Genomic DNA, 55,539 nt, shown 5'->3' with positions numbered 1-55,539 from the left:
TGAAAGTCCTTCTCTTGTGTGATCTGTGCAAGTATATTTTTGGGTTTGTCTGCACTTTCCTCTGTGGAACAGGTGTCATGTTCTGCCAGGGCTTTGTCATCCTGCTCCGCCGAGGCGTTGGTTTCTGTTGCAGAATTTTTGCTCTTTTGTTTTTTGTATTGCTCCAGTTGCCTTGAAATGCTATATAGAGAAAGGCAGGAAGTGTCCATTGTTGTCTATGGAGTAACTCACCCATCTGGATTTAGTCACTCCTCTGGTAAACCCACTCTTCATTTCATAGGCTAGCAAGACAAAAAAGAAGGCCCCTGGCAGACTGGCTTCTAACTATAAGGCTTCTACCTCAGCAGGATGCGAGACGAATGCTGTAGGTACACTTTAGTCAAGCCAGGCTTCCGAAAATGGTTGGTCTGAGGACTCGAGAGTTTAGAGAGCTCCAACAAGGACATAAAGCACTTACTCGTCATTTGGATATGAAATGGTATAAAATCCAGCTGTGTGTCCTTGTTGGTCTTCTGCAGAAAGATCAACACCGTACTGAAGAAGCCGACGTACTATATTGGGATCATTTCCAATCACAGCAAGCATAAGAGCGTTTCTAAAGCATACAAGAGATGACAAGAAATACGTCAGCTTTTGAGGACACTGCATTGCTACTGCTTCAGTCCCTCCTTGCTCTGCAAACAATTCACTTCTCCTGTCCTACAGGCAGAGTGAAAGCACAGCCAAACCCATGCAAGCGTTGGAGAACTCGCACTGTCAGGAGCTCAGGAGGTCTCCGGGCCAACCACTTGCCCAGAGATGTCTTGGGGTGTGTGGTTTTGTGTCTCGGATTCTGTGCGTGTGCGTGTGTGTGTGCATTTGGGCATGTGACACCACAGACAATGCTTTCTTGCAAACCACAGCAGCGTGGAAATCATCCCCTGGGGTAAGAGAGCAGCCGAGTGCGGATCTGCTTTCACAGTTCATACAGAAGGAGCTCCTTCTGGGCAGCTCCTGGTTCTGTTTCGAAGCTCATTCCTATGCATCCCTTCCGTCCAACCTGAACAACGCTGAAGAGTCCCAGAGGCTTTTTTGACAAACCCTTTACCTCTGCGCGCTATCTCGAGCATGCACATCAGCTCCTCTTTGAACAAGGAACTCCATCATCTCTTCGCAGCGCGTGGTGACAGCAAGAAGAAAAGGAGTGTATCCCAGCTGAAAGAGAAATCATCTCCCTTAGGATACCGTAGAAAAGCCAAGCAAGTTTTGGAAGAGGTACCGTATGTGAGTCCAAGCTTACCACATTCTTAGCTTCAATATCAGCCTGGTGCTCAAGTAACACCATCACTAGGGGTTTGCTACGAACGAGGACAGCGATGTGAAGGGCGGTGTTGCCGCTTGGACCTTCAAGGTTAGGGTTGGCACCGTGCTTCAGCAAAATAGCCGCACAGTCTCTGTGCTCGTGCTGCACTGCCTGGAAACAAGACACGAAGGAGACATCACTGCCAACAGCTCCATTTCTCTCTGTCAGATCTCCCACAGCTGCCCAATGTGGGAAAGTGGGAGTGTCTTCAAAGATCAGGCAGCATATGCTCCTTCCTGGCCGACTACAACCTACATGCTTCTAGGCAGGCCCATGGAAGGAACCATGCCAGGCACATTTTACTGCGTGCAGAATCAATCAGCCCAATACACAACAGCAGAATGCCTTCCACGCACCTTCATAAGCGGCGATTTCTTCCACTTGTCCTTAGGGTTTAGCTGGCACTGCTGTCCAGCTAGAAATTCAACGACATCTGCGTGGCCGTTTGTACAAGCAAGATGCAGAGGTGTCCTAGAAATCAAACATCTGCAGTTAACACGGACCAGCTTTGCTTTGGGCTGCAGTACCTGCTGCGTAGGGCTACAAGCCCCAACTGTCTCAAAGCAAGCTGAAAGCAACAAGCTTTCTCATTCAAGAGCCAGTGGCAGCACACCCAAAGCCTGGAGCCAGGTGGCAAAAATCTCCAGCACATGTGTTGAGTCAGGAGACCCTTCCTCAGCTGTGTCAATGAGCCTGCACAGACTGACTCCTGAGCCCAGGCACTGGTCCCTGCCTCCCACAGGACTGCTCAGCTACCCACCAGAGCAAGGGAGACTGTGTCTTGGCAGCCTGCAGTCGATGGAGGCTGTCTATGGCTATAGAGATCACCCCATCTCTATGTGTTTTTCCCATGCCAGATATATCCTAGAGACAGAAGGGATGGGATTTCAAAGAGCCGTGGGAAGGCTTCACCATCTCCGGGTGTGAATCCCTGCTTTGCTCAATCAAGCAGCTCAGTCTGGCAGCAGGAAAGGAGCCTGCTGAGCTTCACGGAAGATTCACTCCAGGAACCAGGCTGGCAGAGTAGGGCAGGGCAGAGCGGAGCATCTGCTGCCTTCTCTAAGGCCAGTGCCGGAGCGCTCGTGGGGCGCCTGCAAGTGTGCCGGGCTTTGGCGGCTGTCCCCGCCGGCTTGGGACGCTTTGCTACGGGCGCTGCCCGCCCCTTACTGCTTCTCTTTGTCCCGGCCATTGATGAAGAGTCTCTTCTTCCACCAATGCTGCTGCAGCTTGGCCAAGTTGCCGCTGGCGGCCGCCCCGTGCAGCCCGCTCTGGCCCTCCGCCTCCCGGAGCTCGGAGGCGTCGTCGGCGCCAGGGGCGGAACTGCTGGATGGCAGCTGCCGCTCGTGCACGCGTCCGAGGAGCCTGCGGAGGCTCGTCATGCTGCGACGGGGAGGAGGTTACGGCGCAGCCCGCTCTGGGGTGAGCAGCCGCGGGAGGCGCCCCGCGGGCTCTGTCGAGACACGGGCGGGGAGAGGGGGAGAGGGGGAGAAGAGCCGAGAGGCGAGCTCCGAGCACGGCTGGCTGCCGCCAACGCTGCGAGCCAGAGACGCGCTACCGACCCCGCCGCGGCGGCCACAGCACTGAGCGCCAAGGGCCGCAGCGGGCAAGCGGCTGCAGCGTCGCGCGGCGGCGTCACAGCGGCGGGGGCGCGGCCACCGGGGCGGGCTGTGACGTCACGGGATGGGGGGGCCGGGGCCGGGCGCCGTTTATGGCCGCGGCGTGATGGAAAATCTTGGATGACGCGCCTTGTTATTCGATGTAGTGAGCCCTCCGCATGCCCCGGAGGTTGAGGAAACGGTCCTCTGGCAGGCTGGTGCCTCCCGAGGCAGGGGCTTCCGTCCTTACCGGTACAAGCCGCGCATATAGTGTAACCAGCCCACCCGGTCAAGCTGTCCACGACGGTCAGAGAACAGTCGTTAGCGAGCCGTGCGTGTAAAGTGGCCGTGCCCACCCAGCTGAGGCACTTAGTGACAGTGAGAATTTGGAGCAGTAGCAGAGCCTGAGTCCCAAGCAGTGCCAGGAAGCCCCCAGTGAAGTCAGAGAGGTGAATCCAGTGCCAGGTTTGGAAAAGAAACGTACCCAGGCCACCAGACAGGATTATTGTCTTGATGGTGGGCATGATGCGGATCACCTTCCAGCCCTCTCTGTCCTCTGTGCACTCCACATAAGCAACACAAATGGTGTAGAAGGTACTGAAGACCAGGCAGCCATACACACAAATCGTGGCTAGCACCATTCCTGGTAGGCTGATGCCCATCACCTGCAAATGCTCGTAGTCCAGGCACTGCAGCTCCCCAGCTGTCTCATTCCACAGGGAGAAGTTGTAAAAGCCAATGCGTTTGTCAGGGAGGTCAACCAGGTTGCCGGCTTCCCACAGCAGTGCGTAGAGCATCAAGGCCAAGGTCACCACAGACTCAAGGAGGATCAGCCTGCAGAGCAAGCGCCCAGCACACCTCTGTTGCAGCAGATCCATCCTGGTTCTCACATGCTCTCTTGATTCCGTGGTAAAGCCTGCTCTGGGGACGCCTGCTGCAAAACAGGAAGGAGGGGACCCCTTGGTTCTAAGATGTTCTCTGAGTCTGTGTCACTGAGGTCTCGGGACTCCCCTCACAAATAAAGCAGGAGCATCTCAGTCCTGCCTCTGACTGTGCTGTGCATGTGTTACTGGGTCCAGAGGGGCGCGTTTTTGGCCACAGCAAAGGTGGCTTAACGATGTCGCGTGCTTGGACCAGCACTGGGAAGGCGGTGTCGCTCGCTTAGCCCCACACATGTCCTTTGCACCGTGGTGTCATGTTGGACAGCAGAGGCATTTGTCAGAAAACTACAGCGATACGAAGGGAGCAAAACACTGCTGTCTGGCAAGGAGAGGGTGAAGAGCTGTTCAGGGAAGAGCTGTTCAGTTTTTCTTTCAGTTCTGGGCAGACAAGGACATCCCTTATGATCTTTGGACTACTGAGTGAAATGCAGGCATGACAGGGTCTGAAGTGCAAGGATCCCCTTGCCTCTTTCCTTTCCCCCTGCCCACCAATACCTCTGTAACACCTGATGCCCCCGATGCCACTCATTTCCAGCATCCACAAGTCCCCGAGGCCCTTGCAAGCCCATACGTTTCTGGGCACAGCAGGGCAGATTGCCCACAGTCCTGCTCCTTGCTGAGGCTGGCAGACAGCAGGACAGCCTGTCCTGGTCCCATGTAGACAGGCAGCTGTCCACAACAAAAGAAACACCCTGGACCCACTGCAGCTACTGGCCCTCTGCTGAGGCCTGGGAGGTGGGAGACAGACCCACCATTGCCATCCTCCTCGCTCCTCTCTGTCTGCCTGGCAAACCTGACTCCCGTCTCCTCACCCAGAAAGGTGGATTGCCCTCAGTGCCCTCTTGCAGGCTTCTGCTTCGCGCTGAGAAACAGGACAGTGGTATCAGAGAGGGATATCGCTGGTGGCGGAGCCACGTGGCATCATCGCACTGGCCCCTTCCCCTGGTCAATACTTCACTTCTTCTTGTAGCTTCCCTTGGAGGTCTTCTTCAGCACAGGCTTCTGGAGAGACTTGAGGGTCACATGAAGGATACTGGTTGCTATGAGTTTACAATGAAGACACGAACGACCAGGAAATGATCTGTGCTTGGGCCCAGAGCATTCTGCAGAATGAGACCTCAGACACGTAATTTCACTGGGGTTTGTCTTTGCCCTGCCATTGTCTACTGCTTTGCCTGTCTTACGTGGGCTTTCCTGAAACCAGGCATTGCAGCTCTTTGTCTGTCTCGTGTAAGAGCTCACACTGACCCACTGTTCTCCCTTGTCTCCCCTGACCCATTGTGGCAGCGGAACTCCCTCCATTAGGGAGTCTTGAGTAGCATGTGGCTGGAAGGCTGCTGGGGTCACATCAGGGCTTATGCAGGTGAGGCTGGAGGAGGCATGCGTGAGGCAGCACGGTGCATGGTGATAACACAGCTCAAAGTGGAAAGGTGGTTGCAATGCTGTAAAGAGGCAGGTAGTGTCTGGCAACCGAGTTATTAGCAGTAGCTCAGCGCTGGTTCTTGATCTGAGCACAATCATGATTCAGGCCTCCCCTGAGGAAAAAGACAGAGATGTGTGCTCGTTGTGAGAGGAGCAGGACTGTGTGCAGGACTGGGTTTCACTCAGAGCAAGGGCAGAGAGAGACGTGCTGACGGCCTGCATGAGCCTTCAAAAACTGGACTCTCCTCACCCAAACGTGCAGCAAAACCAAGACAGTTTATGAAATACCAAACTGCAACAGAACACTTAGAATTTCTGAGATGAGGGCCATGGGCAGGACAAGGTGGAAGATGTTTTGCCAAATCACAGAATCGCAACGGAAAAGACACAGACGCCAATGAAAAGATTAATGTTACTTTACTTGTCTAGTTTAAAAATGTTACAGAAAGCAAGATAAAGCGTTCCCATACAACAATAAGCCTACGGCACTCTATTTCTAAGCAACAAAGAGCATAAGCAAAGCACTGCACCTAATCATTACCGCATGAGACTAGTGATAGTGATTAGGAAAGATACCTAATCCATTGGCCCAATACTTCGCTGTCATCCAGAGCCACAGTGGCTGGGGAGCCCCGGTTGCAGGGAGGATTTGGAGAGCCTCTCCCGGCAACTGGGAGGTCCTACGCAGTGCGTCCACTCGTAGCTAAGGTGTGACAGTTTGTGAAGATGGTTCAGATTTCCTTGATGTTTTCTTGAATAAGTGATTTGCAGAGGAGAGGGGTGGAATGTCATGGTTTAGGGAGGAGCTCCTTTTGCTTGGTACCAGGGGGAGGGGGCTGCAAAAGAGTTCTCTTACTTCTTCCCAGCCCATGGCTTCAGAATCACCTCCAGCCTGGCAGGGCCAATCTGACATCCCTGCCAGCACTATTTAAGGACAGGAATTTGAAGTGCTGGGGAGGAGGTGAAGGAGTGGTACAAGATGGAGGCGACCACGTGGACCCCACAGTCAGAGAAGGACGAAGGATGGAGGAGCACCAGACCAGAGACCTCTCTGCAAGCCGTGGTGAGAACGCAGGCTGTGCCCATGCGACCCATGCAGGGCCACGGCAGGACTGAGAGCCACCAGCAGCTCCAGGTGAGTGCGCCCGGACTGGCGAGAGACTGTGTGAGGAGGCGGCCGTGGCGCAGGCCGTGCTGGAGAGCCTGCGGGCCGCCGAGCAGCCCCACACGAGAGGCAGAGAGGAGCTGCAGCCCTTGGGATGAATGCATGTCAGAGTGGCCTGTGCAGGGCTGCCCAGTGTGTGAGGGACCCCACGGAGGAGCGGGGTCCTTTATCTACTTGTTTTTTCTTCACGTACTTCCAAGCAAGACTGGACACGTGGTTTCACAGCTTTGAACACCAGCCCCGCTACACACAGAAACAGACACATCAAAGTGATAACTACGTTCTCATAGACGTCTTTAGCTACATCCTTCACTAAGATTGAAAACTTTATCCTTACTAATGATCATATTCCATCTAAGGTATTTTATTTAAGCTACATCTTTGTCTAATGTCAAGCATATTTCACTAAGAATTGGCTACTGCTTTGGTATAGTAGTTGGTTGGAGGTTCGACTAGATTTCAGCTTTGGTTCAGAAGGTCATGGTTTCCAGACTTCATCCATTCTGAAAACTTTTAACCGAGGTATTGATTTTAGCTTGTCCACAGCATGCCCTTTTTCAACTGCGTCTGCAGGGGTTAAGAAATGTCAGCAACTTGTGTGCAGCAAGAGAAAAGGAACTCAGAGAGAGGTGTAAAGTTACTCACCTGTGTGGGAATGTGTACACTGGGGAGCCATCAATGCTGCATTTGTCACCTGCAGACAGTATCACAACATGTTAAATGTCAATGCAGGGTGGCCAGCTCTGCTGGTCTTGCTCAAGGCCCCTGGCACTGCATGCGGGTCAGCCAGGCCGTCCAGCTCAGCAACCCTGCTGGGAGTCTTGGCTCATGGTTTTCACCCACCATGACAATTCCATCCACGTTCATCCACATCATCATCATCTACTGCTCCAACAGCAGCAGGAGCATCAAGAAGAGGCAATTCATTGCAAAATACAGCCAACAGATAGTTGTCAACGTGGAAGAAGTGTATAGGAGAAGAACTGTACAGGTTCCAGCAGAAATAAAGAATCCCCTCACAGCCACCAAAGAAACCAGAGCTCACCATCCTTTCCAATTTGTCAGCTTTGTTGGCTTCCTCAGAACAGCTGTTCTTCGTCTTCCCCTGGAAATTTTGTCGGGGCTCTTCCCATGCATATAGCACCGTCTTTGGCGGAGACTTCTGTGTAAGCATCACCAACCTGCACAGCAAGTTAGTATGGAAAGGGTGAAGCAGAGCAACAGTTGACTATTTTCATCTATTCTTACATAAGCAGCACAGCCATGGCTTGCTTCATCTGTACTGTGCTGGACAGGCCAGGAATTACTGAGAACAGCCAGCACACCAGCATCACACCTCGTTTGGAGAGCCTAAAGTTTACCTGCACAGAGGAGACAAGACTTCCTTCCTCCCCAGGAGAACTGCAGGCAGCCTGCAGTTGCAAAGCCTTTTGCGGCCTGTCTAAAACCATAGGCTCACGCACAGAAGCACCTTGCAAGCTTGCGGCGAGGCATGAATTTGCTCACAAACAGTGGTGTGTGTGTTTTTACGTTAGAGTTCAGTAAAGCTTGACTTCTATTCAGTGTGCTGTTTCTTGGAAGTGCCAAAAAGCCATGCCTGGAATGTTCTTCCTCCGGCTTGATCTTTCCTTCCTCCACTGCGTCCAGAAGCTCTTCTGTTTGGCATGCCTTATCGGACAGCGTCTTGATTTTCTCGCTTTTTTGCTTTGAACATAGAAAAGGTACATTACACAAGGAGCACCAGACTGGGCTCCCCATGCAGCAGCACATGCAGACAGCATTCTCCACAAGGAAGGTAACATGAATCTGCCCGGTCCAGTCTTCTCTCCTAGCACTTGACCACAGAACTCTCTCCTGTCAACAGCGCACAGCCTACCCATCAAAGGCATCACACCGCTGAACACAAGTGTCTTCAAAATGCCGCAGCACTAGGGGAAGGAGGAAACGTATTGACTTTTCCCCTGAGGGTGCCCTGCTCAAAACCCCGTGCGGTTCCCCATCGCCCACCCGACCTGTTCATAAATCACCTGCCCACCGGAAATTCAAAGACCAAGCCTAGAAACCTGGTCATTCCCAGAAGCCATTCATTTACCTGCCAGTTTTGGTGCTCCTTTGCAGTCTGTGTTATCTGAAAGCTGGCTCTGCAGTCGTCCAGGCTACAAGAAATCTACAAGCACAAAAAAGTCATTGTAGGATTTTCCTGGCTGAAGGTCACACCTCATGGCAACAGCACCCAAGCACACAAAATACTGCCTCTGGAGGTGTCCATCCCTTTTCTGTTGTGCATTTTCATTTTTGGAGCTCTTCTTGATGCATTATGGACTCACAACATCCAGCCAAGGAATTCACAGTCAGTACAAGGGGAAGGCAACCAGAGGACAGGACATTGAAGAGTTCCTGTCACAGTCTGGTGATACCACGCAGGCTTCTGGGGTGAAGCGCTTGGCACCGCCAGAGCCCAAGGCAAGTCACAAGGGACACCACACCTCTACTGCATGACTGTGTGAAGTGCTGCCTGAGGTCTCAACCTCGCAGATGGTCTAAAGCAGAAAATACTGATGCATTGCTGTCAGCTCCTTAACAGAGATGGCGTTAAGTAGGACTGGGCGTTAAGTAGGACTTGCTATAGTGTTATGGGACAACTCTCAAAGCCAGAAAGCTGGGAGATGAGCCAGCAGGACTTTCAGAGCACTCTACGGTCAGTAGAACAGAGGAACTGATCTCTTGAAGGCTTTCCAGGAGAACCTCAAGCTGAAATATACCCACATGAGTACGGGACTAGGCTCTGTAACTCATTACAAGAGAAGGCTCTGATTAGCTTACTGAGCAAAAGATTTGCAGGTTATTCTCAAGGATTTCAGTGGTCTTGGCTTGGTACTGAACTGTGGCTTCCAGCTTGGCCGTTTCCAGTTGGAGTCTGGAAAAGGAAGAGAGGTTTGTTCACAGGAGTCCATAAGAGCACAAATCACAAAAGGAGAGTGTGAAAGAACCTCATCTAAAAGAAATGCATCTTTGAAAATCATGTAGCATTATCTGACCGGGATGCAGAAAAACAGTCCTTTTGTTTTCACACCACTGCAGAAAGCAAAGCCTTGCCCCACTGTGTTACTTCCTTACCGATGGACGTGATCTTTCAACACTTGGGTATCTGTGGATGTGGCCAGAAGGGCGTCCAGAGTCTGTAAACTTGTTAGTTCCCTCTCCTTATCCCTTAAGGTGTTCTTCAGGGACTTGACATAACGGTTAGTGCAGACATGCTGTTTCTTCAATTCCTGCACCTGTTAAACCACCACAAGAATTGCCAGTTAGGTTTGATAAAAGGGAGCAGGCTGCTTAGACTCTTGTAGTGACTCCCTAAGCCCACGTTGCTTCATGTTTGACACCAGCCTCCTTCTGATGTCTGCACTGATTTCCTACAGCGTTGACTAAACACTGCCACAACCCTCCTCCTCGTCTCCCAAAGACTCCAGAACAGTTTGTAGCTACTTGTTGGCAACTCAGTATAATTAGGTTTGTCTCCTCCTCCTCAAGTGACTGCAACTGCTTAAAAATGACAGTGTGACGAGGGAACACAGAAAAGCACCAGCGCAGTACTCCAGGATGCCTATGCTTTCTCTGTCAGTGTATGCTCTGCTTCGGCAACCCCAAGAGAAGAAGCAGATACACACACTCCTTGGAACTTGAGAAGCTGCTTTTTGAAAGGAATAAATATACCTTTCTCCAAAGCAACTTTACAATTAGGGACCTTTCTAATCGTAGGTTCCAGGCTTATACAACCAGGGGAGTCATTTGCATGTCACTTAACCTACACCTGCTGCCAAGGTGTCCAGTGTACTAAGTCCACTTTAGTTCACCCCTACAGTGGCCCTTCAAGCAGTGCAAACAGGCACCAAAGGCAGCAGTGCTGTTCCTGACCAGCCCAGCCCCCTCATCACAGCTTGCTGCACACTGAACCACCCTGGGTTACAACACTCCCCAAGAAAGGCGCAGGTCTCTGCTGTGCTGTGCTGTGCTGTGCTGTGCTGTGCTGTGCTACGCTGCAAAAAGATTCGCGCCCCTGCCAAGAGACAGGACTTCTCCTTACCTGAGCTTTAGACCTCTTCAGATCCACCTTCAATTTCTGCAGTTGTTTGATATGCTGCTTCTCAAATTTAAGTGAAGCTTCTGCCAGGGCTGCCCTCTTCAGAGCATTGTCAAGCGGTTGCTTCAGCTGCATGGCCTGTCTCTAAACCAAAAGGAGTTCCACGATCATGGGGAAATTGGGAGGATGATGGCACGAGAGATGCTTTAACTAGATAATGCATGAGTGAGAAATTTTCTGCAGTGAGGGTGGTACAACACTGGAACTGACTGCCTAGAAAAGTAGAGGAGGCCATGACCCTGAAAGCAGACAAAATCAGACTAGAAAGGACTTTGTCAAACCAGACCTAATGCAAGACATCCTTGCCCATGGCAGAGGGTTGTATTATATGATGCAAGTAAAACCATTCTATGCTTCTATGAGTAAGTGAATTCAATGAGCAGCTGAGAGAACCGGAGTTGCTCCGCCTGGAGAAAAGTAGCCTGTGGAGAGACCTTATTGCTCTCTAAGGCAACAGAGGCTGTAGCAAAGGGGAGTTGATCTCTTCTGCTCGATAGCAAGTGATAGAAGTGATAGCCCTTAAGTGTGCCAAGGGAAGTTTGCATCTAGAGAAGGATGCCTTCAGTGACAGGGTTATTGAACTAAGGCACAGGCTGCCCAGTGGGGCTTAGGGACATGCATTAGGAGCAGATTTGGCAGTGCTGGTTTGCTGATGGACTTGCTGAGCCTCTCCCAGCCATAGCGGTTCTAACGCTTTACCTGAGAATGAGGTAAGGAGAAGAGATCTTTCTTCCAATCTGCCACTTCCGCTGCTGAGACACCTGCAGAGAAGAGAAGCAGCACAACCCTGCTGTGAGTGCTTCTTTCACTCTGCTTTCTGCAGCCCCTTCACCCCAGGGAAGTAATCATCCAGTGCGACAGGAACTTACCTTTGTTGCACTGTGCTGACAGAGGCTTGGCATGTGAGGCACAAGAACACTTCTTATTGTGTAATGGCTTAACTAAAGCTTCAAACTCAACCTGCATGATGTTAAAGAGAAAGATGAGAACTGGCACAGACTCCTCCTCGACCTGTTCACACACAGAAAGCTCCCGCTTCAACCACTCCACGTAACAGCGTATCAGGTGATGGAAAGAACAGAGAGGCAAACATAGGACGCGTGTTGGGCATGTCTGTTGAGTGGGGCTTTTAAAGGGGCCGGAGGACAGCTGCCCAGGAGAGATCTGATCTAGGTAGAAACAGGTACATGTGTTTACTGTTGGAACTATGGGCAGTTGTGTGAGAGTGACTGGATGCAGGGAAGAGAGCTGTGTGGTACAAAACTAGAAATATTCACAGTGCTACCCTGCTAGCATTTTCTTGGCCTGTACTAGGAAGAAAGCTTTAATTTTTCAAGCCTGTCCTAAACTCCCAGCTCAAAACCGGCTTTAAGGAGACCCAGGTCATTAGGTCTACCTCACTTCCTCCTAGCCCAGACTCAGCAGCTTATTGCAGCACCAGCAGGTCAAGGGCGCAGATTTGAGTGTGTGGCAGAAGCAGCGACGGCAGTGGGAAAGGAGCCCAAAACTTAAGCCAGCCCAGCGTGGCCCCACTGTCTCCTTAGAGAAGGCAAGGTGTGGCTGCTGGAAAGCTACCTGGTGAGAGCAGTCTGCTGCTCAACGACCATCTGAATGTGAATGGCAGTGTCCTTGGCTGGCCAAGGTGGCCAGTAGCCTCTTGGCTTGTGTCAGATATTGTGTGATCAGCAAGTTTAAGGCAGTGGGCTTGACCTTTTTTCACATGTGGAATACCGTGTTTTCTCTTGGGCCCCTGACTCCAAGTGGTGCTGAAGGATGTCCAAAGACAAGCCAGGAAGCTGCTGAAGTGTCTGGAGCAAGAGAGCTAAGAGCAACAGCTGAGGGAACTGGACATTGTCTGCCTGGAGAAAAGGAGGCTGTGGGGAGACCTTCCCACTCTCTACAACTAACTTTCAGAAAGGAGGCTGTACCCAGGCGGGGTTGGGTCTCTTCTGCCAAGTAGCAACACATAGTAGAAGAGGAATAGCCCTTAACTGTGCCAAGGGAGGTATGGATTCCGTCTTGGGAAGAATACCTTCAGTGACAGGGTTATCGAGCCCTGGCACAGGCTGCCCAGTGGCGCTTAGGGACATGGACTAGGGGCAGACTTGGCAGTGCTAATTTGCTTTTGGACTCGCTGAGACTGTCCCAGCCATAGCGGTTCTAAGGCTCTACCTGAGATTCAGGGAGGGAGAAGTCATCTTTCTTCTGCTCTGCCTTTCTCACTTGCGAGACACCTGCAGAGAAGAGAAGCAGCACAACGCTGCTGTGAGTGCTTCTTTCACTCTGCTTTCTGCAGCCCCTTCACCCCAGGGAAGTAATCATCCAGTGCGACAGGAACTTACCTTTGTTGCACTGTGCTGACAGAGGCTTGGCATGTGAGGCACAAGAACACTTCTTATTGTGTAATGGCTTAACTAAAGCTTCAAACTCAACCTGCATGATGTTAAAGAGAAAGATGAGAACTGGCACAGACTCCTCCTCGACCTGTTCACACACAGAAACCTCCCGCTTCAACCACTCCACGTAACAGCGTATCAGGTGATGGAAAGAACAGAGAGGCAAACATAGGACGCGTGTTGGGCATGTCTGTTGAGTGGGGCTTTTAAAGGGGCCGGAGGACAGCTGCCCAGGAGAGATCTGATCTAGGTAGAAACAGGTACATGTGTTTACTGTTGGAACTATGGGCAGTTGTGTGAGAGTGACTGGATGCAGGGAAGAGAGCTGTGTGGTACAAAACTAGAAATATTCACAGTGCTACCCTGCTAGCATTTTCTTGGCCTGTACTAGGAAGAAAGCTTTAATTTTTCAAGCCTGTCCTAAACTCCCAGCTCAAAACCGGCTTTAAGGAGACCCAGGTCATTAGGTCTACCTCACTTCCTCCTAGCCCAGACTCAGCAGCTTATTGCAGCACCAGCAGGTCAAGGGCGCAGATTTGAGTGTGTGGCAGAAGCAGCGACGGCAGTGGGAAAGGAGCCCAAAACTTAAGCCAGCCCAGCATGGCCCCACTGTCTCCTTAGAGAAACAAGGTGTGGCTGCTGGAAAGCTACCTGGTGAGAGCAGTCTGCTGCTCAACGACCATCTGAATGTGAATGGCAGTGTCCTTGGCTGGCCAAGGTGGCCAGTAGCCTCTTGGCTTGTGTCAGATATTGTGTGATCAGCAAGTTTAAGGCAGTGGGCTTGACCTTTTTTCACATGTGGAATACCGTGTTTTCTCTTGGGCCCCTGACTCCAAGTTGTGCTGAAGGATGTCCAAAGACAAGCCAGGAAGCTGCTGAAGTGTCTGGAGCAAGAGAGCTAAGAGCAACAGCTGAGGGAACTGGACATTGTCTGCCTGGAGAAAAGGAGGCTGTGGGGAGACCTTCCCACTCTCTACAACTAACTTTCAGAAAGGAGGCTGTACCCAGGCGGGGTTGGGTCTCTTCTGCCAAGTAGCAAGTGATAGGAGAACAGGAATAGCCCTTAACTGTGCCAAGGGAGGTATGGATTCCGTCTTGGGAAGAATGCCTTCAGTGACAGGGTTATCGAGCCCTGGCACAGGCTGCCCAGTGGCGCTTAGGGACATGGACTAGGGGCAGACTTGGCAGTGCTAATTTGCTTTTGGACTCGCTGAGACTCTCCCAGCCATAGCAGTTCTAAGGCTCTACCTGAGATTCAGGGAGGGAGAAGTCATCTTTCTTCTGCTCTGCCTTTCTCACTTGCGAGACACCTGCAGAGAAGAGAAGCAGCACAACGCTGCTGTGAGTGCTTCTTTCACTCTGCTTTCTGCAGCCCCTTCACCCCAGGGAAGTTTACAAAGGTAACCATCCACTGCGACAGGAACTCACCTTTGCTGCACTGTGCTGACACAGGCTGGCTGTGCACAACAATGGAACGCTTCTTTTTGTGTATTGGTTTAGTTGACTGTTCATCCTCCACCTGCACGATGTCAAAGAGAAAGGTGAGAACTGGCATAGACTCCTCCTCGACCTGTTCACACACATAAAGCTCCTGCTTCAGCCACTGTGTGTAACAGCGTACCAGGTGATGGAAAGAACAGAGAGGCAAACATTGGAAGCGTGTTGAGCATCTCTATTGAGTGGGGTTTTTAAAGAGGTTGAAGTAAATCTGCCCAGGAGAGATATCATCTTGGCAGAAACAGGTATATGTTTTGATTGTTGGCACTATGGGCAGCCGTGTGAGAGTGACTGGATGCAGGGAAGAGAGCTGCGTTGTACAAAACCAGCAAGGCCCACAGTGCCAGCCTGCTAGCATTTCTCTGGCCTGTACCAGGCAGAAAGCTTTAATCTTTCAAGACTGTTCTAAACCCCCAGCTCAAAACCAGCTGCTCGGAGACCCAGGTCATTAGGTCTAGCTCACTTCCTCCCAGCCCAGACTCAGCAGCTTATTGCAGCACCAGCATGTCAAGGCGCAGTTTTCAGTGTGTGGCAGAAGCAGCGACGGCAGTGGGAAAGGAGCCCAAAACTGAAGCCAGCCCAGCGTGGCCCCACTGTCTCCTTAGAAAAGGCAAATTTTGGGTGCTGGAAAGCTGCTTGGTTGGAGAAGTCTGCTGCTCAACGACCATCTGAATGTGAATGGCAGTGTCCTTGGCTGGCCAAGAAGGCCAGAAGCCTCTTGGCTTCTATTAGATATTGTGTGACCAGCAAGCCTAAGACACCCTCCATGTTTCATATGTAGAATATTGTGCTTCCTCTTGGGCCCCTCACTCCAAGTGCTGCTGAAGGATGTCCAAAGACAAGCCAGGAAGCTGCTGAAGGGTCTCGAGCATGAGTGCTAAGAGCAACAGCTGGGGGAACTGGACATGGTCTGCCTGGAGAAAAGGAGGCTGTGGGGAGACCTTCCCACTCTCTACAACTAACTTCCAGAAAGGAGGCTGTACCCAGGCAGGGTTGGGTCTCTTCTGCCAAGTAGCAAGTGATAGGAGAAGAGGAATAGCCCTTAAGTGTGCCAAGGGAGGTTTGGATTGTGTCTTGGGAAGAATGCCTTCAGTGACAGGGTTATCGAGCCCTGGCACAGGCTGCCCAGTGGCGCTTAGGGACATGGACTAGGGGCAGACTTGGCAGTGCTAATTTGCTTTTGGACTCGTTGAGACTCTCCCAGCCATAGCAGTTCTAAGGCTCTACCTGAGATTCAGGGAAGGAGAAATCATCTTTCTTCTGTTCTGCCTTTGTCACTGGCGAGACATCTGCAGAGAAGAGAAGCAGCACAACGCTGCTGTGAGTGCTTCTTTCACTCTGCTTTCTGCAGCCCCTTCACCCCAGGGAAGTTTACAGAGGTAACCATCCACTGCGACAGGAACTCACCTTTGCTGCACTGTGCTGACACAGGCTGGCTGTGCACAACAATGGAACGCTTCTTTTTGTGTATTGGTTTAGTTGACTGTTCATCCTCCACCTGCATGATGTCAAAGAGAAAGGTTGGAACTGGCACAGACTCCTCCTCGACCTGTTCACACACACAAAGCTCCTGCTTCAGCCACTGTGTGTAACAGTGTACCAGGTGATGGAAAGAACACAGAGGCAAGCATGGGAAGTGTGTTGGGCCTCTCTGTTGAGTGGGGCTTTTAAAGGGGCCAAAGTAAAGCTGCCCAGGAGAGACATGATCTACGTAGAAACAGGTACATGTCTTGACTGTTGCACTATGGGGAGCCGTGTGAGAGTGGCTGGATGCAGTGAAAAGAGCTGTGTTGTACAAAACCAGCAAGGCCCACAGTGCCAGCCTGCTAGCATTTCTCTGTCCTGTACCAGGCAGAAAGCTTTAATTTTTCAAGCCTGTCCTAAACTCCCAGCTCATAGGCCACCTGCTAGGAGACTCAGGTCATTACCTCTACCTCGCTTCCTCCCAGCCCAAACTCAGCAGTCTGTTGCAGCACTGGCAGGTCAAGGGCGCAGATTTGAGCATGTGGCAGAAGCCGCGACCGCAGGGGGAAAGCAGCCCAAAACTCAAGCCAGCCCAGCGTGGCCCCAGTGTCTCCTTAGAAAAGGCAAATTTTGGCTCCTGGAAAGCTGCCTGGTGGGAGGAGTCTGCTGCTCAACGGCCATCTGAATGTGAATGGCAGTGTCCTTGGCTGGCCAAGAAGGCCAGAAGCCTCTTGGCTTGTGTCAGATATTGTATGACCAGCAAGCCTAAGGCACCCTCAGTGTTTGACATGTAGAATATTGTGCTTGCTTTTGGGCCCCTCACTCCAAGTGCTGCTGAAGGATGTCCAAAGACAAGCCAGGAAGCTGCTGAAGGGTCTCGAGCATGAGTGCTAAGAGCAACAGCTGAGGGAACTTTACACGGTCAGCCAGGAGAAAAGGAGGCTGTGGGGAGACCGTCCCACTCTCTACAACTAACTTCCAGAAAGGAGGCTGTACCCAGGCGGGGTTGGGTCTCTTCTGCCAAGTAGCAAGTGATAGGAGAAGAGGAATAGCCCTTAAGTGTCCCAAGGGAGGTTTGGATTGCGTCTTGGGAAGAATGCCTTCAGTGACAGGGTTATCGAGCCCTGGCACAGGCTGCCCAGTGGCGCTTAGGGACATGGATTAGGGGCAGATTGGCAGTGCAAGTTTGCTGTTGGACTCGCTGAGACGCTCCCAGCCATAGCAGTTCTAAGGCTCTACCTCAAATTGAGAGAGGGAGAAGTCATCTTCCTTTTGCTCTGCCTTTGTCACTTGCGAGACACCTGCAGAGAAGAGAAGTAGCACAATGCTGCTGTGAGTGCTTCTTTCACTCTGCTTTCTGCAGCCCATTTACACCAGAGAGGCTTACAGTGGTAATCACCCAGTGAGATAGGAACTTACCTTTGCTGCACTGTGCTGACACAGGCTGGCTGTGCACAACAATGGAACCCTTTTTGTTTAAAGATTTAAATGAACATTCATCCTCCACCTGCATGATGTGAAAGAGAAAGGTGAGAACTGTCAGAGAATCCTCCTTGACCTGTTCGCACACACAAAGCTCCCGCTTCAGCCACTGCGTGTAACAGCGTATCAGGTGATGGAAAGAACAGAGAGGCAAACATGGGAAGCGTGTTGGGCATGTCTTTTGAGTGGGGCTTTTAAAGGGGCCAAAGTAAAGCTGCCCAGGAGAGATCTGATCTAGGTAGAAACAGGTACATGTGTTTACTGTTGGAACTATGGGCAGTTGTGTGAGAGTGACTGGATGCAGGGAAGAGAGCTGTGTGGTACAAAACTAGAAATATTCACAGTGCTACCCTGCTAGCATTTTCTTGGCCTGTACTAGGAAGAAAGCTTTAATTTTTCAAGCCTGTCCTAAACTCCCAGCTCAAAACCGGCTTTAAGGAGACCCAGGTCATTAGGTCTACCTCACTTCCTCCTAGCCCAGACTCAGCAGCTTATTGCAGCACCAGCAGGTCAAGGGCGCAGATTTGAGTGTGTGGCAGAAGCAGCGACGGCAGTGGGAAAGGAGCCCAAAACTTAAGCCAGCCCAGCATGGCCCCACTGTCTCCTTAGAGAAACAAGGTGTGGCTGCTGGAAAGCTACCTGGTGAGAGCAGTCTGCTGCTCAACGACCATCTGAATGTGAATGGCAGTGTCCTTGGCTGGCCAAGGTGGCCAGTAGCCTCTTGGCTTGTGTCAGATATTGTGTGATCAGCAAGTTTAAGGCAGTGGGCTTGACCTTTTTTCACATGTGGAATACCGTGTTTTCTCTTGGGCCCCTGACTCCAAGTTGTGCTGAAGGATGTCCAAAGACAAGCCAGGAAGCTGCTGAAGTGTCTGGAGCAAGAGAGCTAAGAGCAACAGCTGAGGGAACTGGACATTGTCTGCCTGGAGAAAAGGAGGCTGTGGGGAGACCTTCCCACTCTCTACAACTAACTTTCAGAAAGGAGGCTGTACCCAGGCGGGGTTGGGTCTCTTCTGCCAAGTAGCAAGTGATAGGAGAACAGGAATAGCCCTTAACTGTGCCAAGGGAGGTATGGATTCCGTCTTGGGAAGAATGCCTTCAGTGACAGGGTTATCGAGCCCTGGCACAGGCTGCCCAGTGGCGCTTAGGGACATGGACTAGGGGCAGACTTGGCAGTGCTAATTTGCTTTTGGACTCGCTGAGACTCTCCCAGCCATAGCAGTTCTAAGGCTCTACCTGAGATTCAGGGAGGGAGAAGTCATCTTTCTTCTGCTCTGCCTTTCTCACTTGCGAGACACCTGCAGAGAAGAGAAGCAGCACAACGCTGCTGTGAGTGCTTCTTTCACTCTGCTTTCTGCAGCCCCTTCACCCCAGGGAAGTTTACAAAGGTAACCATCCACTGCGACAGGAACTCACCTTTGCTGCACTGTGCTGACACAGGCTGGCTGTGCACAACAATGGAACGCTTCTTTTTGTGTATTGGTTTAGTTGACTGTTCATCCTCCACCTGCACGATGTCAAAGAGAAAGGTGAGAACTGGCATAGACTCCTCCTCGACCTGTTCACACACATAAAGCTCCTGCTTCAGCCACTGTGTGTAACAGCGTACCAGGTGATGGAAAGAACAGAGAGGCAAACATTGGAAGCGTGTTGAGCATCTCTATTGAGTGGGGTTTTTAAAGAGGTTGAAGTAAATCTGCCCAGGAGAGATATCATCTTGGCAGAAACAGGTATATGTTTTGATTGTTGGCACTATGGGCAGCCGTGTGAGAGTGACTGGATGCAGGGAAGAGAGCTGCGTTGTACAAAACCAGCAAGGCCCACAGTGCCAGCCTGCTAGCATTTCTCTGGCCTGTACCAGGCAGAAAGCTTTAATCTTTCAAGACTGTTCTAAACCCCCAGCTCAAAACCAGCTGCTCGGAGACCCAGGTCATTAGGTCTAGCTCACTTCCTCCCAGCCCAGACTCAGCAGCTTATTGCAGCACCAGCATGTCAAGGCGCAGTTTTCAGTGTGTGGCAGAAGCAGCGACGGCAGTGGGAAAGGAGCCCAAAACTGAAGCCAGCCCAGCGTGGCCCCACTGTCTCCTTAGAAAAGGCAAATTTTGGGTGCTGGAAAGCTGCTTGGTTGGAGAAGTCTGCTGCTCAACGACCATCTGAATGTGAATGGCAGTGTCCTTGGCTGGCCAAGAAGGCCAGAAGCCTCTTGGCTTCTATTAGATATTGTGTGACCAGCAAGCCTAAGACACCCTCCATGTTTCATATGTAGAATATTGTGCTTCCTCTTGGGCCCCTCACTCCAAGTGCTGCTTAAGGATGTCCAAAGACAAGCCAGGAAGCTGATGAAGGGTCTCGAGCACGAGTACGAAGAGTAACAGCTGGGGGAACTGGACATGGTCAGCCAGGAGAAAAGGAGGCTGTGAAGAGACTTCACTCTCTACAGCTAACTTTCAGAAAGGAGGCTGTACCCAGGCGGGGTTGGGTCTTTTCTACCAAGTAGCAAGTGATAGGAGAAGAGGAATAGCCCTTAAGTGTCCCAAGGGAGGTTTGGATTGCGTCTTGGGAAGAATGCCTTCAGTGACAGGGTTATCGAGCCCTGGCACAGGCTGCCCAGTGGCGCTTAGGGACATGGACTAGGGGCAGACTTGGCAGTGCTAATTTGCTTTTGGACTCGCTGAGACTCTCCCAGCCATAGCAGTTCTAAGGCTCTACCTGAGATTCAGGGAAGGAGAAATCATCTTTCTTCTGTTCTGCCTTTGTCACTGGCGAGACATCTGCAGAGAAGAGAAGCAGCACAACGCTGCTGTGAGTGCTTCTTTCACTCTGCTTTCTGCAGCCCCTTCACCCCAGGGAAGTTTACAGAGGTAACCATCCACTGCGACAGGAACTCACCTTTGCTGCACTGTGCTGACACAAACTGGCTGTGCACAACAATGGAACGCTTCTTTTTGTGTATTGGTTTAGTTGACTGTTCATCCTCCACCTGCATGATGTCAAACAGAAAGGTGAGAACTGGCATAGACTCCTCCTCGACCTGTTCACACACACAAAGCTCCTGCTTCAGCCACTGTGTGTAACAGCATACCAGGTGATGGAAAGAACAAAGAGGCAAGCATGGGAAGCGTGTTGAGCATCTCTATTGAGTGGGGCTTTTAAAGAGGTTGAAGTAAATCTCCCAGGAGAGATATCATCTTGGCAGAAACAGGTATATGTTTTGATTGTTGGCACAATGGGCAGCCGTGTGAGAGTGACTGGATGCAGGGAAGAGAGCTGCGTTGTACAAAACCAGCAAGGCCCACAGTGCCAGCCTGCTAGCATTTCTCTGGCCTGTACCAGGCAGAAAGCTTTAATCTTTCAAGACTGTTCTAAACCCCCAGCTCAAAATCAGCTGCTCGGAAACCCAGGTCATTAGGTCTAGCTCACTTCCTCCCAGCCCAGACTCAGCAGCTTATTGCAGCACCAGCATGTCAAGGCGCAGTTTTCAGTGTGTGGCAGAAGCAGCGACGGCAGTGGGAAAGGAGCCCAAAACTGAAGCCAGCCCAGCGTGGCCCCACTGTCTCCTTAGAAAAGGCAAATTTTGGGTGCTGGAAAGCTGCTTGGTTGGAGAAGTCTGCTGCTCAACGACCATCATAATGTGAATGGCAGTGTCCATGGCTGGCCAAGAAGGCCAGTGGCCTCTTGGCTTGTGTCAGATATCGTGTGGCCAGCAAGCCTCAGGCACCCTCCATGTTTCACATGTAGAATACTGTGTTTGCTCTTGGGCCCCTCACTCCAAGTGCTGCTGAAGGATGGCCAAAGAAAACCCAGGAAGCTGCTGAAGGGTCTCGAGCACAAGTACGAAGAGTAACAGCTTAGGGAACTGGACATGGTCAGCCAGGAGAAAAGGAGGCTGTGAAGAGACTTCACTCTCTACAGCTAACTTTCAGAAAGGAGGCTGTACCCAGGCAGGGTTGGGTCTTTTCTGCCAAGTAGCAAGTGATAGGAGAAGAGGAATAGCCCTTAAGTGTCCCAAGGGAGGTTTGGATTGCGTCTTGGGAAGGAGAAGAGGAATAGCCCTTAAGTGTCCCAAGGGAGGTTTGGATTGTGTCTTGGGAAGAATGCCTTCAGTGACAGTGTTATCGAGCCCTGGCAGAGGCTGCCCAGTGGCGCTTAGGGACAAGGACTAGGGGCAGACTTGGCAGTGCTAATTTGCTTTTGGACTCGTTGAGATTCTCCCAGGCATAGCAGTTCTAAGGCTCTACCTGAGATTCAGGGAAGGAGAAGTCATCTTCCTTTTGCTCTGCCTTTGTCACTTGCGAGACACCTGCAGAGAAGAGAAGCAGCACAACGCTGCTGTGAGTGCTTCTTTCACTCTGCTTTCTGCAGCCCCTTCACCCCAGGGAAGTTTACAGAGGTAACCATCCACTGCGACAGGAACTCACCTTTGCTGCACTGTGCTGACACAGGCTGGCTGTGCACAACAATGGAACCCTTTTTGTTTAAAGATTTAAATGAACATTCATCCTCCACCTGCATGATGTGAAAGAGAAAGGTGAGAACTGTCAGAGAATCCTCCTTGACCTGTTCGCACACACAAAGCTCCCGCTTCAGCCACTGCGTGTAACAGCGTATCAGGTGATGGAAAGAACAGAGAGGCAAACATGGGAAGCGTGTTGGGCATGTCTTTTGAGTGGGGCTTTTAAAGGGGCCAAAGTAAAGCTGCCCAGGAGAGATCTGATCTAGGTAGAAACAGGTACATGTGTTTACTGTTGGAACTATGGGCAGTTGTGTGAGAGTGACTGGATGCAGGGAAGAGAGCTGTGTGGTACAAAACTAGAAATATTCACAGTGCTACCCTGCTAGCATTTCTCTGTCCTGTACTAGGAAGAAAGCTTTAATTTTTCAAGCCTGTCCTAAACTCCCAGCTCAAAACCGGCTTTAAGGAGACCCAGGTCATTAGGTCTACCTCACTTCCTCCTAGCCCAGACTCAGCAGCTTATTGCAGCACCAGCAGGTCAAGGGCGCAGATTTGAGTGTGTGGCAGAAGCAGCGACGGCAGTGGGAAAGGAGCCCAAAACTTAAGCCAGCCCAGCATGGCCCCACTGTCTCCTTAGAGAAGGCAAGGTGTGGCTGCTGGAAAGCTACCTGGTGAGAGCAGTCTGCTGCTCAACGACCATCTGAATGTGAATGGCAGTGTCCTTGGCTGGCCAAGGTGGCCAGTAGCCTCTTGGCTTGTGTCAGATATTGTGTGATCAGCAAGTTTAAGGCAGTGGGCTTGACCTTTTTTCACATGTGGAATACCGTGTTTTCTCTTGGGCCCCTGACTCCAAGTTGTGCTGAAGGATGTCCAAAGACAAGCCAGGAAGCTGGTGACAGGTCTGGAGCAAGAGAGCTAAGAGCAACAGCTGAGGGAACTGGACATTGTCTGCCTGGAGAAAAGGAGGCTGTGGGGAGACCTTCCCACTCTCTACAACTAACTTTCAGAAAGGAGGCTGTACCCAGGCGGGGTTGGGTCTCTTCTGCCAAGTAGCAAGTGATAGGAGAACAGGAATAGCCCTTAACTGTGCCAAGGGAGGTATGGATTCCGTCTTGGGAAGAATGCCTTCAGTGACAGGGTTATCGAGCCCTGGCACAGGCTGCCCAGTGGCGCTTAGGGACATGGACTAGGGGCAGACTTGGCAGTGCTAATTTGCTTTTGGACTCGCTGAGACTCTCCCAGCCATAGCAGTTCTAAGGCTCTACCTGAGATTCAGGGAGGGAGAAGTCATCTTTCTTCTGCTCTGCCTTTCTCACTTGCGAGACACCTGCAGAGAAGAGAAGCAGCACAACGCTGCTGTGAGTGCTTCTTTCACTCTGCTTTCTGCAGCCCCTTCACCCCAGGGAAGTTTACAGAGGTAACCATCCACTGCGACAGGAACTCACCTTTGCTGCACTGTGCTGACACAGGCTGGCTGTGCACAACAATGGAACGCTTCTTTTTGTGTATTGGTTTAGTTGACTGTTCATCCTCCACCTGCACGATGTCAAAGAGAAAGGTGAGAACTGGCATAGACTCCTCCTCGACCTGTTCACACACACAAAGCTCCTGCTTCAGCCACTGTGTGTAACAGCATACCAGGTGATGGAAAGAACAAAGAGGCAAGCATGGGAAGCGTGTTGAGCATCTCTATTGAGTGGGGCTTTTAAAGAGGTTGAAGTAAATCTCCCAGGAGAGATATCATCTTGGCAGAAACAGGTATATGTTTTGATTGTTGGCACTATGGGCAGCCGTGTGAGAGTGACTGGATGCAGGGAAGAGAGCTGCGTTGTACAAAACCAGCAAGGCCCACAGTGCCAGCCTGCTAGCATTTCTCTGGCCTGTACCAGGCAGAAAGCTTTAATCTTTCAAGACTGTTCTAAACCCCCAGCTCAAAACCAGCTGCTCGGAAACCCAGGTCATTAGGTCTAGCTCACTTCCTCCCAGCCCAGACTCAGCAGCTTATTGCAGCACCAGCATGTCAAGGCGCAGTTTTCAGTGTGTGGCAGAAGCAGCGACGGCAGTGGGAAAGGAGCCCAAAACTGAAGCCAGCCCAGCGTGGCCCCACTGTCTCCTTAGAAAAGGCAAATTTTGGGTGCTGGAAAGCTGCTTGGTTGGAGAAGTCTGCTGCTCAACGACCATCATAATGTGAATGGCAGTGTCCATGGCTGGCCAAGAAGGCCAGTAGCCTCTTGGCTTGTGTCAGATATCGTGTGGCCAGCAAGCCTCAGGCACCCTCCATGTTTCACATGTAGAATACTGTGTTTGCTCTTGGGCCCCTCACTCCAAGTGCTGCTGAAGGATGGCCAAAGAAAACCCAGGAAGCTGCTGAAGGGTCTCGAGCACAAGTACGAAGAGTAACAGCTTAGGGAACTGGACATGGTCAGCCAGGAGAAAAGGAGGCTGTGAAGAGACTTCACTCTCTACAGCTAACTTTCAGAAAGGAGGCTGTACCCAGGCAGGGTTGGGTCTTTTCTGCCAAGTAGCAAGTGATAGGAGAAGAGGAATAGCCCTTAAGTGTCCCAAGGGAGGTTTGGATTGCGTCTTGGGAAGGAGAAGAGGAATAGCCCTTAAGTGTCCCAAGGGAGGTTTGGATTGCGTCTTGGGAAGAATGCCTTCAGTGACAGTGTTATCGAGCCCTGGCAGAGGCTGCCCAGTGGCGCTTAGGGACAAGGACTAGGGGCAGACTTGGCAGTGCTAATTTGCTTTTGGACTCGTTGAGATTCTCCCAGGCATAGCAGTTCTAAGGCTCTACCTGAGATTCAGGGAAGGAGAAGTCATCTTCCTTTTGCTCTGCCTTTGTCACTTGCGAGACACCTGCAGAGAAGAGAAGCAGCACAACGCTGCTGTGAGTGCTTCTTTCACTCTGCTTTCTGCAGCCCCTTCACCCCAGGGAAGTTTACAGAGGTAACCATCCACTGCGACAGGAACTCACCTTTGCTGCACTGTGCTGACACAGGCTGGCTGTGCACAACAATGGAACGCTTCTTTTTGTGTATTGGTTTAGTTGACTGTTCATCCTCCACCTGCATGATGTCAAAGAGAAAGGTGAGAACTGGCACAGGCTCCTCCTCGACCTGTTCACACACACAAAGCTCCTGCTTCAGCCACTGCGTGTAACAGCGTATCAGGTGATGGAAAGAACACAGAGGCAAGCATGGGAAGTGTGTTGGGCCTCTCTGTTGAGTGGGGCTTTTAAAGGGGCCAAAGTAAAGCTGCCCAGGAGAAATGTGATCTACGTAGAAACAGGTACATGTCTTGACTGTTGGCACTATGGGGAGCCGTGTGAGAGTGGCTGGATGCAGTGAAAAGAGCTGTGTTGTACAAAACCAGCAAGGCCCACAGTGCCAGCCTGCTAGCATTTCTCTGTCCTGTACCAGGCAGAAAGCTTTAATTTTTCAAGCCTGTCCTAAACTCCCAGCTCATAGGCCACCTGCTAGGAGACTCAGGTCATTACCTCTACCTCGCTTCCTCCCAGCCCAAACTCAGCAGTCTGTTGCAGCACTGGCAGGTCAAGGGCGCAGATTTGAGCATGTGGCAGAAGCCGCGACCGCAGGGGGAAAGCAGCCCAAAACTCAAGCCAGCCCAGCGTGGCCCCAGTGTCTCCTTAGAAAAGGCAAATTTTGGCTCCTGGAAAGCTGCCTGGTGGGAGGAGTCTGCTGCTCAACGGCCATCTGAATGTGAATGGCAGTGTCCTTGGCTGGCCAAGAAGGCCAGAAGCCTCTTGGCTTGTGTCAGATATTGTATGACCAGCAAGCCTAAGGCACCCTCAGTGTTTGACATGTAGAATATTGTGCTTGCTTTTGGGCCCCTCACTCCAAGTGCTGCTGAAGGATGTCCAAAGACAAGCCAGGAAGCTGCTGAAGGGTCTCGAGCATGAGTGCTAAGAGCAACAGCTGAGGGAACTTTACACGGTCAGCCAGGAGAAAAGGAGGCTGTGGGGAGACCGTCCCACTCTCTACAACTAACTTCCAGAAAGGAGGCTGTACCCAGGCGGGGTTGGGTCTCTTCTGCCAAGTAGCAAGTGATAGGAGAAGAGGAATAGCCCTTAAGTGTCCCAAGGGAGGTTTGGATTGCGTCTTGGGAAGAATGCCTTCAGTGACAGGGTTATCGAGCCCTGGCACAGGCTGCCCAGTGGCGCTTAGGGACATGGATTAGGGGCAGATTGGCAGTGCAAGTTTGCTGTTGGACTCGCTGAGACGCTCCCAGCCATAGCAGTTCTAAGGCTCTACCTCAAATTCAGAGAGGGAGAAGTCATCTTTCTTTTGCTCTGCCTTTGTCACTTGCGAGACACCTGCAGAGAAGAGAAGTAGCACAATGCTGCTGTGAGTGCTTCTTTCACTCTGCTTTCTGCAGCCCATTTACACCAGAGAGGCTTACAGTGGTAATCAGCCAGTGAGATAGGAACTTACCTTTGCTGCACTGTGCTGACACAGGCTGGCTGTGCACAACAATGGAACCCTTTTTGTTTAAAGATTTAAATGAACATTCATCCTCCACCTGCATGATGTGAAAGAGAAAGGTGAGAACTGTCAGAGAATCCTCCTTGACCTGTTCGCACATACAAAGCTCCCGCTTCAGCCACTGCGTGTAACAGCGTATCAGGTGATGGAAAGAACAGAGAGGCAAACATGGGAAGCGTGTTGGGCATGTCTTTTGAGTGGGGCTTTTAAAGGGGCCAAAGTAAAGCTGCCCAGGAGAAATGTGATCTACGTAGAAACAGGTACATGTCTTGACTGTTGGCACTATGGGGAGCCGTGTGAGAGTGGCTGGATGCAGGGAAGAGAGCTGCGTTGTACAAAACCAGCGAGCCCCACAGTGCCAGCCTGCTAGCATTTCTCTGTCCTGTACCAGGCAAAAAGCTTTAATTTTTCAAGCCTGTCCTAAACTCCCAGCTCATAGGCCACCTGCTAGGAGACTCAGGTCATTACCTCTACCTCGCTTCCTCCCAGCCCAAACTCAGCAGTCTGTTGCAGCACTGGCAGGTCAAGGGCGCAGATTTGAGCATGTGGCAGAAGCCGCGACCGCAGGGGGAAAGCAGCCCAAAACTCAAGCCAGCCCAGCGTGGCCCCAGTGTCTCCTTAGAAAAGGCAAATTTTGGCTCCTGGAAAGCTGCCTGGTGAGAGAAGTCTGCTGCTCAACGGCCATCTGAATGTGAATGGCAGTGTCCTTGGCTGGCCAAGAAGGCCAGAAGCCTCTTGGCTTCTATTAGATATTGTGTGACCAGCAAGCCTAAGACACCCTCCATGTTTCATATGTAGAATATTGTGCTTCCTCTTGGGCCCCTCACTCCAAGTGCTGCTTAAGGATGTCCAAAGACAAGCCAGGAAGCTGCTGAAGGGTCTCGAGCATGAGTGCTAAGAGCAACAGCTGGGGGAACTGGACATGGTCTGCCTGGAGAAAAGGAGGCTGTGGGGAGACCTTCCCACTCTCTACAACTAACTTCCAGAAAGGAGGCTGTACCCAGGCAGGGTTGGGTCTCTTCTGCCAAGTAGCAAGTGATAGGACAAGAGGAATAGCCCTTAAGTGTGCCAAGGGAGGTTTGGATTGTGTCTTGGGAAGAATGCCTTCAGTGACAGGGTTATCGAGCCCTGGCACAGGCTGCCCAGTGGCGCTTAGGGACATGGATTAGGGGCAGATTGGCAGTGCAAGTTTGCTGTTGGACTCGCTGAGACGCTCCCAGCCATAGCAGTTCTAAGGCTCTACCTCAAATTCAGAGAGGGAGAAGTCATCTTCCTTTTGCTCTGCCTTTGTCACTTGCGAGACACCTGCAGAGAAGAGAAGCAGCACAACGCTGCTGTGAGTGCTTCTTTCACTCTGCTTTCTGCAGCCCCTTCACCCCAGGGAAGTTTACAGAGGTAACCATGCACTGCGACAGGAACTCACCTTTGCTGCACTGTGCTGACACAGGCTGGCTGTGCACAACAATGGAACGCTTCTTTTTGTGTATTGGTTTAGTTGACTGTTCATCCTCCACCTGCATGATGTCAAAGAGAAAGGTTGGAACTGGCACAGACTCCTCCTCGACCTGTTCACACACACAAAGCTCCTGCTTCAGCCACTGTGTGTAACAGTGTACCAGGTGATGGAAAGAACACAGAGGCAAGCATGGGAAGTGTGTTGGGCCTCTCTGTTGAGTGGGGCTTTTAAAGGGGCCAAAGTAAAGCTGCCCAGGAGAGACATGATCTACGTAGAAACAGGTACATGTCTTGACTGTTGCACTATGGGGAGCCGTGTGAGAGTGGCTGGATGCAGTGAAAACAGCTGTGTTGTACAAAACCAGCAAGGCCCACAGTGCCAGCCTGCTAGCATTTCTCTGTCCTGTACCAGGCAGAAAGCTTTAATTTTTCAAGCCTGTCCTAAACTCCCAGCTCATAGGCCACCTGCTAGGAGACTCAGGTCATTACCTCTACCTCGCTTCCTCCCAGCCCAAACTCAGCAGTCTGTTGCAGCACTGGCAGGTCAAGGGCGCAGATTTGAGCATGTGGCAGAAGCCGCGACCGCAGGGGGAAAGCAGCCCAAAACTCAAGCCAGCCCAGGGTGGCCCCAGTGTCTCCTTAGAAAAGGCAAATTTTGGCTCCTGGAAAGCTGCCTGGTGGGAGGAGTCTGCTGCTCAACGGCCATCTGAATGTGAATGGCAGTGTCCTTGGCTGGCCAAGAAGGCCAGAAGCCTCTTGGCTTGTGTCAGATATTGTATGACCAGCAAGCCTAAGGCACCCTCAGTGTTTGACATGTAGAATATTGTGCTTGCTTTTGGGCCCCTCACTCCAAGTGCTGCTGAAGGATGTCCAAAGACAAGCCAGGAAGCTGCTGAAGGGTCTCGAGCATGAGTGCTAAGAGCAACAGCTGAGGGAACTTTACACGGTCAGCCAGGAGAAAAGGAGGCTGTGGGGAGACCGTCCCACTCTCTACAACTAACTTCCAGAAAGGAGGCTGTACCCAGGCGGGGTTGGGTCTCTTCTGCCAAGTAGCAAGTGATAGGAGAAGAGGAATAGCCCTTAAGTGTCCCAAGGGAGGTTTGGATTGCGTCTTGGGAAGAATGCCTTCAGTGACAGGGTTATCGAGCCCTGGCACAGGCTGCCCAGTGGCGCTTAGGGACATGGATTAGGGGCAGATTGGCAGTGCAAGTTTGCTGTTGGACTCGCTGAGACGCTCCCAGCCATAGCAGTTCTAAGGCTCTACCTCAAATTGAGAGAGGGAGAAGTCATCTTCCTTTTGCTCTGCCTTTGTCACTTGCGAGACACCTGCAGAGAAGAGAAGTAGCACAATGCTGCTGTGAGTGCTTCTTTCACTCTGCTTTCTGCAGCCCATTTACACCAGAGAGGCTTACAGTGGTAATCACCCAGTGAGATAGGAACTTACCTTTGCTGCACTGTGCTGACACAGGCTGGCTGTGCACAACAATGGAACCCTTTTTGTTTAAAGATTTAAATGAACATTCATCCTCCACCTGCATGATGTGAAAGAGAAAGGTGAGAACTGTCAGAGAATCCTCCTTGACCTGTTCACACACACAAAGCTCCCGCTTCAGCCACTGCGTGTAACAGCGTATCAGGTGATGGAAAGAACAGAGAGGCAAACATGGGAAGCGTGTTGGGCATGTCTTTTGAGTGGGGCTTTTAAAGGGGCCAAAGTAAAGCTGCCCAGGAGAAATGTGATCTACGTAGAAACAGGTACATGTCTTGACTGTTGGCACTATGGGGAGCCGTGTGAGAGTGGCTGGATGCAGGGAAGAGAGCTGCGTTGTACAAAACCAGCGAGCCCCACAGTGCCAGCCTGCTAGCATTTCTCTGTCCTGCACCAGGCAGAAAGCTTTAATTTTTCAAGCCTGTCCTAAACTCCCAGCTCATAGGCCACCTGCTAGGAGACTCAGGTCATTACCTCTACCTCGCTTCCTCCCAGCCCAAACTCAGCAGTCTGTTGCAGCACTGGCAGGTCAAGGGCGCAGATTTGAGCATGTGGCAGAAGCCGCGACCGCAGGGGGAAAGCAGCCCAAAACTCAAGCCAGTCCAGCGTGGCCCCAGTGTCTCCTTAGAAAAGGCAAATTTTGGCTCCTGGAAAGCTGCCTGGTGAGAGAAGTCTGCTGCTCAACGACCATCTGAATGTGAATGGCAGTGTCCTTGGCTGGCCAAGAAGGCCAGAAGCCTCTTGGCTTGTGTCAGATATTGTATGACCAGCAAGCCTAAGGCAGCCTCAATGTTTGACATGTAGAATATTGTGCTTGCTTTTGGGCCCCTCACTCCAAGTGCTGCTGAAGGATGTCCAAAGACAAGCCAGGAAGCTGCTGAAGGGTCTCGAGCATGAGTGCTAAGAGCAACAGCTGGGGGAACTGGACATGGTCAGCCAGGAGAAAAGGAGGCTGTGGGGAGACCGTCCCACTCTCTACAACTAACTTTCAGAAAGGGGGCTGTACCCAGGCAGGGTTGGGTCTCTTCTGCCAAGTAGCAAGTGATAGGAGAAGAGGAATAGCCCTTAAGTGTCCCAAGGGAGGTTTGGATTGCGTCTTGGGAAGAATGCCTTCAGTGACAGGGTTATCGAGCCCTGGCACAGGCTGCCCAGTGGCGCTTAGGGACATGGATTAGGGGCAGATTGGCAGTGCAAGTTTGCTGTTGGACTCGCTGAGACGCTCCCAGCCATAGCAGTTCTAAGGCTCTACCTCAAATTCAGAGAGGGAGAAGTCATCTTTCTTTTGCTCTGCCTTTGTCACTTGCGAGACACCTGCAGAGAAGAGAAGTAGCACAATGCTGCTGTGAGTGCTTCTTTCACTCTGCTTTCTGCAGCCCCTTCACCCCAGGGAAGTTTACAAAGGTAACCATCCACTGCGACAGGAACTCACCTTTGCTGCACTGTGCTGACACAGGCTGGCTGTGCACAACAATGGAACCCTTTTTGTTTAAAGATTTAAATGAACATTCATCCTCCACCTGCATGATGTGAAAGAGAAAGGTGAGAACTGTCAGAGAATCCTCCTTGATCTGTTTACACACAAAGCTCCTGCTTCAGCCACTGTGTGTAACAGTGTACGAGGTGATGGAAAGAACAGAGGCAAACATAGGCAGCATGTTGAGTATCTCTGTTGAGTGGGGCTTTGAAAGGGGCTGGAGGACAGCTGCCCAGGAGAGATATAATCTAGGTAGAAACAGGTACATGTCTTGACTGTTGGCACTATGCGTAGCTGTGTGAGAGTGTTTGGATGCAGGGAAGAGAGTTGTGTGGTACAAAACAACCAGGCTCACAGTGCCAGCCCGCTCGCATTTCCCTGGCCTGTACCAGGCAGAAAGCTTTAATTTTTCAAGCTTGTGTTGAAATCCCAGCTCAAAACCACCTGCTAATAGACCCAAGTCATTAGGTCTACCTCTCTTCCTCCCAGCCCAAACTCAGCAATTTATTGCAGCACCAGCATGTCAAGGGCGCAGTTTTGAGCATGTGGCAGAAGCCGCGACCGCAGGGGGAAAGCAGCCCAAAACTCAAGCCAGCCCAACGTGGCCCCACAGTCTCCTTAGAAAAGGCAAATTTTGGCTCCTGGAAAGCTGCCTGGTGGGAGAAGTCTGCTGCTCAACGGCCATCTGAATGTGAATGGCAGTGTCCTTGGCTGGCCAAGAAGGCCAGAAGCCTCTTGGCTTGTGTCAGATATTGTATGACCAGCAAGCCTAAGGCAGCCTCAGTGTTTGACATGTAGAATATTGTGCTTGCTTTTGGGCCCCTCACTCCAAGTGCTGCTGAAGGATGTCCAAAGACAAGCCAGGAAGCTGCTGAAGGGTCTCGAGCATGAGTGCTAAGAGTAACAGCTGGGGGAACTGGACACGGTCAGCCAGGAGAAAAGGAGGCTGTGGGGAGACCTTCCCACTCTCTACAACTAACTTTCAGAAAGGGGGCTGTACCCAGGCGGGGTTGGGTCTCTTCTGCCAAGTAGCAAGTGATAGGAGAAGAGGAATAGCCCTTAAGTGTCCCAAGGGAGGTTTGGATTGCGTCTTGGGAAGAATGCCTTCAGTGACAGGGTTATCGAGAACTGGCATAGGCTGCCCAGTGGCGCTTAGGGACATGGATTAGGGGCAGATTGGCAGTGCAAGTTTGCTGTTGGACTCGCTGAGACGCTCCCAGCCATAGCAGTTCTAAGGCTCACCTCAAATTCAGAGAGGGAGAAGTCATCTTCCTTTTGCTCTGCCTTTGTCACTTGCGAGACACCTGCAGAGAAGAGAAGTAGCACAATGCTGCTGTGAGTGCTTCTTTCACTCTGCTTTCTGCAGCCCATTTACACCAGAGAGGCTTACAGTGGTAATCAGCCAGTGAGATAGGAACTTACCTTTGCTGCACTGTGCTGACACAGGCTGGCTGTGCACAACAATGGAACCCTTTTTGTTTAAAGATTTAAATGAACATTCATCCTCCACCTGCATGATGTGAAAGAGAAAGGTGAGAACTGTCAGAGAATCCTCCTTGACCTGTTCACACACACAAAGCTCCCGCTTCAGCCACTGCGTGTAACAGCGTATCAGGTGATGGAAAGAACAGAGAGGCAAACATGGGAAGCGTGTTGGGCATGTCTTTTGAGTGGGGCTTTTAAAGGGGCCAAAGTAAAGCTGCCCAGGAGAAATGTGATCTACGTAGAAACAGGTACATGTCTTGACTGTTGGCACTATGGGGAGCCGTGTGAGAGTGGCTGGATGCAGGGAAGAGAGCTGCGTTGTACAAAACCAGCGAGCCCCACAGTGCCAGCCTGCTAGCATTTCTCTGTCCTGTACCAGGCAGAAAGCTTTAATGTTTCAAGCCTGTCCTAAACTCCCAGCTCATAGGCCACCTGCTAGGAGACTCAGGTCATTACCTCTACCTCGCTTCCTCCCAGCCCAAACTCAGCAGTCTGTTGCAGCACTGGCAGGTCAAGGGCGCAGATTTGAGCATGTGGCAGAAGCCGCGACTGCAGGGGGAAAGCAGCCCAAAACTCAAGCCAGCCCAGCGTGGCCCCAGTGTCTCCTTAGAAAAGGCAAATTTTGGCTCCTGGAAAGCTGCCTGGTGAGAGAAGTCTGCTGCTCAACGACCATCTGAATGTGAATGGCAGTGTCCTTGGCTGGCCAAGAAGGCCAGAAGCCTCTTGGCTTGTGTCAGATATTGTATGACCAGCAAGCCTAAGGCAGCCTCAATGTTTGACATGTAGAATATTGTGCTTGCTTTTGGGCCCCTCACTCCAAGTGCTGCTGAAGGATGTCCAAAGACAAGCCAGGAAGCTGCTGAAGGGTCTCGAGCATGAGTGCTAAGAGCAACAGCTGGGGGAACTGGACATGGTCAGCCAGGAGAAAAGGAGGCTGTGGGGAGACCGTCCCACTCTCTACAACTAACTTTCAGAAAGGGGGCTGTACCCAGGCGGGGTTGGGTCTCTTCTGCCAAGTAGCAAGTGATAGGAGAAGAGGAATAGCCCTTAAGTGTCCCAAGGGAGGTTTGGATTGCGTCTTGGGAAGAATGCCTTCAGTGACAGGGTTATCGAGCCCTGGCACAGGCTGCCCAGTGGCGCTTAGGGACGTGGATTAGGGACAGATTGGCAGTGCAAGTTTGCTGTTGGACTCGCTGAGACGCTCCCAGCCATAGCAGTTCTAAGGCTCTACCTCAAATTGAGAGAGGGAGAAGTCATCTTCCTTTTGCTCTGCCTTTGTCACTTGCGAGACACCTGCAGAGAAGAGAAGTAGCACAATGCTGCTGTGAGTGCTTCTTTCACTCTGCTTTCTGCAGCCCATTTACACCAGAGAGGCTTACAGTGGTAATCACCCAGTGAGATAGGAACTTACCTTTGCTGCACTGTGCTGACACAGGCTGGCTGTGCACAACAATGGAACCCTTTTTGTTTAAAGATTTAAATGAACATTCATCCTCCACCTGCATGATGTGAAAGAGAAAGGTGAGAACTGTCAGAGAATCCTCCTTGACCTGTTTACACACAAAGCTCCTGCTTCAGCCACTGTGTGTAACAGTGTACGAGGTGATGGAAAGAACAGAGGCAAACATAGGCAGCATGTTGAGTATCTCTGTTGAGTGGGGCTTTGAAAGGGGCTGGAGGACAGCTGCCCAGGAGAGATATAATCTAGGTAGAAACAGGTACATGTCTTGACTGTTGGCACTATGCGTAGCTGTGTGAGAGTGTTTGGATGCAGGGAAGAGAGTTGTGTGGTACAAAACAACCAGGCTCACAGAGCCAGCCCGCTCGCATTTCCCTGGCCTGTACCAGGCAGAAAGCTTTAATTTTTCAAGCTTGTGTTGAAATCCCAGCTCAAAACCACCTGCTAATAGACCCAAGTCATTAGGTCTACCTCTCTTCCTCCCAGCCCAGACTCAGCAATTTATTGCAGCACCAGCATGTCAAGGGCGCAGTTTTGAGCATGTGGCAGAAGCCGCGACCGCAGGGGGAAAGCAGCCCAAAACTCAAGCCAGCCCAGCGTGGCCCCAGTGTCTCCTTAGAAAAGGCAAATTTTGGCTCCTGGAAAGCTGCCTGGTGGGAGGAGTCTGCTGCTCAACGGCCATCTGAATGTGAATGGCAGTGTCCTTGGCTGGCCAAGAAGGCCAGAAGCCTCTTGGCTTGTGTCAGATATTGTATGACCAGCAAGCCTAAGGCAGCCTCAGTGTTTGACATGTAGAATATTGTGCTTGCTTTTGGGCCCCTCACTCCAAGTGCTGCTGAAGGATGTCCAAAGACAAGCCAGGAAGCTGCTGAAGGGTCTCGAGCATGAGTGCTAAGAGTAACAGCTGGGGGAACTGGACATGGTCAGCCAGGAGAAAAGGAGGCTGTGGGGAGACCGTCCCACTCTCTACAACTAACTTTCAGAAAGGGGGCTGTACCCAGGCGGGGTTGGGTCTCTTCTGCCAAGTAGCAAGTGATAGGAGAAGAGGAATAGCCCTTAAGTGTCCCAAGGGAGGTTTGGATTGCGTCTTGGGAAGAATGCCTTCAGTGACAGGGTTATCGAGAACTGGCACAGGCTGCCCAGTGGCGCTTAGGGACATGGATTAGGGGCAGATTGGCAGTGCAAGTTTGCTGTTGGACTCGCTGAGACGCTCCCAGCCATAGCAGTTCTAAGGCTCTACCTCAAATTCAGAGAGGGAGAAGTCATCTTTCTTTTGCTCTGCCTTTGTCACTTGCGAGACACCTGCAGAGAAGAGAAGCAGCACAATGCTGCTGTGAGTGCTTCTTTCACTCTGCTTTCTGCAGCCCATTTACACCAGAGAGGCTTACAGTGGTAATCACCCAGTGAGATAGGAACTTACCTTTGCTGCACTGTGCTGACACAGGCTGGCTGTGCACAACAATGGAACCCTTTTTGTTTAAAGATTTAAATGAACATTCATCCTCCACCTGCATGATGTGAAAGAGAAAGGTGAGAACTGTCAGAGAATCCTCCTTGACCTGTTCACACACACAAAGCTCCCGCTTCAGCCACTGCGTGTAACAGCGTATCAGGTGATGGAAAGAACAGAGAGGCAAACATGGGAAGCGTGTTGGGCATGTCTTTTGAGTGGGGCTTTTAAAGGGGCCAAAGTAAAGCTGCCCAGGAGAAATGTGATCTACGTAGAAACAGGTACATGTCTTGACTGTTGGCACTATAGGGAGCCGTGAGAGAGTGGCTGGATGCAGGGAAGAGAGCTGCGTTGTACAAAACCAGCGAGCCCCACAGTGCCAGCCTGCTAGCATTTCTCTGTCCTGTACCAGGCAGAAAGCTTTAATTTTTCAAGCCTGTCCTAAACTCCCAGCTCATAGGCCACCTGCTAGGAGACTCAGGTCATTACCTCTACCTCGCTTCCTCCCAGCCCAAACTCAGCAGTCTGTTGCAGCACTGGCAGGTCAAGGGCGCAGATTTGAGCATGTGGCAGAAGCCGCGACCGCAGGGGGAAAGCAGCCCAAAACTCAAGCCAGCCCAGCGTGGCCCCAGTGTCTCCTTAGAAAAGGCAAATTTTGGCTCCTGGAAAGCTGCCTGGTGGGAGAAGTCTGCTGCTCAACGGCCATCTGAATGTGAATGGCAGTGTCCTTGGCTGGCCAAGAAGGCCAGAAGCCTCTTGGCTTCTATTAGATATTGTGTGACCAGCAAGCCTAAGACACCCTCCATGTTTCATATGTAGAATATTGTGCTTCCTCTTGGGCCCCTCACTCCAAGTGCTGCTGAAGGATGTCCAAAGACAAGCCAGGAAGCTGCTGAAGGGTCTCGAGCATGAGTGCTAAGAGCAACAGCTGGGGGAACTGGACATGGTCTGCCTGGAGAAAAGGAGGCTGTGGGGAGACCTTCCCACTCTCTACAACTAACTTCCAGAAAGGAGGCTGTACCCAGGCAGGGTTGGGTCTCTTCTGCCAAGTAGCAAGTGATAGGAGAAGAGGAATAGCCCTTAAGTGTGCCAAGGGAGGTTTGGATTGTGTCTTGGGAAGAATGCCTTCAGTGACAGGGTTATTGAGCCCTGGCACAGGCTGCCCAGTGGTGCTTAGGGACAGGGATTAGGGGCAGATTGGCAGTGCAAGTTTGCTGTTGGACTCGCTGAGACGCTCCCAGCCATAGCAGTTCTAAGGCTCTACCTGAGATTCAGGGAGGGAGAAGTCATCTTCCATCTGCTCTGCCTTTGTCACTTGCGAGACACCTGCAGAGAAGAGAAGCAGCACAATGCTGCTGTGAGTGCTTCTTTCACTCTGCTTTCTGCAGCCCCTCCCCCCCATGGAAGTTTACAGAGGTAACCATCCCCTGTGACAGAAACTTACCTTTGCTGCACTGTGATAACAGAGGATGGGCGTGCAGTGCACTTGAGCCCTTCTTTTTTTCTAATGTTTTACTTGAAAGTTCATCCTCCACCTGCATGATGTCAAAGAGAAAGGTAAGAACTGGCACAGACGACTCCTCGACCCATTCACATGAACAAAGCTCCCACTTCAGCCACTGTGCGTAACAGTGTACCAGGTGATGGAAAGAACAGAGAGGCAAACATAGGCAGCATGTTGAGCATCTCTGTTGAGTGGGGCTTTTAAAGGAAAACCTGTCCAGGAGAGATATGATCTAGGTAGAAGCAGGTATATCTCTTGACTGTTGGAACTATGGGCAGCCGTGTGAGAGTGGCTGGATGCAGGGAAGAGAGTTGTGTGGTACAAAACCAGGAAGCCTCATGGTGCCAGCCTTGTAGCATTTCCCTCACCTGTACCAGGCAGCCCAGCATGGCCCCACTGTCTCCTTAGAGAAGGCAATGTGTGGCTGATGGAAAGGTGCCTGGTGGGAGAAGTCTGCTGCTCAACGGCCGTCTGAATATGATTGCCAGTGTCCTTGGCTGGACAAGAAGGCCAATAGCCTCCTGGCTTGTATCAGATATTGTGTGACCAGCAAGTCTAAGGCAGTGTGCTTGACCCTGTTTTACATGTGGAATACCGTGTTTTCTCTTGGGCCCCTCACTCCAAGTGGTGCTGAAGACCCAGGTCATTAGCTCTACCTCGCTTCCTCCCAGCCCAACCTGAGCAGCTTTTTGCAGCACCAGCAGATCAAGGGCTCAGATTCGAGCTTTTTCTAGAAACAGCAAGAGCAGGGGGAATGGAGCCCAAAACTTAAGCAAGCCCAGCGTGGTCCCCCTGGCTACTTTGAGAAAGCCAGTGCTGCAGGCCCTCTGTAGCTGCCGACCAGCGTTTTCCAGCTGTGCCCGCCGCGGCACACATCTTATTCGTTCTGCGCTCTCCCCACCTCCCAGTACCATCAACCTATGTCCTTCCACCACTCTCTATCTCTGTGCCTCTCTTTTAAATCATGGGATGCAGGCTTTCTAAGAAAGAAAAGTCGTGTATGCAAGTTTTAAAGCAGCTACTGCAAGCTGCTCAATGTTTCCTAAGACATGATCCATTGTGTGAGTTGTTGCGTTGTATTCATTGCTTTATCTGAGGTAAAGAAGCTGGGGTGCAAAGGGAACTGGGCATCTCTGTTGAGTGGGGCTTTCAAAGGATCTGAAGCACATCTGCATGTCAAGAGTCCAGTTACAAGGCTGTTGTAGAAGCAGTGGCAGATATATCAAGCCAAATATCAAGCCAGCCCAGCGTGTTCCCAGCGTTTCCTTTAAAGACCGTACCTGAGTATCAGGAGCACAATCCAAGCTTTTCTGTTTCTCTGCTCCCTCTGCTGGTATTCTATCTACAAAAGAGTTAAGAAGCAGAATTATTTTTGCAAGTGCTCACTGCTATTCCCCATCCTCTACACCTGCATCCATTTGACGGTTTATTGTTCTTCCCCACACCCCTGTGATTTTATCTTTACCTTTTTTAGGAAGGAGAATGTCCTTATCTTGTGTGATCTGTGCAAGTATATTTTTGGGTTTCTCTGCACTTTCCTCTGTGGAACAGGTGTCATGTTCTGCCAGGGCTTTGTCATCATGCTCCGCCGGGGCGTTGGTTTCTGTTGCAGAATTTTTGCTCTTTTGTTTTTTGTATTGCTCCAGTTGCCTCGAAATGCTATATAGAGAAAGGCAGGAAGTGTCCATTGTTGTCTATGGAGTAACTCACCCATCTGGATTTAGTCACTCCTCAGGTAAACTCACTCTTCATTTCATAGGCTAGCAAGATGAAAAAGAAGGCCCCTGGAAGACTGACTTCTAACTACAAGGCTTCTACCTCAGCAGGATGCGAGATGAATGCTGTAGGTACGCTTTAGTCAAGCCAGGGTAACATCTGACCTTGAAGGGCTTCCGAAAATGGTTAGTCTGGGGACCCGAGAGTTTAGAGAGCTCCAACAAGGACATAAAACACTTACTCGTCATTTGGATATGAAATGGTATAAAATTCAGCCGTGCGTCCTAGATGGTCTTCTGCAGAAAGATCAACACCGTACTGAAGAAGCCGACGTACTATATTGGGATCATTTCCAATCATAGCAAGCATAAGAGCATTTCTAAAGCATACAAGAGGTGACAAGAGATGACATCAGCTTTTGAGGACACTGCATTGCTACTGCTTCAGTCCCTCCTTGCTCTCCAAACAATTCACTTCTCCTGTCCTACAGGCAGAGTGAAAGCACAGCCAAACCCATGCAAGCGCTGGAGAACTCACATTGGCAGGAGCTCAGGAGGGTCTCTAGGCCAACCACTTGCCCAGAGATGTCTTGGGGTGTGTGGTTTTGTGTCTCGGATTCTGTGTGCGTCCGTGTATGTGTGCGTGCACTTGGGCATGTGACACCACAGACAATGCTTTCTTGCAAACCACAGCAGTGTGGAAATCATCCCCTGGGGTAAGAGAGCAGCCGAGTGCGGATCTGCTTTCCCAATTCATACAGAAGGAGCTCCTGGGCAGCTCCTGGTTCTGTTTCGAAGCTCATTCCTATGCATCCCTTCCGTCCAACTTGAACAATGCTGAAGAGTCCCAGAGGCTTTTTTGACAAACCCTTTACCTCTGCGCGCTATCTCGAACATGCACATCAGCTCCTCTTTGAACAAGGAACTCCATCATCTCTTCGCAGCGTGTGGTGACAGCAAGAAGAAAAGGAGTGTATCCCAGCTGAAAGAAAAATCATCTCCCTTAGGATACTGTAGAAAAGCCAAGCAAGTTTTGGAAGAGGTACCGTATGTGAGTCCAAGCTTACCACATTCTTAGCTTCAATATCAGCCTGGTGCTCAAGTAACACCGTCACTAGGGGTTTGCTACGAACGAGGACAGCGATGTGAAGGGCGGTGTTGCCGCTTGGACCTCCAAGGTTAGGGTTGGCACCGTGTTTCAGCAAAATAGCTGCACAGTCTCTGTGCTCATGCTGTACTGCCTGGAAACAAGACATGAAGGAGACATCACTGCCAAGAGCTCCATTTCTCTCTGTCAGATCTCCCACTGCTGCCCAACGTTGGAAAGTAGGAGTGTCTTCAAAGATCAGGCAGCATATGCTCCTTCCTGGCCAACTACAACCTACATGTTTCTAGGCAGGCCCATGGAAGGAACCATGCCAGGCACATTTTGCTCCGTGCAGAATCAATCAGCGCAATACACAACAGCAGAACGCCTTCCACGCACCTTCATAAGTGGCGATTTCTTCCACTTGTCCTTAGGGTTTAGCTGGCACTTGTGTCCAGCTAGAAATTCCACGACATCTGCGTGGCCGTTTGTACAAGCAAGATGCAGAGGTGTCCTAGAAATCAAACACCTGCAGTTAACACAGACCAGCTTTGCTTTGGGCTGCAGTACCTGCTGCATAGGGCTACAGGCTGCAACTGTCTCAAAGCAAGCTGAAAGCAAGCAACAAGCTGTCTCATTCAAGAGCCAGTGGAGGCACACCCAAAGCCTGGAGCCAGGTGGGAAAAATCTCCAGCACATCTGTTGAGTCGGGAGACCCTTCCTCAGCTGTGTCAACGAGCCTGTACAGACTGACTCCTGAGCCCAGGCACTGGTCCCTGCCTCCCACAGGACTGCTGAGCCACCCAACAGAGCAAGGGAGACTGTGTCTTGGCAGCCTGCAGTCGATGGAGGCTGTCTATGGCTATAGAGATCACCCCAGCTGTGTTTTTCCCTAGAGACAGGAGGGATGGGATTTCAAAGAGCCGTGGGAAGGCTTCACCATCTCCGGGTGTGAATCCCTGCTTTGCTCAATCAAGCAGCTCAGTCTGGCAGCAGGAAAGGAGCCTGCTGAGCTTCACGGAAGATTCACTCCAGGAACCAGGCTGGCAGAGTAGGGCAGGGCAGAGCGGAGCATCTGCTGCCTTCTCTAAGGCCAGTGCCGGAGCGCTCGTGGGGCGCCTGCAAGTGTGCCGGGCTTTGGCGGCTGTCCCCGCCGGCTTGGGACGCTTTGCTACGGGCGCTGCCCGCCCCTTACTGCTTCTCTTTGTCCCGGCCATTGATGAAGAGTCTCTTCTTCCACCAATGCTGCTGCAGCTTGGCCAAGTTGCCGCTGGCGGCCGCCCCGTGCAGCCCGCTCTGGCCCTCCGCCTCCCGGAGCTCGGAGGCGTCGTCGGCGCCAGGGGCGGAACTGCTGGATGGCAGCTGCCGCTCGTGCACGCGTCCGAGGAGCCTGCGGAGGCTCGTCATGCTGCGACGGGGAGGAGGTTACGGCGCAGCCCGCTCTGGGGTGAGCAGCCGCGGGAGGCGCCCCGCGGGCTCTGTCGAGACACGGGCGGGGAGAGGGGGAGAGGGGGAGAAGAGCCGAGAGGCGAGCTCCGAGCACGGCTGGCTGCCGCCAACGCTGCGAGCCAGAGACGCGCTACCGACCCCGCCGCGGCGGCCACAGCACTGAGCGCCAAGGGCCGCAGCGGGCAAGCGGCTGCAGCGGCGCGCGGCGGCGTCACAGCGGCGGGGGCGCGGCCACCGGGGCGGGCTGTGACGTCACGGGATGGGGGGGCCGCGGCGTGGCTCCGCAGAGCCGGTGCGTGCCTGCACTGGTGGAAAATCTTGGATAACGCGCCTTGTTATTCGACTTAGTGAGCCCTCCGCATGCCCCGGAGGTTGAGGAAACGGTCCTCTGGCAGGCTGGTGCCTCCCGAGGCAGGGGCTTCCGTCCTTACCGGTACAAGCCGCGCATATATTGTAGCCAGGCCCACCCGGTCAAGCTGTCCACGACGGTCAGAGAACAGTCGTTAGCGAGCCGTGCGTGTAAAGTGGCCGTGCCCGCTCTATCCTCCCTTTGACAGTGCTCTCTCCCTCGGAGGCAGTGAAACCTATTAGCGTTCCAGGGCATGAGCGTGTCCTGAGCCCCTGTGTGTTTATGTCGATCGGTACAATCCTAACATCAGCTCTAACTGCAAAGCACCTTTGCAGCTGCAGCTAGTGCGTAACATTTCAATCGCTCTCCGATCACTTTTATCCGGTTGCCCCGCCGCCGCGCTGCCCGAACACGGACGGGCCCCGGCGGGAGGAGCCACGGGCTTCCCGCTCGAGGCGAGTAGCGTGCCCCGGGGCCGCCCCGCCTTTCGTTGTACGCCCGCGCGGCGGATGGCGGCGAGTCCGCGGCGGCGGCGGCTCCCGGCCTGGATGGGGGGGGCGGCGGCGGAGCGGGCGGCGGCGGAGCCCCCCGCGGCCGGACGGCGGGCGGCAGGACGGCCCAGGTACCGCTGCCGGGCCGGGGGCGGCTGGCGGGCGAGGCCGCGGCCCGCTCTGCCCTGCCCTGCCCTGGCCGTGCTGAGTGTCTCCCCGTGTGGCGCCCAGGGCGACGGCCGTGCGGTACTGTATGAGCGAGGCGGAGCTGGTGGACGTGGCCGTGGCCGTGCTGTCTGAGGTGAGCCCGCACCTCCGGCCGTGGGGACGCGGCCCTGGCCGAGCCCGAGCGCGGTCAGGCGGGAGGGAGGGCGGGCTCCGAGGCGCGGGCAGGGAGCGCTGCCGGCCTCGACTCCCTGCCGGCCCGTCTCCGGGAGGCGGGTCTGGGGGGGCAGCCGAGCGCCGCACGGGCTTCCCGCTTCCCTCCTCCCCTTCCCGGAGGCAGCCGGATCCGGAGCAGGTGCTTTTGTCCGCCGGCTGCCCCGCCGGGCGCTGCGGGACAAAAGCAGTATCCACCGCGGACCTAGGGCCCGGCGAGGAGTGTCCCGCGGGGATGGTGGGCTTCCCTCCCACCCCCGCCCCTTGGGCTGCTGCCGGGGTCCTGTGGCGCACAGCTGGGTCTGCACGTTTTCTCTTTGGCCAGAAGCTACGGTGCGAGGAAGGTGACAAGAAGCCCCCCTCCGGGAGTGAAGAGGAGCAGGAGCTCCAGCCAACACCACAAGAGGCTCCTGGAAGCACAGCCAGCACAGGGGGAGGCAGTGACCGCAGTCCAGCTTTCTCATCCCCTCCTGATGCTGGTGCTGGTGTCAACGCAGAGAGGACAGGCTGGGAGGACTCTGAGGATGATATTCTGAAATACGTCAGGGAGATCTTTTTCAGATAACATTGCCTTCTCTGTGGCTCCCCACAAGCAGAAGGGGCGGAGCGGTGGGTGTCTGCTCCCACAGCACTGAACGTGACGGCTGTGTCTCTGCTGTGCTGGTGACCAGTGGAGCTGGTAGGAGGCCAGTGAAGGCCGTGGGGAAAAGGAGGGGGACACTCCTCCTAGCGTGTGCTAGTTCCAAGCGGATTTGGCTCCAAGTTAGGTTTTGTTCATTTCTGTTTGGCGTCTCAGAGCATGGGCAGGTTAAAGAGGACATTCGGTTTCCTATGAGCATCCCATTGGTGGGTCAGGGTCAGGACTGGAGGGGAGCAGAGTTGCTGGCCCTGGGAGGCCTTTGCTGGCTCTGCAGAGTTGGATAGTCATCGTTCAGCCATGGGACAATGTTGCCGTTGTTTTTTAGATTCTTCTGAGAGCTGCTGTGGGGCCTGGCAGTCTGTCCCCGTGTGACTTGGTGCTGAATTTGCCTCCAGGTTCAGGCACTCCTCCCGTAGCTGAGGAAGACATGGGTAAGAGCAGACTGGCAGGGGCAGGGACCATCTTGAAGCAGCTGAGTCCATGGCGGTGCTTATGGGGGTCTAGAAAGGGATGAGGATGGCTCAGAGTCCTCTTCCCTGTCCAAAGAGGAGATGAACAAACCATGAGGCCAGGGCAGGTGTGAGCCTTCACTGACACGAAGAATCAGTCAAAGTAATATCACCTGCCACATCTTCACTAAGACTGCAGCAGGAGTGAAAACAGGGGGCTGTGAGAATGGGGGTGGAAAGCGGGTGCTTCTTTGTGCAAGGTTACGGATATGGCATGGAGCAGCGCACTGCCATGTCAGAGAGACCCCATCCGGTGCTCAGGCTATGATGGATGACCCAGCTGGGCCACTGCACCCCAGCTTTCAGTAGCCCTGGCCCTGGTGGAACGCATGGTGGTCTGAGCTAGCTTTGTGGTGAGCTGCCCTCGCACAGAACCAATTCTGGAGTCTCAAGGGATGCTAGAGTGCTAGGCTCAGCCCTGTAATATCAGTGTGGACAAACCTGAGTCTCTGCACCAAAATCATCCTCCTCCTTGTGGGAAACCCTCTTGTTACAGTTCAAAGTCCAGCACAACAAAGCACCATGAGGCCGCTTGCTCACTTCTTTCCCCACAGTGGGATGGGGAAGAGACAAAATAACAAAGGCCTCTGTGGGTTGAGACAAGGACACTCACCAATTACTGTCCTGGGCAAAACAGACTCGAATTGGGAAAAACAAAACAAATTTAATGTGTTACCGATCAAAACCAGAGTAAAATGATAAGTACAACCAGCTCTTAAATACACCTTCCTCCCACTCCTCCCCTCTTCCTGGGCTCAGGTCTGCTCCTGGTTTCTCTGCCGCCTCCTGCCCAGCAGCACAGCAGGGCAGGGAAGGGGAGTTGCAGTCAGTTTGTCACAGATGGTCTCTGCCACTCCTTCCTCCCCAGGGCGGGAAGGGCCCACAGTCCTTCCCTTTTCCAGCATGGGTCCCTCCTACGGGAGGCAGTCCTTCACAAGCCTCTCGAGTGTGAGTCCTTCCCATGGGCTGCAGCTCCTCATCAGCTGCTCCAGCGTGGGTCCCTTCCAAGGGGTGCAGTCCTTCAGGAGCAGACTGCTCCAGCACAGCCTTCCCCGAGAGTCACAGCTGCCTTCGGGCACTGCTACCTGCTCCGGCGTGGGCTTCTCTGTGGGCTGCAGGGAGATCTCTGCTCTGGCACACCTCCTCCTTTTTACTGGTCTTGGTGCCCACATGGTCGTTTCTCTCCGATCCCACTTGCACTGCAGGTTTCTTCCCTTCTTAAATGTTATTGCAAAGGTGCCTGATTGGCCCAGCCTTGGCCAGAGATGGGCCTGACTTAGGGCCAGGGTTGCTTCTAGCAGCTTCTGACGGGTGCCACCGCTGCAGCCCCTCTACCCGCTGCTACCAGGAAACCTCAATACAATCTCTCAAGAAGCAAACTGGGTGTTTTGTGCATTTCTTCTTTGTAGGGGTGACTGATGGCACAGGTTCAGCTGCAGTGCCTGTTGCCAGGATTTGAGTAACCACCATGCCTGTCGCTGGGGCTGGAGTAGCTGCAGCGCTTGCCACGGTCAGAATAGCTCCCTCTCTTCCCCCTGAGGGTGCTGTGTAATACTGAGCAGAGTTTGGTAGTTACTGACCAGGGTGCAGCACAGTGTGGTAAGTTGTGCCCCTTTGGAAGAGCCACAGCCTTTTCCTTCCAAATGTTTTATCGGGGTCCTGTAGTTGTTTGGGGGCAAAGTTCCAAATGAGTGGAGGCGAGAAATTCTATGGCTGTCTGCCCAAATTCACCCAGATGTCATGGCACCCACCACCACCCAGCCTTGTGGGGGCAGGTCTGGGGCTGGTGTGAAAAAAATATATATGTCTTTGTAGCCCTAAACAAGATCTGAAATGCTGCATTCAGGAGACAGCACAAAAAGCACGCTAACTTGAACATCCCAAGAACACTACCAGTTCTCAAAAGCTGCTGTTAATTAGCCCGAAGGAGAAAGGGGAGTTGAAGGAAAGGAACCCTTACGGGTCTTTCCCAGAGATTGAGTGCAATTACTAACAAGTTCCGAGAGGAGGCACCCGAGGTGCAGGCAGAACAACCCGGCACAGGATCCTGCGACAAGTCGGTATTACCCAGTAGAGCAAAACGGCAGTCCTCATACCTCTCCCAGAGGTGATAAAGCATCACTGCAGGGAATAAATTGTGCATATAAGGATTTACATAAGGCCACCATGTGAACAAATAAACAAACCGATACTGTGACCAGCAACTATTTAACTAATAGAAGAAATGGGTCTAACAAACTTGTTTCAGCATGCTCTGTTCAGATCTGTGGTTCTCTCAACCCTTTGTGCCCCGTGTTGGGTGCCAAAAAAGGACTGTCGTGGTTTAGGCCTAGCCAGCAACTAGGCTGCTTGCTCACTCCTTCTCTCTGCCCGTGGTAGGATGGGGAGGCGAGTCAGAAAAAAACAGTAAAACTGATGGGCTGAGATGTGGGTGGTCTAATAGGACAACACAAGGAGAGGAGAAACAATAATGACAGTAATACTGACAAAAGAATATACGAGGCGAGTGATGCACAATGCAGTTGCTCACCATCTGGGGCCCAATGCTCAGCCCGCTCAGAGCTGTGATTCCCTGCCCCGTCTGGCCAGCTCTCCAGTCATACAGTGAGCCTGACCCCAGGGTGGCATGTGGAATATCCCCATGGCCACTTTGGGTCCACTATCCTGGCTGTGCCTTCTCCAGAAAATTAAGCCTGTTCCAGCCAAACCCAGGACATCACCTCAGCGTTGTGGTCAGCAAGTGGGTGGGCTGCTTCTCCAGGTGCTCTGCTGCTGTTGGGGTTGGATGTGGCCCCCTTCACTCGAATGAACTAAAGCAGAGTCACTCCAGATGGTGTATTCCAGCAGGTGAAGTACAGGTGCTCCTGCTGAAGAGTATTTGCAGTGCACCTCTGGGGCTACCACTGCTGTGATGGCAGTGTGACACCACAGCACGTGAAGTCACAGTTGCCTCAAAGGCATCCCTGGGTAGTCCAGGAGGCAGAGAAGGAGCAGAGTCTCTTTGGGCAACTCCAAGATAGGATGCCTGTTGGCTGCCATGCCTGCCCATACTTAGGCTAGATCTGGTCAGAGGGCTGTGCCCACTGCGTGCCAGTTCGGCTCTGTCTCCTCACTGTCCTCTGGCTCAGGGCCACACATGCTGTTGCTTTGCTGCTGTGCCCCAGGCCGAAGGGTATGATACACGTTGCTGTTGCCAGGAAGCTTCCACGCTGGGTGTTGGTGTCTGCCGTCTGCTTGCTGCAGGAGCGCCAAGCACAGCCATGTGCCAGAGCATCACTGGGCATGGGCCTTTGGGACCAGATTCCTGCCAGTGACTAAAGCTGCAGTGGGATTACATTTTTAAATCACACTATCAATAGCTCTTTCATCTTCTTCACCATCAAACCTCAATGGGCAGGGCCTCCTCAGTGAAAGGGCTTTAACGTGGTGGGTGTGTGTGATTGGCCCAGCTGAGGCACTTAGTAACAGTGAGAATTTGGAGCAGTAGCAGAGCCTGAGTCCCAAGCAGTGCCAGGAAGCCCCCAGTGAAGTCAGAGAGGTGAATCCAGTGCCAGGTTTGGAAAAGAAACGTACCCAGGCCACCAGACAGGATTATGGTCTTGATGATGGGCATGATGCGGATCACCTTCCAGCCCTCTCTGTCCTCTGTGCACTCCACATAAGCAACACAAATGGTGTAGAAGGTACTGAAGACCAGGCAGCCATACACACAAATCGTGGCTAGCACCATTCCTGGTAGGCTGATGCCCATCACCTGCAAATGCTCGTAGTCCAGGCACTGCAGCTCCCCAGCTGTCTCATTCCACAGGCAGAAGTTGTAAAAGCCAATGCGTTTGTCAGGGAGGTCAACCAGGTTGCCGGCTTCCCACAGCAGTGCGTAGAGCATCAAGGCCAAGGTCACCACAGACTCAAGGAGGATCAGCCTGCAGAGCAAGCGCCCAGCACACCTCTGTTGCAGCAGATCCATCCTGGTTCTCACATGCTCTCTTGATTCTGTGGTAAAGCCTGCTCTGGGGACGCCTGCTGCAAAACAGGAAGGAGGGGACCCCTTGGTTCTAAGATGTTCTCTGAGTCTGTGTCACTGAGGTCTCCGGACTCCCCTCACAAGTAAAGCAGGAGCATCTCAGTCCTGCCTCTGACTGTGCTGTGCATGTGTTACTGGGTCCAGAGGGGCGCGTTTTTGGCCACAGCAAAGGTGGCTTAACGATGTTGCGTGCTTGGACCAGCACTGGGAAGGCGGTGTCGCTCGCTTAGCCCCACACATGTCCTTTGCACCGTGGTGTCATGTTGGACAGCAGAGGCATTTGTCAGAAAACTACAGTGATAGGAAGGGAGCAAAACACTGCTGTCTGGTAAGGAGAGGGTGAAGAGCTGTTCAGGGAAAACGTTTTTCTTTCAGTTCTGGGCAGACAAGGACATCCCTTATGATCTTTGGACTACTGAGTGAAATGCAGGCATGACAGGGTCTGAAGTGCAAGGATCCCCTTGCCTCTTTCCTTTCCCCCTGCCCACCAATACCTCTGTAACACCTGATGCCCCCGATGCCACTCATTTCCAGCATCCACAAGTCCCCGAGGCCCTTGCAAGCCCATACGTTTCTGGGCACAGCAGGGCAGATTGCCCACAGTCCTGCTCCTTGCTGAGGCTGGCAGACAGCAGGACAGCCTGTCCTGGTCCCATGTAGACAGGCAGCTGTCCACAACAAAAGAAACACCCTGGACCCACTGCAGCTACTGGCCCTCTGCTGAGGCCTGGGAGGTGGGAGACAGACCCACCATTGCCATCCTCCTCGCTCCTCTCTGTCTGCCTGGCAAACCTGACTCCCGTCTCCTCACCCAGAAAAGTGGATTGCCCTCAGTGCCCTCTTGCGGGCTTCTGCTTCACGCTGAGAAACAGGAAAGTGGTATCAGGGATATTGCTGGTGGCGGAGCCACGTGGCATCATCGTGCTGGCCACCTGATCCTGCACAGAGGCACGAACACAGGGCAAGCTGCTCAGAGACCCTAGCTTCAAGCTCGGCCTCTGCATTGCGTCTCTGCAAATAACCCCTTTCCTGCCTTTACCAAGCACAATCTCTTGTGACTCATTTACCGTCTTCCCTCGAGACGGTAGTTCAAATGTTGGCCCTGATGTCTTTCCTTCACTACCCATTGCCCAGTGGTATTACCATCGCAATGTCCTGCATGTCCCAGGCCATCACCCCATACCTGCCTGTGGATTTGGTACAGCCTCATGAGCTTTTAGAGGGCCAGGAGAGATTGCACTCAGTCTGTACTCAGTGCCTGGCTGCGGTGCTGGTCATTAGAGACCCTTCAGCATCCCCCTCCCACTCCCCGTCTCCCTGGATACTTGGGAGCAGGGCACCTGTGCTTAATGTGCACAAGCATAAAGCTTTTCTGTCTCAGACATCTTCTCCACACAGTCATAGCCAGGAGGAGCACACACACAGCAGGGAAAGAGGTCACGGCATCCAGAAACCAACCTGTCCCCTTCCCCTGGTCAATACTTCACTTCTTCTTGTAGCTCCCCTTGGAGCTCTTCTTCACCACAGGCTTCTGGAGAGACTTGAGGGTCACATGAAGGATGCTGGTTGCTATGGATTTACAATGAAGACATGAACAACCAGGAAATTATCTGCGCTTGGGCCCAGAGCATTCTGCAGAAATAGACCTCACATACACATAATTTCACTGGGGTTTGTCTTTGCCCCTGCCATTGTCTACTGCTTTGCCTGTCTTACGTGGGCTTTCCTAAAACCAGGCATTGCAGCTCTTTGTCTCGTGTAAGAGCTCACACTGACCCACTGTTCTCCCTGCCATCCTGCCTCACAGCCCTCTGAGGGAGAACAAGGACTCCTTGTTAGCTGATCAGACCCCAGGGATTTCTGTCCACACTCAGAGCTGGGAGAACTACAGCCCAGACAGCCTCTGGCCCTGCCTACCCATTAACCCTTGCTGTAGTATTTCTTCAGACTGGTTTCCCAAGGAAGGCAGGCTTGTAGAAAAACAGCCTTCTTGTTCAGTCATCTCATATGACCTTTTATTTATCACCATAAATATAAAAGCAGTTAAAAATTGTCCTAGTTGCACACGTTTGCTAGGGAGGGAACAGGGAATTAAATTCCTGGCAGGATCGTGGAAATATATGGCAGAGCGTAGAGAAGAGCCACCTCAGAGACCTTGTGCTGCTATGCGAGCTCTGCATGTGTGAGGGCCTGGGGAAACCCCACACTATCTCGGGCCTCTTCTCTGCTTTACGGCTCATGTCTGTGAGGACCTGTTTTCTTTTCCCAGAAAGGCCTGTCTGTTCACTCTGTCAAATTGCAGGCAGACTTGCCTCTCAGCCTTTTGTTGCCTCCTTAGCCCAGCAGGTAAATTTCTGACCCCAGGTGTGACTGACAGGGTCAAAAACATGCCTGATGCAAGTGCCCTGTGCCAGCTGGGGCAGAGCGCACACCATGGGCCTGGAGGTAATGTATGAACTAATAAAGCAAGCTGAGGCCTGGCATCTTGGCACCAGCACAGACACAAAATTTGTGAGCTCTGCACCTCAGCCCCAAGGCTGGTTTGGAAGCAGCCTGGCTGAGAAGCAGGGGATAAACAGGAAGGAGTTGTCAGCTGATGTCCAGCTGGGGTGTTTCCTGGACAGCTGCAGCCCCTCTGCCTCTACAGAGGTGCCTGTGACTTTGGATGGGAGAGTCTGTAGCTCTGTCTCAAAGATGCAAGAGGAACCCAAACATAGCACAGCAAGTCCCAGCCTGGCCTCAGCCCCTGTCTTTCTGGGCAGCGATTGCTGGAAGCACTGGACTTCACCAGGGGAGAGCTTTGTGTCTCCTGGGCAGAGAAAGGCTCCATCTGCATGGCTCAGAGCTCCCTGGGGCATCTGTGCGTGAGATGGGGCTTGTAGGGACCCTCTGTGTGTGCCAGGACTGCGTGGCCGGTAGGCAAGTGATTGCCTTCGAGGCTGGGACTGTGCCTTTTACACAGTGAGCTGCTGGCAGAGAGCCTAGGCAAAGGCAGTGGGACAGGGAGGCCAAGGCGTGCAGCTGCGGTGCAGGGTCTGGCCTCTGCCTCCACACCTCTGTGGAGCAACCAGACTCCACCACAGTGAAGAGGCAGAATGCAAAGAGGAGAGGGCATGGGCATTTTTCTTGCACTGAGGAGCACCACCAGAAGTCTTGGATTTCCCCCTCCCCATCTGCTGGGAGGAGTGACGCTGCACAAGAGTGGTGGGAAAGGAAGGCAGCTTTGGATTTGGCAGCTTTGCTTCAAGCCATCTGCTCCCTGTCCAGGATTCCTCTTTCCTCCGGACAGGATCAGCTGTGGGGAAACTGCAGATGAAGAAAGGCCACTGACAAACTAAGGATTGCTGGCAAACAGAAACTAGCTGGCAGCACACAGACTGGACTGCAGAGAAAGTGCCCTGAAAGTGTGCCACAGGTGGGGAAGGACCTGCTCCCTCCCAGACGTTTGCACCCTGGAGCACCACTTCTTCTCCTGGCAGTTCTCCCCACTGCCTGCGATATGGAAGAGGTAGGGGACCCACTGGAGGGTACTTACCACTTAAAGGCTGCCCATCTGGTTGGCTGTAGGGCTGAAATAGGCTGGAGAGGGCCAAGTTGCTGCTCTGATGAGCTCAGCTGGTCTGTGCTGCTGAGTCCTGTGACTGCTGAACTTTTAAACTAGCACCTCCTATATCCCAGCAGCTCTGCTTTCTCTTTCGGTTTTGAGGGCCATGGGAACCTGATGCAGTGCTCCTCTGTTATATGTGTCATCAAAGTATGAGCAAGAAAACAAGCAGAGCCCAGGCACCACCGTCTCAGCTGCAGGCAGGTTTGCAGCCTCCTCCCAGCCCTGTTGACTGATGTGAACTGATAGGGCTGAGCTCACTCAGGAAAGCTGTGCAGATTCTAGAGTGGCATGGGTGCCTAGGGGACTGAGACAAGTGTGTTTTGCTTGGACACTTCTGTAGAGTTGACTGACTGTCCCAGAGCCGATCCTAGAACTGCAGCACTGTCAGAGTTCACCAACCGTTTTGCTCTTGCACTGTGAGTGCTGCTTCCCTCCCCCTTCCTCCCTTCTCCTTCCCTCTTTACAGAAGCTGCCCCTCAGCCACAGGCACAGTGCCCGTGCAGGCACTGTGAAGGGGAAGCAGCAAGCTGCCTGCTGCGGCAGGAAACCTCTGAAACCTCCAGGGATGGAAGGGGCAAAACTCTGCTTGTGGTAGTCCTCGTGGCCAGAGCCAGAACTGTTTGTCCTGTCCTATAAGGAGCCCTTGGTGATGGGCCTGTTAGGGAAGTGTGTGTTGGGGGTTGCTACGTGTGGGACATCTAGCCATGAGACTGTTCAGAGTTCCATCCAGTAATTCTACATTTAGGTATGGTACTGAGGTTGTGAGCCTGTAATACTGGCACTCACATCTCAGAGCACAGGGGAGGTGAAAGGAGATATGGGGGGGAAGCACTAAGAGAAGCTCAGTGGATACAGCCATCAGGCAGGTGGCAGTGGGGAAGCGCCTTCATATCTGGCCTGTGTGTGTGGTATAATTTTGGCAGTGAGAAGGACAAGGATCTGGATTGAGGTGGTTCAGATCACAGTTAGGGCAGGGGTTACAGTGGGAGAAATCAGGGACAGAGGTGGAAGATTTGTGGCAAATACCTCACAGGCTGCTGAGCTGAATGTGGTGAAGGGTGGGGACATGGAAGGAAGCCTTGAGGCTGAGTATGGACATCATCTAACATTTGGGCTGTTGGCTGGGAAACTGAGGTTATGAGCAGAGACCACGGAGGTGAGGTAACGCGGTTTTGCCTCACATCACTTTAGGAAGGAAAAGGGTATATGACTGGAGTCTGGTGATCAGCCATCTCATCTGACCTCAGTGCTGCAGAGGAGGTTGCTCTCTTGCTGCCACAGGCAGGAAGCACGAGCATTTCTATCTCAAACATCCTCACTCTGCATTGTGGTCTTGTTTGCTGGGGCAATCGGGATGATTGACACAGTGGGTCTCCTCCATCATGTCACAGCACTTCTCCCTTGAGTCACTGTCCTCCTTGGTAAGTGTCTGATCCCCTTCTCACCGATGCCTCAGCCTTCATGAGTGTGACAGATGGCTACACACCCTGGCTTTAGCCTCTGCACGTACCTTCCCCTCTCTGACCTTCTCTGCAGAGTAATAAATACACTATTTGGGAATGTTACTTTTGGAGTGTGGCATCTTCCTGACCAGAGCTGGTTGCCTGATTGTGTGCCCATGGCAGAAGCACTCCTCAGCATTTCTGGAGATGCCTTGTGTGTCCTTCCCTGCAGGGTCTTGGCCTCTGCTGCTTCTAATGCCTCCTGGAATACCAAGGCTGCTGTCAGGGAGAGGTACAGGCAACTTCTGGCTCAAGACTCGCGCTCAGCACCACTGACATTCTTATTATGGAGGGTTCCTTCCACAGCTTTGGCTGCCTTTCTGGCAGGTAGTTCCCTCCACCTTCTTCTAGCTGTTCAGGCAGGCAAGATTGTGCCTGTGTTGCAGATACAGGATTATTTTAGTCAATAACCTAACACCACAATAACTAGCTAAGCACTTGCTAATAATTTAATTAACTAGCTAAGCAAATAGTTTAATCACCTAACAATTAAGTAAGTACTTTTTTTAATTGCAAAAACTGCAAGAGTTGCAAAAAAGTGGTTTTTCTTCATTTTCTTTGTAGTTTTTGCCAGGTGGCCCTTTATGGTCTGATTCCTCTGTCATAGGGACAGGACCTTTAACAGTGATGTGTGGCAAACTATGAAACAAGTGGTTAATACAGTAACTATTGTTACTTTAGTTTTCTATGCCTCATAATCACAAGATACCTGGTGCAGGTGTTTGTTAGGAAAAAACTTGGCTGTTGCCAATGCAGGTGGATGAGGCAGGTGGACTGATACCTTTCTATTAGTGTTTAACCAATCACTATGATACTGCGAAATTTTATAGTAGTTAGGAACCAATCAAGATAAAGGCCAAATTAAAAAAAACAGGCATTTCATGCATGCTTTTGTTGGCAAATGTAGTTGTGTAAAATGTATAAAACTCTTGAAAACTGTAACTAACACCAGAGCACAATTAGAGGAGATATCCTCTGTGTTCCCCAGCGCTCCATAATAAAGAAGTGCCTGCTTATCTGCATTTCTGTGTAGATAAGTTCATTCCCAATTGGGGATCCCTCAACACCTGAAGGCTGGGCAGGATGCAACGTGCCCTGCTGTTCTCCCTCCTAGGGACATTTTACAGGTGTCCCGTAGCTGCCTGTCACAGATGAGTGATACAGAATTTGGATCACTTAAAGAAACAGCATCAAAGGTACTAGCAAAAGTGATTCTAATGGGAACTTGCAAAAGTCTGATTTAACAGTTTGATGTCAAAGTTCACCCTCCTACTTACTACAAAGAGGAGACATACAAGGCAAAATCATTAGAGTGGATTTAGAATGATGTGCACAGAGACTGGAGACAGAACAGGTAAGGGGGACCCTGCCATTGAGTCAGGTTCAGAATGGACCCCCTTGCTTTCTACACTCCTTCTCAGAGAGGAGCCCAGGGGCAGCTGGATCCAGACTTAGTCTCAGACATTGGCAACAGTTTATGGCTAATGGAATTAATACAGAGGGTAAGGAAAATCTTTTGTTGGATCTGAGACAATTTTCAGATAGCAGCAATGTAAGACTTAACTCTGTTACAATAAATCATGAGGTTATGTGTTTTTACCAACACTTAAACATAAGACATTTTATCAGAGGGACTGAATAACATTTGCCATAATCCACACAATGATTTAGTTACTGATTTTAAAAGAATAAAGTTTACACAAGACTTAAGAGTGATGCTCTTCAGTCAAACCACATGCACACATACACACACACACACACATAGGTATAGAGGTTAACTTAAGATTTTTCTCTTTGTGCCAATTGTAATGAATTATTGGCAGAAAATTATCTTTAAACTGTGAATCCTGAATTTTTAATCCTAAATCCTTAATCCCGAGTCTCCATGAAACCCAGTTGTGCCAAATTACTCACTGTCCCGCGTTGTCAGCATTCATCACCAGACAGCGATTGGCCCTTTGTTGCCAGCTACCAGAGGTCGATCTTGGAAATCCTCATGAACTCTGCCCTGAGAGGCATCCCAGCTCAGGGGAGAATCAGGGACACAGCCTGCTGTGATCCCAGAGAGCTCCAAGGGTCACACTCAGGACCACTATTTATAGCATTGCAAGATGATGGTCGGTATTTCTGCATTTTGACCACAATGCTTGCCAGTTAGTACTTCCATTTCCCAGAACGGGCTACAGGCCAGGCGGTCTGAGGTACGTTTCCCAGGCAGCAAGGGTTTGGATACAATTAGGGAGCACTTGATCATTCCAACTCACTGTGCTTGCAACTAGGACAATAAGAGTATGACTAGTCTCGACTCGCTGCACTGGTATCCAAGAAGAGAATTTGTCAGGTTATCTCAGTTACCACACGTGCAATCAAGACAACATAATGTTGTCTGGCTCCAACATAGCAACACGGCCCTGGGAGTAGGGATCTGCACCACCATGCTATCCCTTTGGCTTCAGCTGCTCAGAGTCTTTCTGATGATGGAGCTGTTGGGGAGGATAAGTGTGATGGGTATGGTGTGTGGAAAGCAGGGAGCAGGGGGATGATCATCAACATACCTCATGGAGAAAGGCTGGGAATGGAGAGGAGAAAGCGAGCAGGGCTTCTACGTGTGTGCCTAGAGGTAGGAGAGATCAGATGGAATGTTTGGACTGCTGGAGCTTGGTGTCTGAGGATGGAAGAATAAAGTACTCAGAAGCCAGGGCCCACGAATTCCCTCTGCAACCGTTTCTTCCTGGAATTGTTTCCTGAAATAGAAATGTTAATTTCTAGGAGTTGTTCACATGACTTTACAGTGGAATGAACTGTATCTCTTGGTTTCCTGTGGTACCATTAAAGCACACACAGCAATGCTCTCAGCAGTTCTAGTAATATTAGCAATCATGACTAAAGCGTAAGATGAGCTGGGATTTTCAAAAGTGTTTTATTTATTTTAGTCTGCTGTTTCAAAAGTAAGGTACTACACTTGCTTCCCAGAAATTGGTCATGACTCTTGTCATCATTCCTGAGGAAATCTCAGATTTTATGTCAAATGGTTTTGAGTGTAACATGTATTTGGTTTGTTGGAAAGGGGGA

At 51.9% G+C, this 55,539-nt stretch overlaps 4 protein-coding genes across 17 annotated transcripts; 1 reads left to right on the top strand and 3 right to left on the bottom strand.

The window, feature by feature from the left end:
- Positions 1-2,739: 2,739 nt before the first annotated feature.
- LOC133627944 (transmembrane protein 140-like) lies at positions 2,740-4,225 on the bottom strand. Its single transcript, XM_062015560.1, has 2 exons — positions 3,188-4,225; positions 2,740-2,792 (listed from the first exon to the last, which is right to left on the bottom strand). The coding sequence occupies exons 1-2, from the start codon at positions 3,813-3,815 to the stop codon at positions 2,740-2,742; spliced, it is 681 nt and encodes a 226-aa protein (XP_061871544.1). The 5' UTR covers positions 3,816-4,225.
- Positions 4,226-5,720: 1,495 nt separating this feature from the next.
- Positions 5,721-41,884, bottom strand: LOC133627742 (ankyrin repeat domain-containing protein 18A-like). Of its 9 annotated transcripts, none has more exons than XM_062014736.1 (51): positions 41,399-41,884; positions 39,918-40,032; positions 39,499-39,672; positions 39,307-39,413; positions 38,674-38,811; positions 38,182-38,375; positions 37,997-38,058; positions 36,657-36,747; positions 36,477-36,538; positions 35,183-35,270; positions 35,003-35,064; positions 33,715-33,802; positions 33,535-33,596; positions 32,241-32,328; positions 32,061-32,122; positions 30,774-30,861; positions 30,594-30,655; positions 29,300-29,387; positions 29,120-29,181; positions 27,824-27,914; positions 27,644-27,705; positions 26,350-26,437; positions 26,170-26,231; positions 24,873-24,963; positions 24,693-24,754; positions 23,344-23,434; positions 23,164-23,225; positions 21,864-21,951; positions 21,684-21,745; positions 20,335-20,425; positions 20,155-20,216; positions 18,862-18,952; positions 18,682-18,743; positions 17,383-17,470; positions 17,203-17,264; positions 15,907-15,997; positions 15,727-15,788; positions 14,431-14,521; positions 14,251-14,312; positions 12,949-13,039; positions 12,779-12,840; positions 11,476-11,566; positions 11,306-11,367; positions 10,550-10,690; positions 9,583-9,743; positions 9,289-9,382; positions 8,558-8,632; positions 8,063-8,169; positions 7,511-7,646; positions 7,111-7,159; positions 5,721-7,032 (listed from the first exon to the last, which is right to left on the bottom strand). In XM_062014736.1, exons 1-51 carry the CDS (start codon positions 41,569-41,571, stop codon positions 6,944-6,946), a joined length of 4,545 nt encoding a protein of 1,514 aa, XP_061870720.1. In that variant the 5' UTR covers positions 41,572-41,884; the 3' UTR covers positions 5,721-6,943. The 9 variants fall into 9 exon arrangements, with proteins under 9 accessions (XP_061870720.1, XP_061870710.1, XP_061870754.1 ...); XM_062014726.1 differs by lacking the exon at positions 41,399-41,884 and adding an exon at positions 40,714-41,141; XM_062014770.1 differs by lacking the exons at positions 18,682-18,743; positions 18,862-18,952; positions 41,399-41,884 and adding an exon at positions 40,714-41,141.
- CYREN (cell cycle regulator of NHEJ) lies at positions 41,764-44,713 on the top strand. Its single transcript, XM_062014804.1, has 3 exons — positions 41,764-41,938; positions 42,039-42,108; positions 42,511-44,713. Exons 1-3 carry the CDS (start codon positions 41,826-41,828, stop codon positions 42,748-42,750), a joined length of 423 nt encoding a protein of 140 aa, XP_061870788.1. The 5' UTR covers positions 41,764-41,825; the 3' UTR covers positions 42,751-44,713.
- LOC133627773 (transmembrane protein 140-like) lies at positions 43,979-51,130 on the bottom strand. Of its 6 annotated transcripts, none has more exons than XM_062014844.1 (3): positions 50,894-51,130; positions 48,817-48,927; positions 43,979-47,354 (listed from the first exon to the last, which is right to left on the bottom strand). In XM_062014844.1, the coding sequence occupies exon 3, from the start codon at positions 47,299-47,301 to the stop codon at positions 46,753-46,755; it is 549 nt and encodes a 182-aa protein (XP_061870828.1). In that variant the 5' UTR covers positions 47,302-47,354; positions 48,817-48,927; positions 50,894-51,130; the 3' UTR covers positions 43,979-46,752. The 6 variants fall into 6 exon arrangements, with proteins under 6 accessions (XP_061870828.1, XP_061870820.1, XP_061870803.1 ...); XM_062014836.1 differs by having other exon boundaries at positions 43,979-47,705; positions 50,894-51,129; XM_062014819.1 differs by having other exon boundaries at positions 43,979-47,357; positions 50,894-51,129.
- Positions 51,131-55,539: the final 4,409 nt, after the last annotated feature.

This window comes from Colius striatus, chromosome 1 (assembly GCF_028858725.1).
Source record: "Colius striatus isolate bColStr4 chromosome 1, bColStr4.1.hap1, whole genome shotgun sequence".
Taxonomy (NCBI): domain Eukaryota; kingdom Metazoa; phylum Chordata; class Aves; order Coliiformes; family Coliidae; genus Colius; species Colius striatus.
This window is presented reverse-complemented; position numbering and strand designations above follow the sequence as displayed.

Excerpts from the sequence above, each read along its gene's own strand:
- LOC133627944 (XM_062015560.1), bottom strand. The coding sequence starts at position 3,815 with ATGGATCTGCTGCAACAGAGGTGTGCTGGGCGCTTGCTCTGCAGGCTG. Across the intron at positions 2,793-3,187 it reads TATATGCGCGGCTTGTACCG|AGCCCGCGGGGCGCCTCCCG; the intron begins GTAAGGACGGAA and ends GTGTCTCGACAG.
- LOC133627742 (XM_062014726.1), bottom strand. The coding sequence starts at position 40,925 with ATGACGAGCCTCCGCAGGCTCCTCGGACGCGTGCACGAGCGGCAGCTG. Across the intron at positions 32,123-32,240 it reads GTCAGCACAGTGCAGCAAAG|GTGTCTCGCAAGTGACAAAG; the intron begins GTAAGTTCCTAT and ends TCTTCTCTGCAG. Across the intron at positions 10,691-11,305 it reads TCTCCTTACCTCATTCTCAG|AGACAGGCCATGCAGCTGAA; the intron begins GTAAAGCGTTAG and ends CTTTTGGTTTAG.
- CYREN (XM_062014804.1), top strand. The coding sequence starts at position 41,826 with ATGGCGGCGAGTCCGCGGCGGCGGCGGCTCCCGGCCTGGATGGGGGGG. Across the intron at positions 41,939-42,038 it reads CGGGCGGCAGGACGGCCCAG|GGCGACGGCCGTGCGGTACT; the intron begins GTACCGCTGCCG and ends TGTGGCGCCCAG. Across the intron at positions 42,109-42,510 it reads CCGTGGCCGTGCTGTCTGAG|AAGCTACGGTGCGAGGAAGG; the intron begins GTGAGCCCGCAC and ends CTCTTTGGCCAG.
- LOC133627773 (XM_062014844.1), bottom strand. The coding sequence starts at position 47,301 with ATGGATCTGCTGCAACAGAGGTGTGCTGGGCGCTTGCTCTGCAGGCTG.